This window comes from Scardinius erythrophthalmus, assembly GCF_964197995.2.
Source record: "Scardinius erythrophthalmus genome assembly, chromosome: 5".
Lineage (NCBI taxonomy): Eukaryota > Metazoa > Chordata > Actinopteri > Cypriniformes > Leuciscidae > Scardinius > Scardinius erythrophthalmus.
The window spans coordinates 55,469,836-55,531,507 of NC_138225.1; the positions used below are offsets into that span (position 1 = coordinate 55,469,836).

Sequence of the window (61,672 nt, forward strand, 5' to 3'; positions counted from 1 at the left end):
GCTGTTCACCTGAAGAGTTTGTCAACAGCTCCTCCTGCTGTTCACCTGAAGAGTTCATCAACAGCTCCTCCTGCTGTTCACCTGAAGAGTTCATCAACAGCTCCTCCTGCTGTTCACCTGAAGAGTTCATCAACAGCGCCTCCTGCTGTTCACCTGAAGAATTTATCAACAGCTCCTCCTGTTGTTCACCTGAAGAGTTTATCAACAGCTCCTCCTGCTTTTCACCTGAAGAGTTCATCAACAGCTCCTCCTGCTGTTCACCTGAAGAGTTTATCAACAGCTCCTCCTTCTTTTCACCTGAAGAGTTCATCAACAGCTCCTCCTGCTGTTCACCTGAACAGTTTATCAACAGCGCCTCCTGCTGTTCACCTGAAGAGTTTGTCAACAGCTCCTCCTGCTGTTCACCTGAAGAGTTCATCAACAGCTCCTCCTGCTGTTCACCTGAAGAGTTTATCAACAGCACCTCCTGCTGTTCACCTGAAGAGTTTATCAACCGCTCCTCCTGCTGGTCACCTGAAGAGTTTCCAACAGCACCCCCTGCTGTTCACCTGAAGAGTTTCCAACAGCACCCCCTGCTGTTCACCTGAAGAGTTTCCAACAGCACCCCCTGCTGTTCACCTGAAGAGTTTCCAACAGCACCCCCTGCTGATCACCTGAAGAGTTTCCATCAGCTCCTCTTGCTATTCACCTGAAGTTTCCAACAGCACCTCCTGCTGTTCACTTGATGTTCACCTGAAGAGTTTTTTTAACAGCTCCTCCTGCTGTTCACCTAAAGAGATTCCAACAGCTCCTCCTGCTGTTCACCTGAAGTTTCCAACAGCACCTCCTGCTGTTCACCTGATGTTCACCTGAAGAGTTTATCAACAGCTCCTCCTGCTGTTCACCTGAAGAGTTTATCAACAGCTCCTTTCTGTTGTTCACCTGAAAAGTGTATCAACAGCTCCTCCTGCTGTTCACCTGAAGAGTTTATCAACAGCTCCTCCTGCTGTTCACCTGAAGAGTTCATCAACAGCTCCTCCTGCTGTTCACCTGAAGAGTTTATCAACAGCTCCTCCTGCTGTTCACCTGAAGAGTTTATCAACAGCTCCTCCTGCTGTTCACCTGAAGAGTTTATCAACAGCTCCTCCTGCTGTTCACCTGAAGAGTTTATCAACAGCGCCTCCTGCTGTTCACCTGAAGAGTTCATCAACAGCTCCTCCTGCTGTTCACCTGAAGAGTTTATCAACAGCTCCTCCTGCTGTTCACCTGAAGAGTTTATCAACAGCTCCCCCTGCTGTTCACCTGAAGAGTTTATCAACAGCGCCTCCTGCTGTTCACCTGAAGAGTTAATCAACAGCTCCTCCTGTTGTTCACCTAAAGAGTTTATCAACAGCTCCTCCTGCTGTTCACCTTAAGAGTTCATCAACAGCTCCTCCTGCTGTACACCTGAAGAGTTCATCAACAGCTCCTCCTGCTGTTTAGCTGAAGAGTTCAATAAACAGCTCCTCCTGCTGTTCACCTGAAGAGTTTGTCAACAGCTCCTCCTGCTGTTCACCTGAAGAGTTCATCAACAGCTCCTCCTGCTGTTCACCTGAAGAGTTCATCAACAGCTCCTCCTGCTGTTCACCTGAAGAGTTCATCAACAGCACCTCCTGCTGTTCACCTGAAGAGTTTATCAACAGCTCCTCCTGTTGTTCACCTGAAGAGTTTATCAACAGCTCCTCCTGCTTTTCACCTGAAGAGTTCATCAACAGCTCCTCCTGCTGTTCACCTGAAGAGTTTATCAACAGCTCCTCCTTCTTTTCACCTGAAGAGTTCATCAACAGCTCCTCCTGCTGTTCACCTGAACAGTTTATCAACAGCGCCTCCTGCTGTTCACCTGAAGAGTTTGTCAACAGCTCCTCCTGCTGTTCACCTGAAGAGTTCATCAACAGCTCCTCCTGCTGTTCACCTGAAGAGTTTATCAACAGCACCTCCTGCTGTTCACCTGAAGAGTTTATCAACCGCTCCTCCTGCTGGTCACCTGAAGAGTTTCCAACAGCACCCCCTGCTGTTCACCTGAAGAGTTTCCAACAGCACCCCCTGCTGTTCACCTGAAGAGTTTCCAACAGCACCCCCTGCTGTTCACCTGAAGAGTTTCCAACAGCACCCCCTGCTGATCACCTGAAGAGTTTCCATCAGCTCCTCTTGCTATTCACATGAAGTTTCCAACAGCACCTCCTGCTGTTCACTTGATATTCACCTGAAGAGTTTTTTTAACAGCTCCTCCTGCTGTTCACCTAAAGAGATTCCAACAGCTCCTCCTGCTGTTCACCTGAAGTTTCCAACAGCACCTCCTGCTGTTCACCTGATGTTCACCTGAAGAGTTTATCAACAGCTCCTCCTGCTGTTTACCTGAAGAGTTTATCAACAGCTCCTCCTGCTGTTCACCTGAAGAGTTCATCAACAGCTCCTCCTGCTTTTCACCTGAAGAGTTTATCAACAGCTCCTCCTGCTGTTCACCTGAAGAGTTTATCAACAGCTCCTCCTGCTGTTCACCTGAAGAGTTTATCAACAGCTCCTCCTGCTGTTCACCTGAAGAGTTTATCAACAGCGCCTCCTGCTGTTCACCTGAAGAGTTCATCAACAGCTCCTCCTGCTGTTCACCTGAAGAGTTTATCAACAGCTCCTCCTGCTGTTCACCTGAAGAGTTTATCAACAGCTCCTCCTGCTGTTCACCTGAAGAGTTTATCAACAGCGCCTCCTGCTGTTCACCTGAAGAGTTCATCAACAGCTCCTCCTGCTGTTTAGCTGAAGAGTTCATCAACAGCTCCTCCTGCTGTTCACCTGAAGAGTTAATCAACAGCTCCTCCTGTTGTTCACTTAAAGAGTTTATCAACAGCTCCTCCTGCTGTTCACCTTAAGAGTTCATCAACAGCTCCTCCTGCTGTACACCTGAAGAGTTCATCAACAGCTCCTCCTGCTGTTTAGCTGAAGAGTTCATCAACAGCTCCTCCTGCTGTTTAGCTGAAGAGTTCAATAAACAGCTCCTCCTGCTGTTTAGCTGAAGAGTTTATCAACAGCGCCTCCTGCTGTTCACCTGAAGAGTTCATCAACAGCTCCTCCTGCTGTTCACTTGAAGACTTCATCAACAGCTCCTCCTGCTGTTCACCTGAAGAGTTCATCAACAGCTCCTCCTGCTGTTCACCTGAAGAGTTCATCAACAGCTCCTCCTGCTGTTCACCTGAAGAGTTCATCAACAGCTCCTCCTGCTGTTCACCTGAAGAGTTCATCAACAGCTCCTCCTGCTGTTCACCTGAAGAGTTTATCAACAGCTCCTCCTGTTGTTCACCTGAAGAGTTTATCAACAGCTCCTCCTGCTGTTCACCTGAAGAGTTTATCAACAGCTCCTCCTGCTGTTCACCTGAAGTGTTCATCAACAGCTCCTCCTGCTGTTCACCTGAAGAGTTTATCAACAGCTCCTCCTGCTGTTCACCTGAAGAGTTCATCAACAGCTCCTCCTGCTGTTCACCTGAAGAGTTCATCAACAGCTCCTCCTGCTGTTCACCTGAAGAGTTCATCAGCAGCTCCTCCTGTTGTTCACCTGAAGAGTTCATCAACAGCTCCTCCTGCTGTTCACCTTGTAACGGACAAAATGTTACTTTTTGTAATTCTGTATTATTTATTTATTTGTTCTTTAAGTATTTTTGTTAAGACCCTGTTGGGATGTACTGGAGTCACGGGCAGTAACAACAGGAACAGTTAGAGGGCGCTATTGCCTGGAGGTAACTGGGTATATAAACACTCACACCATAGAGTAAGTCAGTTCGTTTGGTAGAGGGAAATCTGAGGATTGATCTTGTGCTACCTTCTTTCTCATCCAATGTCCTGTGTTGAGAACTCTTTGAGTTTCTGCTCAACTGTGAGTATGGTTTGGTTTATATTTGATGTTGTGTTTGTTTGAGATCACTGATGTTAGTTATTTGATTTCTTTCTAGAAAGGACATTTTTAGTTACCACATGTTCCTTTGTGAGCACTGACTGAATTCTAGAGACAGTGAATCCGAGAGCGGTTCACACCAGCATCAAGCCTACAGCACATGGCCTTGCACATGGTCAGCTATGTGGCGCTGAGGACAGCTCACTGGGCGTCTTCATTTCAAACGATCTTTTCTTGTATGGAGGATTATAGGATTACTATCATTGCATCGCACTCAATCTTTGCATCGCACTCAAATAACTTTGGGGATCTGGGACTCATTGCATCTTCATCATCACTTCATCAACACACACCTTATCAAAGACAAGACATACCAAGAGATAAGTTTTCTCCATCTCATTGACTCTTTATTGAAGAGACAAAGACCTCCAAGATCTCTGACTTTATTTCTATTGTCTTTTTGACACATTTATTAAGCACTGGTGAAGAAAATAAAATTGAAGCAAATGATCATTTGTTTTGTGAAGAGTTATTTTTATCAGTACATGTCAAAATTCTGTTGAACCCCCTCAGAGTAACATCTTTAAAAGAAAGGAGGTGTTACAACCTGAAGAGTTCATCAACAGCTCCTCCTGCTGTTTAGCTGAAGAGTTCATCAACAGCTCCTCCTGCTGTTCACCTGAAGAGTTCATCAACAGCTCCTCCTACTGTTTAGCTGAAGAGTTCATCAACAGCTCCTCCTGCTGTTCACCTGAAGAGTTCATCAACAGCTCCTCCTGTTGTTCACCTAAAGAGTTCATCAACAGCTCCTCCTGCTGTTTAGCTGAAGAGTTCATCAACAGCTCCTCATGTTGTTCACCTAAAGAGTTCATCAACAGCTCCTCCTGCTGTTCACCTGAAGAGTTCATCAACAGCTCCTCCTGTTGTTCACCTAAAGAGTTCATCAACAGCTCCTCCTGCTGTTCACCTGAAGAGTTCAACAGCTCCTCTTGCTGTTCACCTGAAGAGTTTATCGGCAGCTCCTCCTGCTGTTTAGCTGAAGAGTTCATCAACAGCTCCTCCTGCTGTTTAGCTGAAGAGTTCATCAACAGCTCCTCCTGTTGTTCACCTGAAGAGTTCATCAAGAGCTCCTCCTGCTGTTTAGCTGAAGAGTTCATCAACAGCTCCTCCTGTTGTTCACCTGAAGAGTTCATCAACAGCTCCTCCTGCTGTTCACCTGAAGAGTTCATCAACAGCTCCTCCTGCTGTTCACCTGAAGAGTTCATCAACAGCTCCTCCTGCTGTTCATCTGAAGAGTTCATCAACAGCGCCTCCTGCTGTTCACCTGAAGAGTTCATCAACAGCTCCTCCTGCTGTTCACCTGAAGAGTTCATCAACAGCTCCTCCTGCTGTTTAGCTGAAGAGTTCAATAAACAGCTCCTCCTGCTGTTTAGCTGAAGAGTTTATCAACAGCGCCTCCTGCTGTTCACCTGAAGAGTTCATCAACAGCTCCTCCTGCTGTTCACTTGAAGACTTCATCAACAGCTCCTCCTGCTGTTCACCTGAAGAGTTCATCAACAGCTCCTCCTGCTGTTCACCTGAAGAGTTCATCAACAGCTCCTCCTGCTGTTCACCTGAAGAGTTCATCAACAGCTCCTCCTGCTGTTCACCTGAAGAGTTCATCAACAGCTCCTCCTGCTGTTCACCTGAAGAGTTCATCAACAGCTCCTCCTGCTGTTCACCTGAAGAGTTTATCAACAGCTCCTCCTGTTGTTCACCTGAAGAGTTTATCAACAGCTCCTCCTGCTGTTCACCTGAAGAGTTTATCAACAGCTCCTCCTGCTGTTCACCTGAAGTGTTCATCAACAGCTCCTCCTGCTGTTCACCTGAAGAGTTTATCAACAGCTCCTCCTGCTGTTCACCTGAAGAGTTCATCAACAGCTCCTCCTGCTGTTCACCTGAAGAGTTCATCAACAGCTCCTCCTGCTGTTCACCTGAAGAGTTCATCAGCAGCTCCTCCTGTTGTTCACCTGAAGAGTTCATCAACAGCTCCTCCTGCTGTTCACCTTGTAACGGACAAAATGTTACTTTTTGTAATTCTGTATTATTTATTTATTTGTTCTTTAAGTATTTTTGTTAAGACCCTGTTGGGATGTACTGGAGTCACGGGCAGTAACAACAGGAACAGTTAGAGGGCGCTATTGCCTGGAGGTAACTGGGTATATAAACACTCACACCATAGAGTAAGTCAGTTCGTTTGGTAGAGGGAAATCTGAGGATTGATCTTGTGCTACCTTCTTTCTCATCCAATGTCCTGTGTTGAGAACTCTTTGAGTTTCTGCTCAACTGTGAGTATGGTTTGGTTTATATTTGATGTTGTGTTTGTTTGAGATCACTGATGTTAGTTATTTGATTTCTTTCTAGAAAGGACATTTTTAGTTACCACATGTTCCTTTGTGAGCACTGACTGAATTCTAGAGACAGTGAATCCGAGAGCGGTTCACACCAGCATCAAGCCTACAGCACATGGCCTTGCACATGGTCAGCTATGTGGCGCTGAGGACAGCTCACTGGGCGTCTTCATTTCAAACGATCTTTTCTTGTATGGAGGATTATAGGATTACTATCATTGCATCGCACTCAATCTTTGCATCGCACTCAAATAACTTTGGGGATCTGGGACTCATTGCATCTTCATCATCACTTCATCAACACACACCTTATCAAAGACAAGACATACCAAGAGATAAGTTTTCTCCATCTCATTGACTCTTTATTGAAGAGACAAAGACCTCCAAGATCTCTGACTTTATTTCTATTGTCTTTTTGACACATTTATTAAGCACTGGTGAAGAAAATAAAATTGAAGCAAATGATCATTTGTTTTGTGAAGAGTTATTTTTATCAGTACATGTCAAAATTCTGTTGAACCCCCTCAGAGTAACATCTTTAAAAGAAAGGAGGTGTTACAACCTGAAGAGTTCATCAACAGCTCCTCCTGCTGTTTAGCTGAAGAGTTCATCAACAGCTCCTCCTGCTGTTCACCTGAAGAGTTCATCAACAGCTCCTCCTGCTGTTTAGCTGAAGAGTTCATCAACAGCTCCTCCTGCTGTTCACCTGAAGAGTTCATCAACAGCTCCTCCTGTTGTTCACCTAAAGAGTTCATCAACAGCTCCTCCTGCTGTTTAGCTGAAGAGTTCATCAACAGCTCCTCATGTTGTTCACCTAAAGAGTTCATCAACAGCTCCTCCTGCTGTTCACCTGAAGAGTTCATCAACAGCTCCTCCTGTTGTTCACCTAAAGAGTTCATCAACAGCTCCTCCTGCTGTTCACCTGAAGAGTTCAACAGCTCCTCTTGCTGTTCACCTGAAGAGTTTATCGGCAGCTCCTCCTGCTGTTTAGCTGAAGAGTTCATCAACAGCTCCTCCTGCTGTTTAGCTGAAGAGTTCATCAACAGCTCCTCCTGTTGTTCACCTGAAGAGTTCATCAAGAGCTCCTCCTGCTGTTTAGCTGAAGAGTTCATCAACAGCTCCTCCTGTTGTTCACCTGAAGAGTTCATCAACAGCTCCTCCTGCTGTTCACCTGAAGAGTTCATCAACAGCTCCTCCTGCTGTTCACCTGAAGAGTTCATCAACAGCTCCTCCTGCTGTTCATCTGAAGAGTTCATCAACAGCGCCTCCTGCTGTTCACCTGAAGAGTTCATCAACAGCTCCTCCTGCTGTTCACCTGAAGAGTTCATCAACAGCTCCTCCTGCTGTTCACCTGAAGAGTTCATCAACAGCTCCTCCTGCTGTTCACCTGAAGAGTTCATCAACAGCTCCTCCTGCTGTTCACCTGAAGAGTTCATCAACAGCTCCTCCTGCTGTTCACCTGAAGAGTTTATCAACAGCTCCTCCTGCTGTTCACCTGAAGAGTTTATCAACAGCTCCTCCTGCTGTTCACCTGAAGAGTTCATCAACAGCTCCTCCTGCTGTTCACCTGAAGAGTTCATCAACAGCTCCTCCTGTTGTTCACCTGAAGAGTTCATCAACAGCTCCTCCTGCTGTTCACCTGAAGAGTTCATCAACAGCTCCTCCTGCTGTTTAGCTGAAGAGTTCATCAACAGCTCCTCATGTTGTTCACCTAAAGAGTTCATCAACAGCTCCTCCTGCTGTTCACCTGAAGAGTTCATCAACAGCTCCTCCTGTTGTTCACCTAAAGAGTTCATCAACAGCTCCTCCTGCTGTTCACCTGAAGAGTTCATCAACAGCTCCTCTTGCTGTTCACCTGAAGAGTTTATCAGCAGCTCCTCCTGCTGTTTAGCTGAAGAGTTCATCAACAGCTCCTCCTGCTGTTCACCTGAAGAGTTCATCAACAGCTCCTCCTGCTGTTCACCTGAAGAGTTTATCAGCAGCTCCTCCTGCTGTTTAGCTGAAGAGTTTATCAACAGCTCCTCCTGCTGTTCACCTGAAGAGTTCATCAACAGCTCCTCCTGCTGTTCACTTGAAGAGTTCATCAACAGCTCCTCCTGCTGTTCACCTGAAGAGTTCATCAACAGCTCCTCCTGCTGTTCACCTGAAGAGTTTATCAACAGCTCCTCCTGCTGTTCACCTGAAGAGTTCATCAACAGCTCCTCCTGCTGTTCACTTGAAGAGTTCATCAACAGCTCCTCCTGCTGTTCACCTGAAGATTTCATCAACAGCTCCTCCTGCTGTTCACCTGAAGAGTTCATCAACAGCTCCTCCTGCTGTTCACCTGAAGAGTTCATCAACAGCTCCTCCTGCTGTTCACCTGAAGATTTCATCAACAGCTCCTCCTGCTGTTCACCTGAAGATTTCATCAACAGCTCCTCCTGCTGTTCACCTGAAGAGTTCATCAACAGCTCCTCCTGCTGTTCACCTGAAGAGTTCATCAACAGCTCCTCCTGCTGTTCACCTAAAGAGTTCATCAACAGCTCCTCCTGCTATTTAGCTGAAGAGTTTATCAACAGCTCCTCCTGCTGTTCACCTAAAGAGTTCATCAACAGCTCCTCCTGCTGTTCACCTGAAGAGTTCATCAACAGCTCCTCCTGTTGTTCACCTAAAGAGTTCATCAACAGCTCCTCCTGCTGTTTAGCTGAAGAGTTCATCAACAGCTCCTCCTGTTGTTCACCTGAAGAGTTCATCAACAGCTCCTCCTGCTGTTTAGCTGAAGAGTTCATCAAAAGCTCCTCCTGTTGTTCACCTAAAGAGTTCATCAACAGCTCCTCCTGCTGTTCACCTGAAGAGTTCATCAACAGCTCCTCCTGCTGTTCACCTGAAGAGTTCATCAACAGCTCCTCCTGCTGTTCACCTGAAGAGTTCATCAACAGCTCCTCCTGCTGTTCACCTGAAGAGTTTATCAACAGCTCCTCCTGCTGTTCACCTGAAGAGTTCATCAACAGCACCTCCTGCTGTTCACCTAAAGAGTTCATCAACAGCTCCTCCTGCTGTTCACCTGAAGAGTTCATCAACAGCTCCTCCTGTTGTTCACCTAAAGAGTTCATCAACAGCTCCTCCTGCTGTTTAGCTGAAGAGTTCATCAACAGCTCCTCCTGTTGTTCACCTGAAGAGTTCATCAAGAGCTCCTCCTGCTGTTTAGCTGAAGAGTTCATCAAAAGCTCCTCCTGTTGTTCACCTAAAGAGTTCATCAACAGCTCCTCCTGCTGTTCACCTGAAGAGTTCATCAACAGCTCCTCCTGCTGTTCACCTGAAGAGTTCATCAACAGCTCCTCCTGCTGTTCACCTGAAGAGTTCATCAACAGCTCCTCCTGCTGTTCACCTGAAGAGTTCATCAACAGCTCCTCCTGCTGTTCACCTGAAGAGTTTATCAGCAGCTCCTCCTGCTGTTCACCTGAAGAGTTCATCAACAGCTCCTCCTGCTGTTCACCTGAAGAGTTTATCAACAGCTCCTCCTGCTGTTCACCTGAAGAGTTCATCAACAGCTCCTCCTGCTGTTCAGCTGAAGAGTTTATCAACAGCTCCTCCTGCTGTTCACCTGAAGAGTTTATCAGCAGCTCCTCCTGCTGTTCACCTGAAGAGTTCATCAACAGCTCCTCCTGCTGTTCACCTGAAGAGTTCATCAACAGCTCCTCCTGCTGTTCACCTGAAGAGTTCATCAACAGCTCCTCCTGCTGTTCACCTCAAGAGTTCATCAACAGCTCCTCCTGCTGTTCACCTGAAGAGTTCATCAACAGCTCCTCCTGCTGTTCACCTGAAGAGTTCATCAACAGCTCCTCCTGCTGTTCACCTGAAGAGTTCATCAACAGCTCCTCCTGTTGTTCACCTGAAGAGTTCATCAACAGCTCCTCCTGCTGTTCACCTGAAGAGTTTATCAACAGCTCCTCCTGCTGTTTAGCTGAAGAGTTTATCAACAGCTCCTCCTGCTGTTCACCTGAAGAGTTCATCAACAGCTCCTCCTGTTGTTCACCTGAAGAGTTCATCAACAGCTCCTCCTGTTGTTCACCTGAAGAGTTCATCAACAGCTCCTCCTGCTGTTCACCTGAAGAGTTTATCAACAGCTCCTCCTGCTGTTCACCTGAAGAGTTCATCAACAGCTCCTCCTGCTGTTCACCTGAAGAGTTCATCAACAGCTCCTCCTGTTGTTCACCTGAAGAGTTCATCAACAGCTCCTCCTGCTGTTCACCTGAAGAGTTTATCAACAGCTCCTCCTGCTGTTTAGCTGAAGAGTTTATCAACAGCTCCTCCTGCTGTTCACCTGAAGAGTTCATCAACAGCTCCTCCTGTTGTTCACCTGAAGAGTTCATCAACAGCTCATCCTGCTGTTCACCTGAAGAGTTCATCAACAGCTCCTCCTGCTGTTCACCTGAAGAGTTCATCAACAGCTCCTCCTGCTGTTCACCTGAAGAGTTCATCAACAGCTCCTCCTGTTGTTCACCTGAAGAGTTTATCAACAGCTCCTCCTGCTGTTCACCTGAAGAGTTCATCAACAGCTCCTCCTGTTGTTCACCTGAAGAGTTCATCAACAGCTCCTCCTGCTGTTCACCTGAAGAGTTTATCAACAGCTCCTCCTGCTGTTCACCTGAAGAGTTCATCAACAGCTCCTCCTGCTGTTCACCTGAAGAGTTTATCAACAGCTCCTCCTGCTGTTCACCTGAAGAGTTCATCAACAGCTCCTCCTGCTGTTCACCTGAAGCGTTTATTAACAGCTCCTCCTGCTGTTCACCTGAAGAGTTTATCAACAGTTCCTCCTGCTGTTCACCTGAAGAGTTCATCAACAGCTCCTCCTGCTGTTCACCTGAAGAGTTCATCAACAGCTCCTCCTGCTGTTCACCTGAAGAATTCATCAACAGCTCCTCCTGCTGTTCACCTGAAGAGTTCATCAACAGCTCCTCCTGCTGTTCACCTGAAGAGTTCATCAACAGCTCCTCCTGCTGTTTAGCTGAAGAGTTCATCAACAGCTCCTCCTGCTGTTAAACCTGAAGAGTTCATCAACAGCTCCTCCTGCTGTTTAGCTGAAGAGTTCATCAACAGCTCCTCCTGCTGTTCACCTGAAGAGTTCATCAACAGCTCCTCCTGCTGTTCACCTGAAGAGTTCATCAACAGCTCCTCCTGCTGTTCACCTGAAGAGTTTATCAACAGCTCCTCCTGCTGTTCACCTGAAGAGTTTATCAAAAGCTCCTCCTGTTGTTCACCTGAAGAGTTCATCAACAGCTCCTCCTGTTGTTCACCTGAAGAGTTCATCAACAGCTCCTCCTGCTGTTCACCTGAAGAGTTCATCAACAGCTCCTCCTGCTGTTCACCTGAAGAGTTTATCAACAGCTCCTCCTGCTGTTCACCTGAAGAGTTCATCAACAGCACCTCCTGCTGTTCACCTAAAGAGTTCATCAACAGCTCCTCCTGCTGTTCACCTGAAGAGTTCATCAACAGCTCCTCCTGTTGTTCACCTAAAGAGTTCATCAACAGCTCCTCCTGCTGTTTAGCTGAAGAGTTCATCAACAGCTCCTCCTGTTGTTCACCTGAAGAGTTCATCAAGAGCTCCTCCTGCTGTTTAGCTGAAGAGTTCATCAAAAGCTCCTCCTGTTGTTCACCTAAAGAGTTCATCAACAGCTCCTCCTGCTGTTCACCTGAAGAGTTCATCAACAGCTCCTCCTGCTGTTCACCTGAAGAGTTCATCAACAGCTCCTCCTGCTGTTCACCTGAAGAGTTCATCAACAGCTCCTCCTGCTGTTCACCTGAAGAGTTCATCAACAGCTCCTCCTGCTGTTCACCTGAAGAGTTTATCAGCAGCTCCTCCTGCTGTTCACCTGAAGAGTTCATCAACAGCTCCTCCTGCTGTTCACCTGAAGAGTTTATCAACAGCTCCTCCTGCTGTTCACCTGAAGAGTTCATCAACAGCTCCTCCTGCTGTTCAGCTGAAGAGTTTATCAACAGCTCCTCCTGCTGTTCACCTGAAGAGTTTATCAGCAGCTCCTCCTGCTGTTCACCTGAAGAGTTCATCAACAGCTCCTCCTGCTGTTCACCTGAAGAGTTCATCAACAGCTCCTCCTGCTGTTCACCTGAAGAGTTCATCAACAGCTCCTCCTGCTGTTCACCTCAAGAGTTCATCAACAGCTCCTCCTGCTGTTCACCTGAAGAGTTCATCAACAGCTCCTCCTGCTGTTCACCTGAAGAGTTCATCAACAGCTCCTCCTGCTGTTCACCTGAAGAGTTCATCAACAGCTCCTCCTGTTGTTCACCTGAAGAGTTCATCAACAGCTCCTCCTGCTGTTCACCTGAAGAGTTTATCAACAGCTCCTCCTGCTGTTTAGCTGAAGAGTTTATCAACAGCTCCTCCTGCTGTTCACCTGAAGAGTTCATCAACAGCTCCTCCTGTTGTTCACCTGAAGAGTTCATCAACAGCTCCTCCTGTTGTTCACCTGAAGAGTTCATCAACAGCTCCTCCTGCTGTTCACCTGAAGAGTTTATCAACAGCTCCTCCTGCTGTTCACCTGAAGAGTTCATCAACAGCTCCTCCTGCTGTTCACCTGAAGAGTTCATCAACAGCTCCTCCTGTTGTTCACCTGAAGAGTTCATCAACAGCTCCTCCTGCTGTTCACCTGAAGAGTTTATCAACAGCTCCTCCTGCTGTTTAGCTGAAGAGTTTATCAACAGCTCCTCCTGCTGTTCACCTGAAGAGTTCATCAACAGCTCCTCCTGTTGTTCACCTGAAGAGTTCATCAACAGCTCATCCTGCTGTTCACCTGAAGAGTTCATCAACAGCTCCTCCTGCTGTTCACCTGAAGAGTTCATCAACAGCTCCTCCTGCTGTTCACCTGAAGAGTTCATCAACAGCTCCTCCTGTTGTTCACCTGAAGAGTTTATCAACAGCTCCTCCTGCTGTTCACCTGAAGAGTTCATCAACAGCTCCTCCTGTTGTTCACCTGAAGAGTTCATCAACAGCTCCTCCTGCTGTTCACCTGAAGAGTTTATCAACAGCTCCTCCTGCTGTTCACCTGAAGAGTTCATCAACAGCTCCTCCTGCTGTTCACCTGAAGAGTTTATCAACAGCTCCTCCTGCTGTTCACCTGAAGAGTTCATCAACAGCTCCTCCTGCTGTTCACCTGAAGCGTTTATTAACAGCTCCTCCTGCTGTTCACCTGAAGAGTTTATCAACAGTTCCTCCTGCTGTTCACCTGAAGAGTTCATCAACAGCTCCTCCTGCTGTTCACCTGAAGAGTTCATCAACAGCTCCTCCTGCTGTTCACCTGAAGAATTCATCAACAGCTCCTCCTGCTGTTCACCTGAAGAGTTCATCAACAGCTCCTCCTGCTGTTCACCTGAAGAGTTCATCAACAGCTCCTCCTGCTGTTTAGCTGAAGAGTTCATCAACAGCTCCTCCTGCTGTTAAACCTGAAGAGTTCATCAACAGCTCCTCCTGCTGTTTAGCTGAAGAGTTCATCAACAGCTCCTCCTGCTGTTCACCTGAAGAGTTCATCAACAGCTCCTCCTGCTGTTCACCTGAAGAGTTCATCAACAGCTCCTCCTGCTGTTTAGCTGAAGAGTTCATCAACAGCTCCTCATGTTGTTCACCTAAAGAGTTCATCAACAGCTCCTCCTGCTGTTCACCTGAAGAGTTCATCAACAGCTCCTCCTGTTGTTCACCTAAAGAGTTCATCAACAGCTCCTCCTGCTGTTCACCTGAAGAGTTCATCAACAGCTCCTCTTGCTGTTCACCTGAAGAGTTTATCAGCAGCTCCTCCTGCTGTTTAGCTGAAGAGTTCATCAACAGCTCCTCCTGCTGTTCACCTGAAGAGTTCATCAACAGCTCCTCCTGCTGTTCACCTGAAGAGTTTATCAGCAGCTCCTCCTGCTGTTTAGCTGAAGAGTTTATCAACAGCTCCTCCTGCTGTTCACCTGAAGAGTTCATCAACAGCTCCTCCTGCTGTTCACTTGAAGAGTTCATCAACAGCTCCTCCTGCTGTTCACCTGAAGAGTTCATCAACAGCTCCTCCTGCTGTTCACCTGAAGAGTTTATCAACAGCTCCTCCTGCTGTTCACCTGAAGAGTTCATCAACAGCTCCTCCTGCTGTTCACTTGAAGAGTTCATCAACAGCTCCTCCTGCTGTTCACCTGAAGATTTCATCAACAGCTCCTCCTGCTGTTCACCTGAAGAGTTCATCAACAGCTCCTCCTGCTGTTCACCTGAAGAGTTCATCAACAGCTCCTCCTGCTGTTCACCTGAAGATTTCATCAACAGCTCCTCCTGCTGTTCACCTGAAGATTTCATCAACAGCTCCTCCTGCTGTTCACCTGAAGAGTTCATCAACAGCTCCTCCTGCTGTTCACCTGAAGAGTTCATCAACAGCTCCTCCTGCTGTTCACCTAAAGAGTTCATCAACAGCTCCTCCTGCTATTTAGCTGAAGAGTTTATCAACAGCTCCTCCTGCTGTTCACCTAAAGAGTTCATCAACAGCTCCTCCTGCTGTTCACCTGAAGAGTTCATCAACAGCTCCTCCTGTTGTTCACCTAAAGAGTTCATCAACAGCTCCTCCTGCTGTTTAGCTGAAGAGTTCATCAACAGCTCCTCCTGTTGTTCACCTGAAGAGTTCATCAACAGCTCCTCCTGCTGTTTAGCTGAAGAGTTCATCAAAAGCTCCTCCTGTTGTTCACCTAAAGAGTTCATCAACAGCTCCTCCTGCTGTTCACCTGAAGAGTTCATCAACAGCTCCTCCTGCTGTTCACCTGAAGAGTTCATCAACAGCTCCTCCTGCTGTTCACCTGAAGAGTTCATCAACAGCTCCTCCTGCTGTTCACCTGAAGAGTTTATCAACAGCTCCTCCTGCTGTTCACCTGAAGAGTTCATCAACAGCACCTCCTGCTGTTCACCTAAAGAGTTCATCAACAGCTCCTCCTGCTGTTCACCTGAAGAGTTCATCAACAGCTCCTCCTGTTGTTCACCTAAAGAGTTCATCAACAGCTCCTCCTGCTGTTTAGCTGAAGAGTTCATCAACAGCTCCTCCTGTTGTTCACCTGAAGAGTTCATCAAGAGCTCCTCCTGCTGTTTAGCTGAAGAGTTCATCAAAAGCTCCTCCTGTTGTTCACCTAAAGAGTTCATCAACAGCTCCTCCTGCTGTTCACCTGAAGAGTTCATCAACAGCTCCTCCTGCTGTTCACCTGAAGAGTTCATCAACAGCTCCTCCTGCTGTTCACCTGAAGAGTTCATCAACAGCTCCTCCTGCTGTTCACCTGAAGAGTTCATCAACAGCTCCTCCTGCTGTTCACCTGAAGAGTTTATCAGCAGCTCCTCCTGCTGTTCACCTGAAGAGTTCATCAACAGCTCCTCCTGCTGTTCACCTGAAGAGTTTATCAACAGCTCCTCCTGCTGTTCACCTGAAGAGTTCATCAACAGCTCCTCCTGCTGTTCAGCTGAAGAGTTTATCAACAGCTCCTCCTGCTGTTCACCTGAAGAGTTTATCAGCAGCTCCTCCTGCTGTTCACCTGAAGAGTTCATCAACAGCTCCTCCTGCTGTTCACCTGAAGAGTTCATCAACAGCTCCTCCTGCTGTTCACCTGAAGAGTTCATCAACAGCTCCTCCTGCTGTTCACCTCAAGAGTTCATCAACAGCTCCTCCTGCTGTTCACCTGAAGAGTTCATCAACAGCTCCTCCTGCTGTTCACCTGAAGAGTTCATCAACAGCTCCTCCTGCTGTTCACCTGAAGAGTTCATCAACAGCTCCTCCTGTTGTTCACCTGAAGAGTTCATCAACAGCTCCTCCTGCTGTTCACCTGAAGAGTTTATCAACAGCTCCTCCTGCTGTTTAGCTGAAGAGTTTATCAACAGCTCCTCCTGCTGTTCACCTGAAGAGTTCATCAACAGCTCCTCCTGTTGTTCACCTGAAGAGTTCATCAACAGCTCCTCCTGTTGTTCACCTGAAGAGTTCATCAACAGCTCCTCCTGCTGTTCACCTGAAGAGTTTATCAACAGCTCCTCCTGCTGTTCACCTGAAGAGTTCATCAACAGCTCCTCCTGCTGTTCACCTGAAGAGTTCATCAACAGCTCCTCCTGTTGTTCACCTGAAGAGTTCATCAACAGCTCCTCCTGCTGTTCACCTGAAGAGTTTATCAACAGCTCCTCCTGCTGTTTAGCTGAAGAGTTTATCAACAGCTCCTCCTGCTGTTCACCTGAAGAGTTCATCAACAGCTCCTCCTGTTGTTCACCTGAAGAGTTCATCAACAGCTCATCCTGCTGTTCACCTGAAGAGTTCATCAACAGCTCCTCCTGCTGTTCACCTGAAGAGTTCATCAACAGCTCCTCCTGCTGTTCACCTGAAGAGTTCATCAACAGCTCCTCCTGTTGTTCACCTGAAGAGTTTATCAACAGCTCCTCCTGCTGTTCACCTGAAGAGTTCATCAACAGCTCCTCCTGTTGTTCACCTGAAGAGTTCATCAACAGCTCCTCCTGCTGTTCACCTGAAGAGTTTATCAACAGCTCCTCCTGCTGTTCACCTGAAGAGTTCATCAACAGCTCCTCCTGCTGTTCACCTGAAGAGTTTATCAACAGCTCCTCCTGCTGTTCACCTGAAGAGTTCATCAACAGCTCCTCCTGCTGTTCACCTGAAGCGTTTATTAACAGCTCCTCCTGCTGTTCACCTGAAGAGTTTATCAACAGTTCCTCCTGCTGTTCACCTGAAGAGTTCATCAACAGCTCCTCCTGCTGTTCACCTGAAGAGTTCATCAACAGCTCCTCCTGCTGTTCACCTGAAGAATTCATCAACAGCTCCTCCTGCTGTTCACCTGAAGAGTTCATCAACAGCTCCTCCTGCTGTTCACCTGAAGAGTTCATCAACAGCTCCTCCTGCTGTTTAGCTGAAGAGTTCATCAACAGCTCCTCCTGCTGTTAAACCTGAAGAGTTCATCAACAGCTCCTCCTGCTGTTTAGCTGAAGAGTTCATCAACAGCTCCTCCTGCTGTTCACCTGAAGAGTTCATCAACAGCTCCTCCTGCTGTTCACCTGAAGAGTTCATCAACAGCTCCTCCTGCTGTTCACCTGAAGAGTTTATCAACAGCTCCTCCTGCTGTTCACCTGAAGAGTTTATCAAAAGCTCCTCCTGTTGTTCACCTGAAGAGTTCATCAACAGCTCCTCCTGTTGTTCACCTGAAGAGTTCATCAACAGCTCCTCCTGCTGTTCACCTGAAGAGTTCATCAACAGCTCCTCCTGCTGTTCACCTGAAGAGTTTATCAACAGCTCCTCCTGCTGTTCACCTGAAGAGTTCATCAACAGCACCTCCTGCTGTTCACCTAAAGAGTTCATCAACAGCTCCTCCTGCTGTTCACCTGAAGAGTTCATCAACAGCTCCTCCTGTTGTTCACCTAAAGAGTTCATCAACAGCTCCTCCTGCTGTTTAGCTGAAGAGTTCATCAACAGCTCCTCCTGTTGTTCACCTGAAGAGTTCATCAAGAGCTCCTCCTGCTGTTTAGCTGAAGAGTTCATCAAAAGCTCCTCCTGTTGTTCACCTAAAGAGTTCATCAACAGCTCCTCCTGCTGTTCACCTGAAGAGTTCATCAACAGCTCCTCCTGCTGTTCACCTGAAGAGTTCATCAACAGCTCCTCCTGCTGTTCACCTGAAGAGTTCATCAACAGCTCCTCCTGCTGTTCACCTGAAGAGTTCATCAACAGCTCCTCCTGCTGTTCACCTGAAGAGTTTATCAGCAGCTCCTCCTGCTGTTCACCTGAAGAGTTCATCAACAGCTCCTCCTGCTGTTCACCTGAAGAGTTTATCAACAGCTCCTCCTGCTGTTCACCTGAAGAGTTCATCAACAGCTCCTCCTGCTGTTCAGCTGAAGAGTTTATCAACAGCTCCTCCTGCTGTTCACCTGAAGAGTTTATCAGCAGCTCCTCCTGCTGTTCACCTGAAGAGTTCATCAACAGCTCCTCCTGCTGTTCACCTGAAGAGTTCATCAACAGCTCCTCCTGCTGTTCACCTGAAGAGTTCATCAACAGCTCCTCCTGCTGTTCACCTCAAGAGTTCATCAACAGCTCCTCCTGCTGTTCACCTGAAGAGTTCATCAACAGCTCCTCCTGCTGTTCACCTGAAGAGTTCATCAACAGCTCCTCCTGCTGTTCACCTGAAGAGTTCATCAACAGCTCCTCCTGTTGTTCACCTGAAGAGTTCATCAACAGCTCCTCCTGCTGTTCACCTGAAGAGTTTATCAACAGCTCCTCCTGCTGTTTAGCTGAAGAGTTTATCAACAGCTCCTCCTGCTGTTCACCTGAAGAGTTCATCAACAGCTCCTCCTGTTGTTCACCTGAAGAGTTCATCAACAGCTCCTCCTGTTGTTCACCTGAAGAGTTCATCAACAGCTCCTCCTGCTGTTCACCTGAAGAGTTTATCAACAGCTCCTCCTGCTGTTCACCTGAAGAGTTCATCAACAGCTCCTCCTGCTGTTCACCTGAAGAGTTCATCAACAGCTCCTCCTGTTGTTCACCTGAAGAGTTCATCAACAGCTCCTCCTGCTGTTCACCTGAAGAGTTTATCAACAGCTCCTCCTGCTGTTTAGCTGAAGAGTTTATCAACAGCTCCTCCTGCTGTTCACCTGAAGAGTTCATCAACAGCTCCTCCTGTTGTTCACCTGAAGAGTTCATCAACAGCTCATCCTGCTGTTCACCTGAAGAGTTCATCAACAGCTCCTCCTGCTGTTCACCTGAAGAGTTCATCAACAGCTCCTCCTGCTGTTCACCTGAAGAGTTCATCAACAGCTCCTCCTGTTGTTCACCTGAAGAGTTTATCAACAGCTCCTCCTGCTGTTCACCTGAAGAGTTCATCAACAGCTCCTCCTGTTGTTCACCTGAAGAGTTCATCAACAGCTCCTCCTGCTGTTCACCTGAAGAGTTTATCAACAGCTCCTCCTGCTGTTCACCTGAAGAGTTCATCAACAGCTCCTCCTGCTGTTCACCTGAAGAGTTTATCAACAGCTCCTCCTGCTGTTCACCTGAAGAGTTCATCAACAGCTCCTCCTGCTGTTCACCTGAAGCGTTTATTAACAGCTCCTCCTGCTGTTCACCTGAAGAGTTTATCAACAGTTCCTCCTGCTGTTCACCTGAAGAGTTCATCAACAGCTCCTCCTGCTGTTCACCTGAAGAGTTCATCAACAGCTCCTCCTGCTGTTCACCTGAAGAATTCATCAACAGCTCCTCCTGCTGTTCACCTGAAGAGTTCATCAACAGCTCCTCCTGCTGTTCACCTGAAGAGTTCATCAACAGCTCCTCCTGCTGTTTAGCTGAAGAGTTCATCAACAGCTCCTCCTGCTGTTAAACCTGAAGAGTTCATCAACAGCTCCTCCTGCTGTTTAGCTGAAGAGTTCATCAACAGCTCCTCCTGCTGTTCACCTGAAGAGTTCATCAACAGCTCCTCCTGCTGTTCACCTGAAGAGTTCATCAACAGCTCCTCCTGCTGTTCACCTGAAGAGTTTATCAACAGCTCCTCCTGCTGTTCACCTGAAGAGTTTATCAAAAGCTCCTCCTGTTGTTCACCTGAAGAGTTCATCAACAGCTCCTCCTGCTGTTTAGCTGAAGAGTTCATCAACAGCTCCTCCTGCTGTTAAACCTGAAGAGTTCATCAACAGCTCCTCCTGCTGTTTAGCTGAAGAGTTCATCAACAGCTCCTCCTGCTGTTCACCTGAAGAGTTCATCAACAGCTCCTCCTGCTGTTCACCTGAAGAGTTCATCAACAGCTCCTCCTGCTGTTCACCTGAAGAGTTCATCAACAGCTCCTCCTGCTGTTCACCTGAAGAGTTCATCAACAGCTCCTCCTGCTGTTCACCTGAAGAATTCATCAACAGCTCCTCCTGCTGTTCACCTGAAGAGTTCATCAACAGCTCCTCCTGCTGTTCACCTGAAGAGTTCATCAACAGCTCCTCCTGCTGTTTAGCTGAAGAGTTCATCAACAGCTCCTCCTGCTGTTTAGCTGAAGAGTTCATCAACAGCTCCTCCTGCTGTTCACCTGAAGAATTCATCAACAGCTCCTCCTGCTGTTCACCTGAAGAGTTTATCAACAGCTCCTCCTGCTGTTCACCTGAAGAGTTCATCAACAGCTCCTCCTGCTGTTCACCTGAAGAGTTCATCAACAGCTCCTCCTGCTGTTCACCTGAAGAGTTCATCAACAGCTCCTCCTGCTGTTTAGCTGAAGAGTTCATCAACAGCTCCTCCTGCTGTTTAGCTGAAGAGTTCATCAACAGCTCCTCCTGCTGTTCACCTGAAGAATTCATCAACAGCTCCTCCTGCTGTTCACCTGAAGAGTTCATCAACAGCTCCTCCTGCTGTTCACCTGAAGAGTTCATCAACAGCTCCTCCTGCTGTTCACCTGAAGAATTCATCAACAGCTCCTCCTGCTGTTCACCTGAAGAGTTCATCAACAGCTCCTCCTGCTGTTCACCTGAAGAGTTCATCAACAGCTCCTCCTGCTGTTCACCTGAAGAGTTCATCAACAGCTCCTCCTGCTGTTTAGCTGAAGAGTTCATCAACAGCTCCTCCTGCTGTTTAGCTGAAGAGTTCATCAACAGCTCCTCCTGCTGTTCACCTGAAGAATTCATCAACAGCTCCTCCTGCTGTTCACCTGAAGAGTTCATCAACAGCTCCTCCTGCTGTTCACCTGAAGAGTTCATCAACAGCTCCTCCTGCTGTTCACCTGAAGAGTTCATCAACAGCTCCTCCTGCTGTTCACCTGAAGAGTTTATCAACAGCTCCTCCTGCTGTTCACCTGAAGAGTTCATCAACAGCTCCTCCTGCTGTTCACCTGAAGAGTTCATCAACAGCTCCTCCTGCTGTTCACCTGAAGAGTTCATCAACAGCTCCTCCTGCTGTTCACCTGAAGAGTTCATCAACAGCTCCTCCTGCTGTTCACCTGAAGAGTTCATCAACAGCTCCTCCTGCTGTTCACCTGAAGAGTTCATCAACAGCTCCTCCTGCTGTTCACCTGAAGAATTCATCAACAGCTCCTCCTGCTGTTCACCTGAAGAGTTCATCAACAGCTCCTCCTGCTGTTCACCTGAAGAGTTCATCAACAGCTCCTCCTGCTGTTCACCTGAAGAGTTCATCAACAGCTCCTCCTGCTGTTCACCTGAAGAGTTTATCAACAGCTCCTCCTGCTGTTCACCTGAAGAGTTCATCAACAGCTCCTCCTGCTGTTCACCTGAAGAGTTCATCAACAGCTCCTCCTGCTGTTCACCTGAAGAGTTCATCAACAGCTCCTCCTGCTGTTCACCTGAAGAGTTCATCAACAGCTCCTCCTGCTGTTCACCTGAAGAGTTCATCAACAGCTCCTCCTGCTGTTCACCTGAAGAGTTCATCAACAGCTCCTCCTGCTGTTCACCTGAAGAGTTCATCAACAGCTCCTCCTGCTGTTCACCTGAAGAGTTCATCAACAGCTCCTCCTGCTGTTCACCTGAAGAGTTCATCAACAGCTCCTCCTGCTGTTCACCTGAAGAGTTTATCAACAGCTCCTCCTGTTGTTCACCTGAAGAGTTTATCAACAGCTCCTCCTGCTGTTCACCTGAAGAGTTTATCAACAGCTCCTCCTGCTGTTCACCTGAAGAGTTTCACCATCACTTTCTCAGATCTGCTGCCTCATCCTCTTTGAGAACTGAATATGAATATGGACAACATGAATGATAATCTCACTGTGAGTGTCCAGGACTCATATGCTGTTTCATCTTAATTTTTAGATTCAAGTTGTTAACTGATCATGATCTTTGCAACCTTTTATTTAAAAAGCTTCTTGCTAAAATGCTTGAAATCAGTTATGTAATGATGCTGCTACTCACAAATCTCTTTATAAAACTAAATGTAAAAGTATTAAAAGCATATTTTGTCATGTCTGATTACTTCTCACTGTATTTTTCTCTGAGACACCAGTAATGATGATGATGATGACGCAGGTGTGATACTGAGTCTCACCACATGAGGGCGACATTCACCTGTTCATTCACACAGTTCAGGTTCCTCTAAAGCAGCTCATAATCTGTACTGATATGCTGACAAACGCCACAAAATCAACAGTATGAATTTGAACTGCATTTGAGAATAATAAAGTCTTGGCCTTTAAAACGAGGCTCTGCAGCTCACTCACGCTGTGCTTTATTAATGCTAACCCCTAACTCTTTCTATTATGCTTACTGAATTAATTACAGCAAAAGAGGGTCAGTTGTTACTGATGATGGCAGTATGTGGTTAATAACTCAAGAACTGGGCAGCTACATTATCATAACTTTGAGTTTTGTTTCTTCTGTAAAAATCTGTCACAATGAGTGTTTAATATTAGGCTTACAAAACTGATGTTTTCTCTGCGCAGCTGTCAGACACCCCTTCCACTGAAGCACTAACATTCCAACACTGAATTATAGAATCTGTCTATCAACATGCAGAAACTAAGACTAGCAACACGCTAAATCAGACTAGAAACATGCTAAAGCTTGCTAGCAATGTGTTATTTCATGCTGAAACATGCTAGCAATGTTAAATCATGCTAGCAACATCCTATCACCATTTTAAATCCTGCTAATAACATGCTAAAATGTGCTTATAATGTGCTAAATCATGATAAAACATGTCAGCAATGTGTTAATTCATGCTAACAAAATGTTAACAGTGTGTTAAATCATGTTAGCAAAAATGCTAAAAATGCTTGCCATGTGCTAATTCGTGGTAGATACACATTAGCAATGTGTTAAATCATTAGCAGAAAGTTAAAACATACTATAAAGGTTCTAAATCATGCTAGAAACATATTAGCAAAATATTAAATCATGCTAGCAACATGTTAAAACATGTTAGAAAAGTATTAAATCATGTTAGAAACGTGCTAAAGCTGGCTAGTAATGTTTTCAATCATGCTGAAACATGTTTGCAATGTTAAATCATGCTAGCAACATGTTAAAACATGTTAGCACGGTGTTAAATCATGTTAGGAACATGCTAAATCGTGCAAACAGTGTGCTAATTTATGTTAGAAACATGCCTGAAACGTGATATATTGTGCTAGCAACTTGCCAAAACATGTAAACAATGTGCTATAACATGATAATAACAAAAAAATTAACTTTTTGAGTAAAATCTTCAAACTTCAAGCGTTTCAAATTTATTCCAAACTTTCAGACAATGCTTTGTCAAGCCAACATCACAACAGCTTTAAAACCCTTTATAGAAACGATCATCTTTTAGGGTGGAAATTTTGGCAACAGAGCAGCAATTTCCAAATATAATTAAATTAATTGACTTAAATTTACTTGAATAATTGTAAAGTAAAAATGCATTAAACTTATTTGCACATTGCTTATTATTTGTTACATCTGGTTGTTTGTCATGTATTTTAATGCATTATACTTAAAGGTGTATATGAATAGATAAGTGGTATAATGTATTATAACTGTGGTTACAGTTATTCATGGGATCAACGAAAGCATCATAAGCTGCATTAGTTAATGCATTAAAATTATTTTATGAAGAGTTTATTGATATTGTGTGAAAGTGTGTTTTATGTCTTTATCAATGTCTGTATGCTTGTTGTTTTTATTTGGTTGTTCATTCATTGTGTTTCCGCGTTCAGGCCAAATAATCCACCAATAGCGAACAGCAGCCAGCAGAGGGCAGTGTGTCACAGCCAGCAGAGGGCAGTGTGTCACAGCCAGCAGAGGGCAGTGTGTCACAGCCAGCAGAGGGCAGTGTGTCACAGCCAGCAGAGGGCAGTGTGTCACAGCCAGCAGAGGGCAGTGTGTCACAGCCAGCAGAGGGCAGTGTGTCACAGCCAGCAGAGGGCAGTGTGTCACAGCCAGCAGAGGGCAGTGTGTCACAGCCAGCAGAGGGCAGTGTGTCACAGCCAGCAGAGGGCAGTGTGTCACAGCCAGCAGAGGGCAGTGTGTCACAGCCAGCGCGCGTGTCCGACAGTAGTCAAGGAAACGCGATTGTTACGTAATAAATAAATGAATAAATGTCTTGAGCTCGGCATGCAAAAACGAAACATTTCTGATCATATTTTTATCTTCTTTCCAGAAACATTTTGCACATAACTGATGCACTGTGGGAAAACTATACAAAAACTCTATGATTAGGTTACCTTTATTTATAGAGAGCTTTTTACAAGGTTGTTTCAAAGCAGCTTTACAGTTTATTCAGCAAACAATTCAAGTTTAGAGATGAATGCTTCTCTCTGTGGCATTTCTACAGCTTTTATTGCAAAGTCGCAAATTACCATAGACTGTAAAAAATGCAAATAACTGATAAAATACAACTTTCTGAAAACGTTCCATTGTTAAATAAAGGTTCTAGAATCTTGAAGATCATGAGATCATTTTATGGATGTAGTCTAAATTAATTTTGCTTTAATTAATTGTATTTATTTTATTTAAACTGTATGAATTAAACAGCACTTAAACATAGGCTACTTTATTCGTTTTTTTTTTTTTTTTTTTTTTAAATAACCCGTTAAACATTTAAATAAATGTTTTCCCTTATATCTAACATTTTGGCATAAAGCCTTCTACAACCTTTTTTTTTTTCTAAGAAACTCCAAATGGCGATATAGGACTTTCATTTCATTTCTTTCTTTCTTTCTGATCATGTCAAAGACGATATTTTAAAAGCGTGTGTAGAAGACGCTTGTACCTCGAACATCACGCGCTGCTGTACTGAGGGTGACCGCGCGCGCACACACACACACATGCACGCGCGCGCGCACTCATTGGTCGGAGGCTCTTCTGGAAGTGGATGGAAAAACAGCGAAGGGTCCAGAAGCGGAATGCGGGTCCAGTGTGTGTGATGTGATGTTTCGCAGGAGTGTGTGTCAGCTCGGGCCCCGGGCCCCTGCGGGAGAGGTGTTGCGGGACCGGGATCTTATCGCCCCTAGAGCAGCAGAACCGAGCAGAACCGAGACATGCTGACACGATAAATACACGAGTAACAGTAATATAATATAAGCAACAGTCTGGACCTGATGATTTACTGTAGCGCATTCAGTCACGCGGGTCCGAACCTGATGTGCAAACAGGACGGCCTGTTATGATCATCTGTAAGGCTATCTATATTATATTTGTGTTCTTTTCATTTTGTACATGTGGAAATTTCCACTTTAGGCTACTGGAGGGCAATGCAATATGATATTAAATGATATGATATGATATTTAGGCTAATCATGTTATTTTTTATTATTCATGGCGTTTATTCTGCAGTTTGCAACTCTCAACAGTTTCTCCACACATTTAATACCTCTCTCTCTCTCTCTCTCTCTCTCTCTCTCTCTCTCTCTCTCACACACACACACACACACACACACACACACACACCTCAGTCACACACACACACACACACACACACACACACACACACACACACACACACACACACACACCTCAGTCACACACACACACACACACACACACACACCTCAGTCACACACACACACACACACACACACACACACACACACACACACACACACACACACACACACACACACACACACACACACACACACACATGTCTGGTGCACTATCTTTGTGAGGACTCTCCATAGACGTAATGGTTTTTATTCTGTACAAACTGTATATTCTATCCCCTTACACTAACCCTACCCATCTCACACACACACACACACACACACACACTAACCCTACCCATCTCACACACACACACACACACACACACTCACTCACTCACACACACACACACACACACACACACACACACACACACACAATCACTCACACACACACACACACACACACACACTAACCCTACCCATCACAGGAGACATTCTGCATTTTTACATTTTCAAAAAAACTAATTCTGTATGATTTATAAGCTTTTGTACCCATGGGGACCTCAATTTAGGGCCCCACGGTGACACGAGTCCCCATGAGTCTGTGTGCATTCAGGTTTAAGTCCCCACTGGTGTAGAAAAACATGTCCACACACACCTCAAAACACTCACACACACAGTCACAAACACTCACACACACACACAGACACACACACACACACAAACACACTCTCACTCTTTCGCTCTCACACACACTAGTATGAATACAGTAAACCAAAAAAATACAGAGACATCAAAGTTAAGTTTTATTATAACAATAATAATAATAGCCTAATTATTCTTATAATTATTTAATATGTTTTTTGCGGCCGCCTTCGTAGTAGTGTTTTGTTTATGCCTGTGTGTGAATAATATAAAGATGTAAAGATGAAGAACATCAGCTCCTCTTTCTTTTATTTCTCCTCTGTTTCTCAGAGAACCAGCGAGGCTCGTGAAAGCAGAGTCAATGAATTAATGTATAGGAAGATTTAATGTATTCGTATAAAAAGTAAAACACACTGAAGTTTGGAAACACAAACGTCCCGCACGGGAACTTTTTCTTGTCTTGAGCAAAATAAAGTATAAACCAAACGGCATAAAGTAGGAATCAAGATTTAGGAATAACTTCACTGGATATAGATAGATAGATAGATAGATAGATAGATAGATAGATAGATAGATAGATAGATAGATAGATAGATAGATAGATAGATAGATAGATAGATAGATAGATAGATAGATAGATAGATAGATAGATAGATAGATAGATAGATAGATAGATAGATAGATAGATAGATAGATAGTTTGATAGATAGATAGATAGATAGATAGATAGATAGATAGATAGATAGATAGATAGATAGATAGATAGATAGATAGATAGATAGATAGATAGATAGATACCGTAAATTTATGTATTCAGAAAAATTTGTATATTTTGCATATAATTATGCGCAACTATGAACTTTTACCTTTGAGGATGAGATGAGCAAAGCGACTAGTTTTTGTATTGATCTTGTAGAGACTAGCAGCTGTATTGAACAGTTCAAAAAAACATTTATTTTTTTTTGCACACTTCTTTACACATTTTTATAAAAATAAATATAAAAGCGAAAACTGGAGCGCGCTGAAATCCCATCCAATTAAACACAGACGAGGAATCACGCGCTCAAGAAATAATAAATAAATAAAGTAGATCGTGCACTTTTAAATATAACATACAGCCTTTGGACCTCATGGTGAATCACTAATATCGTCAATACTGATACTAATAAAGTACACTGTGTTTTGTGTAATTCACAAGCCTTTGTTTTAACTTTTTTGAGATCATGAGCCATTTTCCGAACATCATCCTATACCGTTTCCATCTCTCTAAAAGCAACACAAAAGTCATCATGTTGTTAATTTAGACTGAGCCAAAGCTATAATAATGTCAATTTAAAACTAAATGCTCCGCAGAAACAGATCATCAACAAGTTACATTTTTTAAAACTTTTTGAAAAGTTTAAAAAGTCGATTTGAACCACGTGAATTAAACATTAAACCTCAGAGAAAAGTTTCAGTGGTCAACTCTATTTACAGTCGCACACTGGTAAATTATTGTGTGCAAGGCACATAACTTGAAGCCTTTCCAACACGGAACAGAATAAAGTTTAAATCTCATAATCAACAGGAAACTCCTGAGCGATTCTCTTATTGTTTTGAAAAATAAACTAAATTAATGCCATGAACTGCAAAACCGGCGGGAAACTTATAAACCACTAAATTATTACGTTTAGGAAGTTTCAAATATATATTTTAACGGTTCTTACCTCTATTATTTCATAATTAATATGCAATTCTTTGACAATGTAACTTAAACCCACACCGACGGCTAGTTTAGAAGATCTTAATATTTAGTTTCTCGCAGGCTGAACTGATTCATATTCATTTATGCTGTTTTTACTGAAACGTTTGAAGAACGAAATGATTTCTAGAGCATTCTAGAAGATTTTGGATAATATTTTCTAATGCATATGCATGACATTTTTTATTGTTATATTATTTTCTTCCTGTAAGCACTGACTATGACTGCACACACTGTTACTAGTTGCACAATGATGAACAGATAAATCTATGAAAATATCACAGTTTATGTCAATACACTTACACTTAGGAACATTACCGCAGAGGAAAATAATATCAATCTCTTTTTTTATTTATCATCCGTTTCTTAAGCATTTTTAATTAATTGCGTTCTTCCCTTTTTTGTGTACAAATACTAATAGCACAAATTAGAGTTGCGATGCAGTGTTTTTGAAACGCCAGCTCGTTACACCGGAGGGTTGTTATAGCACTATCACTCATTAATAGATCATAAATGCTCGGTTGGATCTGATGTATTGTTGTGTTGTAAGAGAGCTGATGTTCTGGACGGGTCGCGATCGCATCAGAGCCCGAGGGCACAAACCGGCTCAGATTATTGTTCATTAGCGGAACTGTGATTTAACACACCGGGTAACACACTCACTGCTGTCTGTGAAGCTCTGGGTTATCAGATGCTATATTTAGTTCCTGAGTTCAGGGAAGTTTTTTGCCTAGATTTGGCGCTTTACTATCCCGTGCTTTAACTCGAGGAGCTATGGTGGCCTGAGGGGTCCGAGGTTTCATTCTATCAGCAGATCTACAGAATATGAGGATTTGCTTTGAAACCGAAATGACAATTATCATTTTAGGCAAGCTTATCCATTAAAATTTGTGGACAAACATGAATTTTAAAAGCACTGACGTCAAGGACAGACCAAAACACATTGGCTGTAAATTCCAGGTGATTTCTAACTGTATCGCCTTCTGCATTGAAGTTCAACATATTTTGAGGAAATAATCCAATATTAATCTCTGTCTAGACCAGCACGTGTAATATATGCAGTCATTTGAAGACAGAGACACTGGTTTCTGAATCTTGGCTCCATGCAGGCCACAGATCCGAGTTCACATCTCATCAAATGCGTCTCTAAAGCACGCATTGTATTTATCGTGCAAATTATACGCGAAAATGTGTTTTTCCGAGCATAATATGATACGCACTGGAAACACATTGGGGATAAACGCGTATCATGTGCACGTGAAACCTCATTTTCGTATATAAATTGCACGATGAATACACTGCGTGCTGTAGAGACGCAGTTCTTGAGATCAGGCTGGTTGAATCAAAATTATAACGCGCTCACAAACACACGGCTGTATGTTGCGCACATGACGCAAACTTCCTATTTCAAACGTCCAATAAAATGAAATCCGCGTTCTAATCTTTTTTTTTTTTTTTTTTTTTTTTGCATGCCCTGTGTCTGTTTTACTCTCAGGATTAGTAGGATTAATCAGACATGTATAACAATATTGTCTATTTTATATCGCGCATTCTGGCTCAAACACTAGAGCATGCGCGAGCAAAGGTCATGGGTTCGAGAACTGATAGAACTGATGCATGAATGAATGCAATGTAAATCGCATTGAATTTAGAAAAAAACATTAGTCTGCCAAATGCATTAATGTAAATTTTATTTTTCATTTAAGACGTTTTACAGGCCTTTTAATAAAACAAAATTGATCCGACAAGACGCAAAATAGCCTAGGCTATATAACAAGATGAGATGCGAACTTATTTAATATGTGCGTGTAAAACGTCTCCTGAGAGAAGTAAAACGTCTTCTGAGAGAAGAGCACATGCAGATGAGGGGTGTGTGTGTGTGTGTGTGTGTGTGTGCGGGGCAGTTATACTGTGGGTGGACCGATATTGTCACGGCATTGCAGACGAACACACACACTACGTGTTCATCCCAGTGCTTCCGTTTCCCTGTGTAAGGCACGGGGTTTGACCATTAGAGGAACAGAGAGAGAGAGAGAGAGAGAGAGAGAGAGAGAGAGAGAGAGAGAGAGAGAGGGGGAGGAGGTGATCGTGCTTCTTTTCTCCAGGAATACCAGACAGATCCTCTGCTTTACTCCGTGAACTGACTTTAGTGCAGGTCCATCACTGAGATTCTCGTTTTTAATCTCTATATTCTCCCGTGCTGGATGAAGATTCTCTTCGCGGAGGACCGAGAGTAAATCCATGGGTTCCCCGAGCAGAATCCCGTGAGCTTCATCGCGCTTGGAATATATGTGACAAAAAAACCATCAAACCGGCCATATCTGGAGCTGCTCGAGCTCGCTGTGCTGATTCTGGGATTCGCTGATTTCAGGTAATGTCCAGAGTCCGCTTCTTCTTGATTCAGTGAGTTGTTGCACTTAAGCCATCGCTTCAGAATCCATAAACACATGTGAAAAACATCCGTGGTGCATAGAATGGTCGATTCTGGATCGTTGTAGTTAAAATACATTGCGGAATAGTATTTATCAAACAGTTGTGTTCATCTCTCCAAAGAAAGTTGTAATAGATACCCGTGCAATGATTGTATATCTCCTGCATTCATAGAATTCATAGACGCATCGAGGAAGACAATGTGAACAGAACTGCATTGTTTAAAAAGTTAGTTTAGAGTGTCCTTGTTACACATATTACTATATAATTACAAGCAAATAACCCTAAACCAAATCCGGTAACACTTTATTTTACTGTGTCATTGTATGCAATATGTTACATGTAGTTATGCTACTATAGTGGCCTAATAGCTATTAATTATGCATTATTACATGCAACTAACCCTTAACCAAACCCTAATCCTAACCCTGTAAGTACATGTAGTTACTTAATGTTACTCAGTACTTAAATGTAAAATTACAGTGTAACAAAGACACCTCAAAATAAAGTGCAACCCCTAATCCTAACTCCTATAGTAAGTACATGTAATTAATTATTACTCAGTGCGTAAATGTATAATTACAGTGTAACACGGACACCTTAAAATACAGTGCAACCAAAAGCTAAATGTTTATGCATTATGTATCTAATATGTATGTATATTAATGTGCAGGTGTGTGTTTGTTTTCCAAGAATGTTGCGATGGTTTATGCGAGCAGACTTTTCAAAATGATGTTTTTGTAGGAGCACATGTGAGAGTTTTAATGAAGAATGCTTCGAAAACCTCGGATATTTGTGTACAGATTTGGAATTGCATTGTTAGTTTTGTAACATAAGTTTATTTCGTGATCAGAAAAGCGAGACTCACAAGCACAATGAGAGTTTATGTCATTGTAATCAATGCTTGGACTTATTAAAGTGCTGCAAACGGGCTGAAGGGAAATGAACAGCACAAACGCGTGTTTAAAAGAGTCAGAAGAGCTGATGGTGTGTTGTGTGTCCTCAGGCCTCGGTGGAAGAGTTCAGACATGGCGGACAGCGAAGACACTTTTCGGCTCCAAAACTCTCCGAGTGACTCCGAATCAAAAGATTTACAAAACGAGGGAAAATCAGAGAAACAGAATGGAGCCGCTAGCAAATCCCCATCCTCACAGACTACATACATTCAACAGGTAACAGCTACTGTGTGTGTGTGTGTGTGTGTGTGTGTGTGTGTGTGTGTGCGTGTACTTAACCATGTTTTGGCTTCAGACTTGCACCCAGAAGTGAGCTAAATCTGCCAGAGCTAAAACGGTTTTGGAGTCGTCCTTATTTGTAAAACAATATAAGGTAATTTTTGAACGTAAAATTGCAGAGAGTTTTCTGTCAGGTCAGGCTTTAGTATTCGGCTATAGAGCACGGTAGAGGTCTGTGGGATGTGCCCATGCAGTTTTCTAAGTGTGTGTGAGGAATCCGCTGTAGTTGCTGATCTGAGGTAACTGTCGAACAGTCGCTAATATAAGAAAATTAACAAAGCTGTGCAGTAACTTCATAACTTACTGTTGCTCAGGTGCTCGACGAGGCATAATCTAAAGTTACATCTTTTACACGAGTTCAAATTCAAATGTAGATTGACGGAAAGAGATGCATAATTAAACAAAAACAGGTTACACTTTACTGAACTAACCATGACATCTGTTACAGTATTTATTAAGCTTTGTTAATATTAGTTAATAAAAATTAAGCTGTTCATTGTTTGTTCATGTTAGTTCCCAGTGCATTAACTAATGTTAACAAACACAACCTTTGATTTTAATACATTTATTACATTGACATTTAATATTATTGATCTGCCTGCCTTAAGGTGGACGATGACGCACATTTCAACAAACTTTGTTGTATTATTTTCACTTCATCACTGTGAAGCTGATTTGATACAATCTGTATAGTAAAAAGCGATATAAATAAAGGTGACTTGACTTGACTTAACGTATTAGTAAATGTTGAAATTAATATCAACTAAGATTAATAATGCTCATTCTCAGTTCATTTTAACTAAGGTTAACTAATGAACCTTATTGTAAAGTGTTACCCAAAAACGAAATATTGCAACTAAGTGTAACGCAGAACACAAGTGTGTGTAACAGGCTGTGTGTGTGGGAGTGTATGGCAGTGCATATTTCTGAAAATGTTTTCTCTTTGCTATATCATTCGCAAATAATAACGCATTTTCATCAAGCAATGTTAGCTTTCTCAATTTTTAAAATGCTTGTTTAGAACAAAATCTAAATCTAAAGTTCTACGAACTTAATCTTGGAGTGAATTCTGCTCATTTATTACTTTTCTTTAAAGCTGAACAACTTTTTTCTCCTCTTGCATTTTGATGCCATTTTGTTTAGCGTTAGCCTTGTTATTAATGCTTGAACGATGCAGTGCACATGTTAATTCTCTGCATATGCATCTGTCTTTTTAAAAGGGAATGGAAGGGATAAAAGTTTACTTGCACGAGCGAGAGTTGTGGGCAAAGTTTCATGAAGTGGGAACTGAAATGATCATCACCAAAGCAGGGAGGTAAGAAACAAATATTTTCATTGCATCGATGCAATTTTCAGATAACCTTAAAAATGCACAAATACGAACTGATCATTATAACACGAGGCCTAATTATTATTATCATTCAGTAATTGTATACTAATTGTATATTATTCATTATGCATATTCCTATATACATTTTCCCATGCAATGATCATAGTTTATTGAAATAGAATTAATTATACATTTTCAATTTAATTTTTAACGGAACAGACTGGGTTGCTTGGCTAATAACAAAAAATAAATAAAAAAATAAAATAAAAAAAAGCATGTTTCTACAACAACTAGCCTAGCGATTTTTTTTAGTGATTAATTTAGATGTATTGCATTCTTTATTATTATTGAATGTGTTTTGAAAGTTGCAGTCTAAGTAAAGGCTAATTCCGGAACTTCAATAAGTAATGCTTTGACTCCTAATTTAAGATGAGTTTTTATGCAAGTTATAACTGGAGCTGGAAACAATCATCATTTGGATTATTGATGCATATTTTTCCACTAATGTTATAATTAGCCTAATGATAAACTCGGATCTTTCTCTAAAACTTAAAGAGCATTTAAAAATTATATCATCGCATATTAAATGTATTGCGTCTGAAATATAAAATTAGCAGGGCGTTTTAAGGTTATAATGGATATTAATTGTTTGTAAATTATAAACTAATTGTTTAAAGCAGCAGTGTGGAGTTTCGGGCGCTGATATTCCTCTCTAATAGCTGAGAAGAGTTTTAAAAACATTGAACATGTTTCAGTTCTTTTATTGATAAAAACTTCTGCTTCGTCAAAAACAGGAAAGTTTTCTCAGAAATCACATGTGGGTTTAAAGCTGAAATCTGTGCATGGACTCCTCAGTTGCTGAACATTATGATCAGTGTGAGATTAAAAAGGCCAGGTGAAGGTCGAGAAACACCGAGCTCATCGCGGGAGATTACGTTGATGTGTAACGTCATAAATATCCGTTTGCATGCAGCAAATTGTCTTGTTCTTCTCATTTATTATTCATAATCGCGGCAGCTTTCAAAAACGTGCAGCTCATGATTTTCTCTCTGCACAGAGCAGAACAAGGCGGCTTTTGTACTAACAACATTTTCAAGTCAGTTTAGTGGGGAAAAAAATCCCTCTCTATCTAGAGTATCAAACACTCGATAAAATCGCCACAAACTGCTCGATACTTTTGTGCATTTTAATACGCGTTTCTTCTTAAAGACCGAGCATCACGTGTGAAGTTGAGCCACTGAAAGCATATTCTCTTCTCCCATATATGCACACTTTTCATAGTTTTAATTCACCCAATATCTCTTTTTTTTCCCTTGTCCTTAAATGTTCCTTTTAGCCTATATTCTGTGATTTAAGCGTTGTATTTGCAGACTTATCTGTATAGGCCTTTGAGACAAAATTAATCTGAATCAGATATACCATACTAACTAAAGTGTGTCTAACCAACGCTATCTAACGACCTATTCGTACGCATTTTACGATGTAACTATTCTTACGAACTCTAAACCCAGGGTGTGAGATTAGCGAAAATTGTTGCGTGTCAAAATATGTCTCCAAAACACACGCATAAAATAATCGATTTGGCCAAAGCATTTTTTGTTTGCTCCAGTGACAAATATACATTAAATATATTGAATTTTTATAATTACTATTGTTATTATTATTTGAGAGAAGCCTTTACGCGATCCCTGCTGTAATATTGTCCCGTTTTCGTCCACAGGCGCATGTTTCCCAGCTTCAAAGTGAAGGTCACCGGGTTGAACCCCAAAACCAAATACATTCTCCTGATGGATGTTGTGCCAGCCGATGACCACCGCTATAAATTCGCGGATAACAAATGGTTCGTGAGTCATCAATTGTTTTATTCGCAGTTAATGTCACTGGAGCGGGTTGTTATTTACTTTGCTCAAATAGATGGCTTACGTTTAAAGCTCTCACTGTTGCTTTGATTGTCCATTTCTTATCCTCTTCTAGTGCTAAAGCTTCTCAAAAGTTCATGGCAAGACCTATCAAAACTGTCACATATCCCTTTTAATTAAATAATTAAATTAGACTCATTCATGGTCTTTATTCATGCTTAAAGATGCAGAGACACACACTAAGAAAAGAAGGCATTTCTTAATGTTTACACACATATGTTTGTTCATTTCAGCTTAAAACAATTGAAAGTTTATACTAACTTTATTTAGTGTGTGCATTAAAAGATGAGGAAAAACAGCCTTATTACACACGATTTCATCCGCTTCCGACAGAAAACAGCGTATTATGCTACTTGTTTTATGCTCCTCTTTCAGGGTCAGTGGTTTGAATAGTTGAGGTCACTGAGGGCGGACGTCCACAGGCCAACATCTCTGATAATTACCAGTTCAGTGCATGTTCTGGAACTAACGACCCTCTTGATCAACCATCATCTTAGCCATTAACCAAATAAACCGGGCTTTGAAACACATTATGCTCAACACACAAGGCAGCGATGCATGATGGATGGAGGCTGATCACATTTTGACAAGTTTCGATTTCAATAAAGGAAACACATGTTGAGGGAACAAAACATCTTTTAGTTTTAATGAAATCATCCTTGTACTTAATGCATGATTAGATAAACAGAAGCTCAATAATCACATGAGAGAAAACAGCTATTGATATAATATTTTGTATATGTGTGATTTATATATGTGCATTTCTGAAATGCATAACTTACATAGTCTCCTCTGATAACAGATCTCTGTAAACTGTAATGTGGACTCGTGCATTTTCTGTAAAGCTGCTTTGAAACGATGTGTATTGTTAAAAGCGCTATACACATAAATGTGGATTAAATTGAACTTTGCAAGTATAAAAGTCTACAGATGGGAAGTCCGTGTGTATTTACACTGAAGCACCATGTGTTTTGCACTATCAATAATGACATGAGAGAAACTGGCGATGGCTGTAATCTTCTGCCAGGATAAAGACTAGCGTGTGTTCTGCTCTAGGTCTGTGACGGGGAAAGCTGAACCTGCGATGCCGGGAAGACTGTACGTTCATCCCGACTCTCCGGCCACTGGCGCGCACTGGATGAGGCAACTGGTGTCTTTCCAGAAACTCAAGCTGACAAACAACCACCTCGATCCCTTCGGACATGTGAGTGAATATCTGTCTTATGTGGATTTGCTTTGAAACTAACATTAACTCTTCCAGCAAACATAATATGGATAAAATCAGTGTGTAAAAAGCTATTTCTACCTGGCTGAACCCCTAAAAAAAATGTTTTTTGGGGCATAAATTTCACTGCAAAAATACTTTTCTTACTCAGTATTTTGTCTTGTTTCCAGTCCAAATATCTATAAATTCTTAAATCAAGAGTAATTTACTAGGTGATTAAAATAACATACAATATTATGTCTTGTTTTCTGGGGAAATACATCAAAATGAAGTGATCTTTCGCTTAAAAAAAGCAAAATGATCTGCCAATGGGAAAAGAAAAATAATCTGAATTCAAACAGAAACAAGAATGTTTTTTTTTTTTTATCCCATTGGCAGATAAATTTGCTTGTTTTAAATAAAAACTCACTTAATTTTGAATTTCTTTTTCTTTTCTTTTTTCAGATAACAAGACATAATATCGTATGGCATTTTACTAATGTAGTACATGACTCTTGATTTAAGAATTTTTTTGATATTTGACGTAGAAACAAAAAAATAAAGTAAGAAAGGTATTTTTTGCAGTGTGAAGTATTGGTTACAGATATTTTTGACTTGAATACAACCAGTTAGTTTAGATGTAACCTTTTCTTTCCAGTGTAGCACAAAATGATCATGACAAAAACTCAGGCGAAGCAGAGAATGAGGATTGGAGTTTTTAGGTAGCGTTTTGCGTTTTGCGTGTGAATTGAACTCCAGGAAACACAGATCTGAAAAGGTGCCGCTGACAAACGCCAGATCAGAGTAACAACCGAAACACTTCTTAAATCCAGTCATGATAATTGAGACAACAAAAGCACTCGCAGCCCTCTCAGATGTGGACACACGGAGTTCAGATTACTAATTTACGCTCTGGAAACTGAAGAAATGCAATTTTCTCCAGGCATACCAGCAATCTCGATACGCGAAGCGTCAAGCAAAGAAAGACCAGCTCACACTCACAGCGATCATCTTAATCCAAGAGCATGTGAATCAACAGTTCTCAGATTAGGAGAGCACTGAGGTCCTCATATGCGTGTTTTGCTGTGTAGTCGATCGGCTTTGCTTCTCTGCCAAACCTCAGCTGGCAGAATGAAATCGGAGCCTTGCTGGAATGTGAGTCGAGTTGTAAATTTCTGTCCAGAATGCATTTTTGATTGGTTGCAGTGGTTCTTGGCGAGCCCCCTTTGTGCCGAAAGAGCACCCTGGGATTTATAAATGAAGTACGGCTTCTCGACCAAAATAACAATCTATCGGTCTGTTGTTCCAGGTGGTTGAAATAATTTCAGACCTATTTATAATTGTAGTCTCAGAAGCAGGGCTGAACATGCGATGCTATAAGCTGGAACCTGTTAGGAAATACATAAAAACAGCCAATATTTCCAAACTCCGTCTTAATTAGACTCCAATGATGAGATAAAGATGTCTGAAAGAAACTCACAATAATTCCCATGTGGATCACTTACCAAGCATGTAAAAGCAATACAACACAGTCTGAATTTTCCAAGTTCAAGGCTTTCTTAGATTTTTTAGCTTTGGCTTTGATCATTTTAGTCTCATTCATCAGTGCACACACACACACACACACACACACACACACACACACACACACACACTCCCTTGCCTCTCGCAGCCATGCAGAAATATCAGAGTTTGGATAACTGTGCTTCAAACTGTTTATATGTGCAGACAGTGTGTGATGAGTGATGGACAGAGGAACACAACGGCTGTTAATCTGCAGGGTTTCGGAGTCCTGTGATGTCGGGAACATGAAAGAGTGGAGTAACATTCACTGCCCTCAGTGATCGCTCACTATCATTAAAAACTATCATACGGCGCTGGAGAAGCTGAAACAGGGCAGGACAGAGCAGACTAACACTAGTGGGTGGTCCAGCAAACACTGTTCTGATGTCCAGATTTACTAATATTAGAAGCTGTTTGGTTGCAGAATCCAAGCAGGCCTTTAGTTTGCTCAAGACTTTTATTTTGACATCACATTTTAAAGCAATGCATTTCTCTTTTCTTTTTTTTTGCAATAAATCATCTTGTCGATCTGGAGCAAAAGCAATATTCTCAGCTGAGATCAATGTTTAAAGTTTACAGCAAGTCCTGCTTTCCAAGTCTCGGTGTTGATTCGAGCCAAAAGCGGCTCAGACACACACACACACACACACACACACACACACACACACACACCGATGGACTGATGTCACTGATCAAAGCAGAAATGCTGCAGTTGTTTGGAGAATGCTTGCGAGGGGAAAACGCATGAAAATGGAAAAGAGGAATGTGTGTGTGTGTGTGTGTGTGTGTGTGTGTTAAACTTGGCATCTACATCCAGAATGCAAAGTTTAGACAAAGTAGCCTACATTATACACACACACACACACACACACACACACACACACACATATTTGACTTGGAAAAGAACAGGCCACAGAACCGAAAAGAACTTGGACAAAAAAAGCAATATTCTGTTTAAAAGTTACCGGCTAGGCTAGGCTATAGGCTAGGCTACTACAAACTCTGAACTACAAGTAGCCGGGCAAGCGGTTTTAGAGATGGACAAACTGTTTGTCATGTTAAAATCAGAGACTCAGCAAAGGTTCTGTAACTGAGTCCGACACACATTTCACTTAAAAAGTGAAGTTTCCCAAATAAAGCGGGTTAATCAGGTGTAAGTGCGAACAGACGGAGCGCGACAGCGCCGATTATCATTGATCTCAAAGCGTTTCTGAAAAAAATGTGTTTAAAAAACGCAGCTAATAGAAATAAGAAAAACAATTAATAAGCGTTCTTCTTTCGCAATGACATTAATCATAGCATAATTTAAATGAAGTGTCTTTAGCTTTATTATTGTAGGCCTATTATCGAAGATCCTTTAAATAATAGGCTACGCATTTGATCGTCATATTTAAGCTCTATTTTCTTTTCAGATCATCCTGAATTCCATGCATAAATATCAGCCCAGGATCCACATCGTGAAGGCAGATGAAAATAATGGATTTGGGTCCAAAAACACCGCTTTCTGCACTCATGTGTTCCCAGAAACGGCCTTCATCGCAGTCACGTCTTACCAGAACCACAAGGTGAGAAGGATCGGATCGAACGTTTCAGGTTTATCATGTTGAGATCAGCTTAAACATTCTAAGCATGAAGTTAGAAAATAGATTCGTGTGTGTGTGTGTGTGTGTGTGTGTGTGTGTGTGTGTGTGTGTGTGTGTGTGTGTGTGTGTGTGTGTGTGTGAGTGTGTGTTATTGAATTATTGAATTAGTACAGGTCAGATGTGTGTGATCTTATGATTCCTGATTGGTCGAATGATTCAATCAAATTACGCGCCTAACTTGAGATTGGCCCGAAAACAGATTAGATTGCTCAGCTATATCAAAAAAATATTGTTGCTAAATATAACTGGGAATTATTATTATACTAATTAATATGATATTAATTTATGTAGGCTAACAAGCCATTATATATGCTATTATTACATTATATTTTATTACAGTGCATGTTTAGATTTTTCACTCTGAATCCACGAAATGTTTAAATCTGTTCAGCGATTCTCCAGAAAAGATCATCGTGCGACTGTGCTAAAGTTAATAAAGTAACGCGTGCATTATTAGACATCCAGATTAATTTTATTCTAACTTAGAAAACAAAAAAGAATTAAACATGTCCGAAATGTTTATGTGCCAACTAAATAGCCTATTATGAAAACGTGATTTATTTATTTATTTTTTGGTCAGCTGTTGTGTTTCTCAGAATATTTCCACTCGTGAATTGTAAAACCGATTGTTGTTTAACAGTTCAGCTCCAAAACCAAGACATTTCTGCCTCGTCAAAGTTACGCATGTCATTCTCTGGAAAATACAGATTACGAAAATAATGCACAAATAAACTAAATAACATGTCCTTAATACATTATGGCGTTATGTGCTTATGATAAAATTAATGCAAGGGTGTGTTTTTGTCACACTAGTTGCATCCAGTTAAAAACTCGTTTTTGCGCTGTGATTAAATAATAATCAGCCTTAACGACGCCGTGATTCCGCTCGATCGCAAATGTAGGAATATGGTAAAGATGGAAACTTACTTTCTAGCACTCATCTGGGTAATGTGGGAAAGAACATCGAAATGCACACATTTAGCACACTATAATTCAGACCTCTTTTGTTTACCTGTATTTATTAATTGATTGCGATTGGTGTAAAACAGACGTTTATTTGACGCGTTGAAGCTTCTAGTGTTTTCGCCCTCGCTTTTAACACAAAGCCTCAAAAGTTGGGTTTTAATACACACGGAAGAAGTATATTAATTATTTACAGAGCCTACATGCAACATAAAATTGTTAATTTAACCGACGTCTTTTAACATATTTTTTTTTAAGAAAGCAATTTTGCACACCTTAAAAGAGTAAAAGCACGTCACCTGTATGTCATTAAAAATAATAGATTTGAATAACCTTTTGGGTCTTCAGGTTGCAGCCAAACAAACCAGCGCTGGTAATCATGTGTGGACCAGATTTATGAGCATGAGCAACATGTTACAAGTTACAAAACACAATTTACCAGCGCATAGATGGCACATATTCTTCAGCAAGTCTAGCCTGTGAATGTGGTGATTTCATGCGACTAACAGACCCGTGCCATATATAGCCTATATATACCATATACTGCTAATATAGGCTAACGCACAGACTTGCGTTTCCAAAATGCAATAACCTGTACTTCGGTTAATCAAATTGAGCAGTGAAAATTAAGAGAAAAAAAGAGAATATAAACAGAAAAACAATAGGTAACTACAGCATCATAAAACAAAGTTGCGAATTTTCAAACATTGGTCGAGCTTAGCAAATGCGACATCGTTGGAATATTTCGAATATTTCCTTTTTGCACTCTTAGTAAAATGTGCACATTAACAACATCAAATTGTCATTTACAAAACTACTCAATTTTGTGAAGTCTGCCAAGCGCATAGTGGGTTTATAAAAGCTCAAAGGGACATTTTTAATAGGTCTCATCTCAAGTGAGAGCCAAAGCAATGTCAAAGATCAAGTCCTGTTAGGAAACACAGCACAACAGCCAGAGAGAGAGAGAGAGAGGGGGGGGGGACTTTAAGGTTTTTTCATTTTATGTTCTGTCTTTTATTCACTTTCACAGATTCACAGATTTTATAATCTATCAAATCAGATGATCACATTATCACAAAGATAATAATAATACTTTTTATAATCAAACTTTTAAAAGCAACTATAAAAAAAATCAAAGTTATCACAAATATTTTGTAACACTTTACAATAAGGTTCATTAGTTAACATTAGTTAACTTCCTATAGTTAACATGAACTAGAATGAGGAATAGTTCCACAGCATTTATTAATCTTAGTTAATATTAATTTAAACATTTACTAATATGTTATTAAAAGGTTATATTAGTTAACATTAGTTAATGCATGTGAACTAACATGAGCATTAACAAAGATTAACTAATATAATAACACATGTATTGTTCATTGTTAGTTTATGTTGGTAAATACATTAATTAATGTTAACTAATGAACCTTATTGTAAAGCGTTACCAAACCCTTTGTTTTTAAGTGCATGAACACTATTCACAAAAGGCAAAATATTTGACGTTGACTTTTGACATTTTATTTTATTTCTCAGACTATGACAGGATTAAGATTAATTATCAGTGCTTCGCATGTGGAATTATTAGACATTTTTATCCTAATGCAAAGACAGCAATCTTTCCCCAAACTGACTGATGTTTTCCTACATTAGAGCTTCGATCAAACCCCAGTTTCTGTGGGTTTCATCATCAGAACACTAAACCACCGGTCATGCTGCTCCTATATCTAACGTTCTACTAGAAAGTCAAGAGTGGAGACATTAAAGTGGTTTAGTGTTTAATGTTACAGTGGATTCCCCCATTAACAGAAACACAGAACACAGTCAGTCTGAACACAGTGAGCCGTGGGAAATCAATCATATAGAAATCATCTTCTGGATTTTCCTGCTTTGTCTGCCAGGATGTGCCATAGAAGAAACTTCGTACAGTCTCTGGTGGGCTCGTTAATAACCAGATATCTGGAGTTCAGATCAGGCTGAGGATCTCACTGTTTGTTTCTAATGGATGAAAAGACTCACGTGTGTGTGTGTGTGTGTGTGTGTGTGTGTGTTGATTTGCAGATCACACAGCTGAAGATCGAGAACAATCCCTTCGCGAAGGGCTTTCGTGGGAGCGACGACATGGAGCTGCATCGCATGTCGAGGATGCAGAGGTGAGTCTAACCCTGGCTTATAATCCGGTTTATTACTGACACACAGACAGATCATAGATATGATCATAGACACACAGACAGATCATAGATATGATTATAGACACACAGACAGATCAGAGCTTTCGCTTTGTCAGACAAACTTCTGAACTTTCAGGTGTAGAAAACGGTGACATTACATCAAATATTTACTAAGTTAATATTAAACAGCAAGAAGAACTTGCAATTGAGCATTGAATCATTATTAGTTTTGGTCATGGGGATTTATGATGACATAAATATTGTTATTGAGAAGTAAATGTTTTAGAGTTTTTGATCAGTTCATTTATGAAGCACTATTGACCAATGTGCTGAACAACAGTGAAATAAACCCTATTAAGAGAAAACTAAAACTAAACACACAGACAAGACACCTAGAAAACACTACACACACACACACACACACACACACACACACTACCTAACCCTAACCCACACTGCCTCATCACTCAGAAGCTACAGAAGGAATTACCTCTTTTAGATGTAGATTAATACTCTATTTCTATCCGAAACTGAGGAAATATAAAATGTGCTTCCGCTCGCAGGATTGTGATTCTGCTGTTTGGCAAACACACACATTCAAAGAGTTGCAGCAATGAGTCTCACACAGACGAAAGCAAGAATCGCCTTCTCTAAATCATTAAAAGAAGGAAACGGATTATGTTTTGTTGTTCTTCAGCATTAGAGTGATCAGTGTTCTCCGCGGTGAGGTTTCTTCTGTCTTCAGCACATTCACGCTGCTCGCTTTGGTGGATAGAAGTAATTCCTTATAACCTTTTCAGTTTGACACAAGTTACACAAACTAAGAAAGTTCTACACCACTAGCATGTGATGCTCATAATAGCATAAATGCATGATTAATCTTAGAACTTGCTCTGTTGTGTTTGATGAAAGCGAAGACCTGGAGGATTGAAATAAGGGAAAAGACAATTGAAATTCTGAGTTTATATCGAACTATTCTGAGAATTACAAGAAAAAAACTTAAGGGAAAAAGTCAGAATTGTGAGATTTGAAAAGCACAATTACTTTATTATTCCATTTTGTTCCAAAAGTTGAGTAAACTCACTGCAAAAATGCTTTTCTTACTCAGTATTTTTGTCTTGTTTCCAGTCCAAATATCTAAAAATTATTAAATCAAGATGCATTTACTAAAGTAATAAAAGGACATACCTATGTATTATGTCTTGTTTTCTGGGGAAATGAATAAGAATTAAGTGATTTGTTGCTTAAAAAAACTAAATTATCTGCCAATGGTGTAAGAAAACTGATCTTAATTCAAACAGAAACAACATTATTTTTCTTATCCCATTGGCAGATAATTTTGCTTTTTTTTTAAGCAACAAAATCACTTCATTGTTAATTGTTTCCCCAGAAAACAAGACATAATATCGTATGCCATTTTAATCGTCTAGTAAATGCATCTTGATTTAAGAATGTTTAGATATTTGGACTGGAAACAAGACAAAAATACTGAGTAAGAAAAGCATTTTTTTGCAGTGCTCAATAAAGTCCTGAAGCGTGTTGCCTCAAGTTTTTGGGTTTCTGCTATTTTACAGTGAGCCAAATCAGGAGCTGGCTCTTTACAGAGGTGTCTCACAGATAACAGGAGAACTGATTAAACTGAACTAAACAGGGTCGTGTTAATCAATGCACAAACACAAGCCAGCGCAGACACAAACCAGAGACGGCTGCTTCACGACGGCAGCGCTCTCCTCTGACGGGACACTTGTGGTGCGATTGCTCCTCTTCAAACCCTATCTCAGTCTCAGCTCTATAGATCCGCAACAGTTCTCTGCAGTCGTGATATTTGGTCCAGTGGAGGTAAAGACCACATGGATCGCGCTCTTATTTTCTCCAGATGACTGCTGTATGCAGTGTGGAAAAACACATTTTCAAAGCAGAAAATCTGGTTGTGCTGCAGCCAACATAGGCGTTGTCCACTACAAAATGACAGACTTCATAATACACTAGGAAAAAATGTCAATGCTCTTTCCATGCCGTAGTTAACTTTGTCCGTTGTTACTTTGAAACAAGCAGAGAAAGAACTGACTAATGTCTCCCACGAGAGCCTTCTATTGAGTTTCCAGATAATGACCTGAGGACGTTAAGACCCAACTAAAGCCAGTACGATTCTCCTACCGAATCAGTTATACAACTTTACTCTCAGTTATTTATTCTGCAGATGCTTTGACTTACAAGAGCGCTGCAAAAAATGCTTTTCTTACCTCGTATTTTTGCCTTGTTTCCAGTCCAAATATCTAAAAATTCATAAATCAAGAGGCATTTACTAAAGTAATAAAATGCCATACGACATTATGTCTTGTTTTCTGGGGATATTAATCAAAATGAAGTGATTTGTTGCTTAAAAAAACCTAAATGATCTGCGAATGGGGTAAGAAAAAAAAAACTTGTTTCTGTTTGAATTAAGATTATTTTTCTTACCCCATTGGCAGATAATTTTGCTTGTTTTAAGCAACAAATCACTTCATTTTGATTTATTTCCTCAGAAAAGAAGACATAATATCTTATGGCATTTTACTCATCTAGTAAATGCATCTTGATTTAAGCATTTTTTTTAAATTTGGACTGAACAAGACAAAAATACTAAGTAAGAGGTGTGAGGAAGCCGCAATTCGTTAAAAAGACATCGAAGCAAAGTAATGTATCATAAAAAATACAATGAGAATCAGAAAACCTCCACTATGGTGCCGGAGTCAAAGGTCCTGATATCCTATCTGTCCTCCACTGTCAAACGCTGAGACGAAGCAGGTCTGGTCTGAGTTAAACTCGGACGACTGGAAACCAGGTCAGTGGTTCAAAAGAAATAGTCCAGGAATTAATGCATCTTTCATAGATTAATTGGCATGAAAGCTCCGGTCGTAGACACATGGGGAAGAGATCATGTGGTCGTCGTCAGTGAGTGGTTTCGAGAGCTTGACTGAAAGAAAAGCATGTAAATGAAAGCCATGAAATGGGTTTTTCTGTCCTCTAAAGCACCAAGGAGTATCCGGTGGTTCCTCGCAGCACTGTCCGCCAGCGGGTCGGCACCAGCGTGAGTCCGTTCGGTGGAGACGTCCAGGTCCTGTCCAGTCCCGGTGTCATGAGCTCTCAGTACTCCTGTGAGAACGGGGTCTCCAGCTCGACCCAGTCCCAGTCCCAGTCCCAGTCCGCTTACCCGCTGCCCCACGAACACCGACAGGACTATCACTGCATCAAGAGGAAAGGTGGGTCCATATTCCACTTCACTTCTTTTTTTTGTGCTTTTTTTTAAGACATAGTTGCATGTACACAACTACACATAAAGGAGAGGAAAAAAAAAAAGAAAAAAGATCCATTTCACTTCTGAAAACTTTAGCTTTTAGTGTTAAAGTCCCTCTGTATTCATTGTATCCCTTAAAACTCACCAGAATGACATATTTAAACTTTTTTCCTTGAAAAAAATGTCTTCATGCCTTACAATATCTTGAATGTAACTCGACACCCTTGCCTCATTTAGTATGCGCGGTTCTATGAATATGCAAATGAGCCCCGCCTCCACTCACTCCCTCAGCTCAGAGATCCACTGGTTGGCGATCACACGTTGATCTGATTGGTTACAAGGTAGTTTGTGACGTCAGAAACACCAGCGATTTCAAAGCGTGTTTTTGAGACTGTCTTTGGTTCACTGCAGTTTTAAAGGTGCTGTAAGCGATCCCGGGAGTCATAACTTCTTGTTGACATTCGAATTGTTGTCAAACAAAACGGAGGCTAGCTTGACCCTTCCTCCTCCTCATCCCCCCGCCCATCCCTTCGGGCATTAAGGAAAGTCAAAGTAGTCACTACAAACAAAGTTGAGTTTTACTGATACTTCATTCAGCGTGTAATGTCACCAAGTTAGATAAATGCTTTTATTAATTGCAGAACAGAATGCAGAAAAAGAGAAACATTATCTTAAAATCGTTTCGCCACCTGAGGTTATAACTATATGTTAGCTCCCATACAAGGACGCAATAATAGCAAGATAACGTTAGCTTCGCGTTTCCCAGTGAGCATAAACAACGGCGGCGGCGTAAACAAATTTAGTCAAAGTTGTCAATAGCCTATAAATGAACATTCAAATTCATAACAAACAGTGGGTGAAAACATCATTCACACAAATTGTCGCCCTACTGTGAATTTGCTTGATCATTTAATAGAGATTGATCGCTAGCTGCTATGTTGTATTCACCAAAGTTAACGCTGACTGCATAGTTCTATCTAAATACATCCTTGTGTTGGTTTGGCGAACATGAACGTCGGTTTAGAAAGAAAAATGGATTGACCTGTTCTGCAAAAACAGAGCAACTGAATGTCGGATCAGAAGCCCTTCTGCCGGCGGAGTTCTCGCCACCTTTCGAGGGTTTTTCTGATGTAAATTCGGTACTTCGCGCGTTTCTAATCCTTCATCGGAACGTCGTCTCTTTGGTCGTGTGTCGGCCATAATTCAAACTTCCCTCTTCTGCTTCTCTCTCCTCCAGTCCCCCTTCATGTGTACGCGCACTAACCCCCCAGACCCCACCCTCAAATACTTCTCGCCAGTGATTGGCTGGAACTCTGTTTATTGTGTTTTGTGGTGCGGGTGAGCCCAGTTCGTTTTTGTTGCAGTTTGTGGAGCCTGTGGTGTCTAGAGAGACCGCGTTTTTTTACAGTGTGTTCAGGGGACAGGCAGCTAGCGGATAGTGAGGAGATGTTTGCTGGATGTGACAAAAAATGTTTTGACCTAAAAAACGTGTGGCATCGCTTATAGCACCTTTAAGGAGGAAATACTCAGCAATGCTGTCGACTCATGAATTTACACATGGTTTGTCTTAAAGAATATAAAAAACACATATAAACAACATTTGGATTTACACCACAGGGGGACTTTAAAGGGATACTTCACCTCTGGGAAGATGAATGTGTATTTAAAATATGTCATTTAAGTAGAAGAAATGTGGAGAAATTTTTGAATTTGGAGCTTTCTAGACTGAGAAAAGCCAGAAAATGTATTTTTGGCTTATGTGGATGAAAGACAACAACTCCCAGAATGCACTTGCTTCGCTGCCTTAGGAGGCCACACCTACCGGTTAGAGAGCACAGTTGAAAACAACAAGGCTAGCCTAAGTGATGAGTTTGCCAGGGATTTAGAGACCCAAAATGTCCGGGATTCGGCTTTTGCGTTCTACAGTCGCCATTCATCATGTTTACTGTGGCGAGCAGGACGAGGCTGACGGCCGCGGGAGAACGCATCTCTCACGGAGGAGCGGGAATTTTCTTAGCAATGTTAAAACGCACATCAACCGCATCAAACGCACTTGTTTAGCGTTCATGTAAACACTACAGTCAGATTCACCGATCGGAATTAATTCAGTTAGATTGAAACGAGAGGTGTGCATGTAAACAATGAATGGCGACCGTAGAACGCAAAAGCCGAATCCCGGACATTTTTAACAGTCTCGCCCGCCGGACAAGTCCGGGAAAAGGAAGATGGTAACCCCTACTTACTCAGCTTTCTCCTATTATTCAGCTTTCTCCACAGAACAAGAGCATGCTAGCTTAGCTTCCAAAGAAAGACGGCTGATACTGTGTACATTCTGTGAGTGAGATCCCACCCTGTATGGGCGGGTTGAAAACATGCGGAACAACGCCATCTACTGGCTGTAGTCTTTAGCCTCTGGCCAGAAAATCCTCCGATGACGCAAAATGACGATTTTTGCGTCATCGGAGGATTTTTTCCAGACAAAAAATACATAAATCTCTCCTCTCAGGGGGATATGAGGGGGGAAAGCATGGTAATTCGAAAATACTACAGGTTTTCTACTAATACAAAGCTTAATGCTAAATCCTGAAGTAACCCTTTAATGTTTTTTGCTGTTTTGGTTAGGATTACGATTACTTTTCACAGTGGCAAATCTAATCGCAATGATTCAGTCCCGTTTGATCGGCTTGTGAGATTCTAGCGAGTTCATTTCCATCCCGTTGTGTCTGTGTGCAGCTGAGGACGACTGTCCCGCGGGAGAGCACTCCTACAAGAAGAGCTACGTGGAAAGTTCATCCAGCGAGGACGATCACTACTACCGGCCCGTGAGCTACTCTCAGGCTCTGGGTCTCAGCGGCGCCCCCTACAGGCCCGAGTCGGGTCAGCGCCAGGCCTGCATGTACGCCAGCGCGTCCCAATCCAGCGAACCCGTGCCGAGCCTGGAGGACATCAGCTGCAACACCTGGACGGGCGTCTCCCCGTACGCCGGCATGCATCAGCCCTACCAGCACTTCTCGGCTCACTTCACCTCCGGCCCGCTGGTGTCCCGGCTGAGTGGCGTCTCAGGCCACGCCTCCCCGCAGCTGGGCGACGCCCACTCCATGTACCAGAGCTCAATGTCCCATCAGCCACTTGGGCGCCAGTGCAGTCCGAGCGCAGGGATCCAGTCGCCCACTGGAAACGAGTACTTGTACACACACACACACACACTCTCCCCGCACCAGTACCACACCGTGCACGTCATGCCCGACTGGAACGAAGCCAGCTAACTGGATCACCAACATGGAGGATGGAGCTTTATGCATATTTATATCTTTTATATATCCAGGCTGACTTGTGCCGTAAACATCAGAGGCCACACTGCCAAAAATACTTTCGCACTTAGTTTTTTTTGTCTTGTTTCCAGTCCAAATATCTAAAAATTCTTAAATCAAGATGCATTTACTAAAGTAGTAAAATGCCATACGATATTATTGCTGTGACCCAAACGATGCACTATACACTATGCACTCAATTGTGTAGTGTATGAACTTTATACGTTTATTTTGTCTTCTAACATGGGAGTCTGATGTTGATCTACGTGATTAAATCTGCGACAGTCGAGTGCATGAAGTGGCCAACGTTCCACGCTTCGTTTTTTCTGTTAAATAAGTGCATCATCCGGGTACTTTTTCAGTGAATTTTCAGTGTGAACGCACTATTTATTCTACAAAATGGCGTAGAATAGTGCACAAGTACACGATTTGGGACGCACCTCGTGTCTTGTTTTCTGAGGATATAATCAAAATTATGTGAGTTTTTGCTTAAAACAAGCAAAATTATCTGCCAATGGGGTAAGACAAATTATCTTGTTTCTGTTTGAATTAAGATTTTTCTCAGCCCAGAAAACAAGACATAATATCTATATATGTCATTTTACTCATTTAGTAAATGCATCTTGATTTAAGAATTTTTAGATATTTGGACTGGAAACAAGACAAAAATACTGAGTAAGAAAAGCATTTTTGCAGTGCATTTCCAGCAGCGAGAGTCTCAGGACAGGAACACGAGACTCGTTTGCATGAGACTGACTGTATATCAGGGACTAAATCTTCCCTTTCAATGCAAGGACTAATGCACAAAGATGCCGAGTTTTATTAAAAAAAGATGGCAAAGTAATTGAGGAAAGAAATCCAGTTTTATAGTATTTTTTCCATCTCATTGTTTGAGTTGACCTTGTCTTTTGAAAGTAAGTCTTTGGGATCTTGTCTGTTCTCAAACATCAACCCTTCATCTGGTCAGTGAGCTCCACCAGTCTCTGAAAGCCAGGCAGAAGTGCTGGGTTAGTTGGTAAAGACACACATTTTGGTGATGCAGATTTTGTTCAGGGATATATTACACGTTTTTTCCACTTAGAGCAATTTTGAAAAAAATCATTTATGTATCTTTGTGTCTCTAAACTACCAGTAAGTCCATGATACAAAACACCGGTAAAATTAAGTGGATGAATTAGCACTTCTTACTAAACGGTTATCTGAAAACAATAAGCTTGTTATCACAGACGTGCGGCCCAGTTTCTCATGAGGGACATCAGAACACCGATCACAGAGTTGATAACTCAAACATGCTTGAGTTCTTCTAGAACATCTATATCGGTTTGATTTACATGCAACATGTAGTACGTTAAACTTTGGTATGGAAATGTTTATATTTGGACACTTGTAGTCAGCAGATTTTTTTTTTCTTGTTAATAGTATTTATTTTTCTTGTATTATAAAACTTTCTTTTACTTTACGTTAAAGGACATTTCCTAGGTTGACTTTTTGAAATTAGTTTTTTTTAAATTACTTTGAGTTTTGTAGTCAAACTTTCTTTTTTAGCTAAAAAAAAAGGGAAAAAATGTAGAGAAAGGGTGATCAGACTGGTTTAAAAATGTCGAATGCTTACGAAAAACTGTCAAAACACACAAACATGCTGTACATAAAACAAAATGTGCATAGAAAACAGAATAAATGTAAAAGATTCTTCCTTGAATTCTGAATTTATTTAATGCAACTCTGCTGACTGTGACATTAATCTATGCCATTATTTTAACTCTATGAACAATGACTTTACAGAGTTGGCAGAGCTGAAGTTTACTGGAGACACCATTTTAATAACTGAAAATCAATAAACTTAACTACACTAAAGTTAGTGTTATCCTAAGAGTTAAAGCAAGTCTCATCTGATTATATCTCGTTCACTGCTTAAGCCCACTTGAGCGCATCGTTTATTTAATTCATTTGATTGAGGAACGTCTTGTATTTTCAGATATTAATGGTGGTCATGACAAATTAGCAGTTGTGTAGAAAATCCTTTGGATTAAAGGAGGTTTAACCAACAATTACACCGCCGGTGCAAAGGCCTCTCTGTAAATCTTCAACATGTCACCCTTGAGAAAACAGTCCATTCTGAGCCAAAATGGAGTTAACCATTGACCTCTAGTGGCAGTCGGTGGATCGCTGAGCCGCAGATGTGCTGGAGGAGCTGATGGAAAACACAATCTGAAGTTATACATGCAAAAAGACATATGTGGGCTTGTTTGGATTTTAGGATAAGGATAAGATGATAAATGATAATGTAAACGCTTTATTAGAAGGGTTTAAGAAAAAGTTGTGTAATGCCTGGTCCGTGTCTCCTGATAAAACACTTCTAAAACACAATCCTAATACAAATATTGCTGAATTTCAACACTGATTCCACACGAATCAAGCGTTCTGAAACATGATCGTCCCCTTCACCTCCGCACAGATCAAACGTGGTCAAAATAGTTCCAGTTCACACGGATACGCGGAAGCCACATTTTTAAGGCCAGACAAGTTTGTTGAAGTCAATTTGTAAAGAGACACTACACGCCTGCGCACATTTATATTCTAACACACACACCTATAGACTAAACACGTAACACGCATGCGCACGCCGTCTGCGTTTACACAGGTTTGCGATTTTGAAGTTTGCGCAGAGATGACCTTTTTTTCCAAAAAATTCAACCTGTTTCAGAGTTTGCGTTCTCGAGCTCCAGACACTGTTGTGTGAATGAGCGGCCGGAGCGCGTTAAGGGTTTCTGTTAGAGCGGTGTGTGTGAGCGGTCCCTAAGTTAATAACTAATGATCTCTGCAACGGAAGTGAATCAATCAAAACTAACTTTATCTGGACAATAACTTTATTCTAGATCTGCTGTAAAGCCTAAACACTCTCTGTTACTGTAATCTCCTATTATCACTGTAAAGCTGCTGTGAAATGGTCTATATTGTTAAAGCGCTGTACAAATGAAGTGACTTGACTTGAGTAGCGCACACAGAGTAACACACAGAACTGTTTATTAGTGTTCTTGGCTCAGGACAGGTCTTTGGCCGATGCGGTGACCTTCCCCACGGACACCTTTGATCTGACGGATGGAGTCTCTCTGGAGAACCTGCTCCTACGCATCGAGTCTTATCCTCGCCGAGACCCTCCACGACCCCATCCAGCCCCAGAAATTCATTATTATTCATTCCTGCTTAACGGCTGATTTATGAGCGCGCCCCCCCACGCATCTTCCGATCGGACAAACACGCATGTGTGACCCAAGATGGATTATAGCGTGGGTTCCTGAAAAATGCTTTAAGACAGGCTGTGCTTTTCAAAGGCAGGTTCAGTGGACTAGCGTCAGGGTTTAAGTGGTGAGGCCATTAATTATGTGATGAGCCTTTGTAGACTTTAATAATCCTGAGGAAGAGAATTAAGAGTAAGGGGTGGGGGGGGGACACATGCCAATGTGAGAGTCCATATATTAGACTGATGATCATGTTTTTTCAACTACAGCCTAATCAATAGGACATTTCTGTGTACAGTCAAAACAAAATGTATTCAGACAGCTTCAACATTTCTCACATTATCACAGTTTATTCGCTATAGTTTAGAAAATGGCAATAAAATATGATAAATCAGTTGATATTTGACTGGTTTTGTCCGTCCTTCTGTTAGACTGTCTCACACATGAATTATGTTGAATATCTGTCAGCTGTTAAATTTAACTACACAATTAGATAATACCAGTTTAGCTCAACCAATCACCAAGCAATGCTTCATTTTGTTCAGTCTGTGTGTAAAAAGAGCATTAGCAATTAAAGAAAACACACTTCAGCAAAACATGATCAGCTCAAAGTGTCCCAATCATTTTTGGTCACAAATTGTTATAAATGTCACTGGTAGTCTCTGTATGAAGAATATTAGGGTATAATATGTCACAGTTTACTTTATTTTGCTCTCCTCACTTACAGAAATGAACTATAGTGTCCTGCACACACTAGAGAAACAATATACAATTATATCTGGTGTCTGAATCATTTCTGGTCTGACTGTATGCGTGTATGTATGTAAATAATTGACGAGGGAGAATAGAAATAATAATAAAAAGTGTCCTACAGTAACAACATGGACATCAATATTCTGGAATGGAAAGGGGGCCAGAAAACCAAAGATTTACAAAAAAGATATATTGGGAAGTTGGAGTAATGATAAACTACGGCCCTACTCAACCCAGAATCTGAAAAGAAAACAAATCATTGTCAGAGGCCTGAATGAGCAAAGAGGAACAGAGAGAACAAGAGCATTCCAAAGGGGAGAAAAAACGAGAGGGGGATTACTTTATTAAGATGTAGTGAAATGCGGCTGACTCGTGACGGATGACTAGTTCAAAAAGGAAAGATCCGAGAGGCGAGTCTGTCTGCCGAAGGAGTCGCACACATGCTTTCAAACGGTTTCTGGGGCCAAAATACAGCAGTCACATGACCTAACACACACTCAAACCAGAAACTATTCAGACACCAGATATAATATTCGATTTTTTTCCCTATTCAGGACACTATAGTTCATTTATGTAAATGAGGATAGCAAAGCAAAAGTAAACTGTGACATATTATACCCTATTATTCTTCATACAGAGACTACCGGTGACATTTATAACAATTCAGGACCAAAAATGATTCAGACACTTTGAGCTGATCATGTTTTGCTGAAGTGTGTTTTCTTTAATTGCTAATGCTCTTTTCACACACAGACTGAACACAATGAAGCATTGCTTGGTGATTGGTTGAGCTAAACTGGTATTATCTAATAGTGTAGTTAAATTTAACAGCTGACAGATATTCAACATAATTCATGTGTGAGACAGTCTAACAGAAGGACGGACAAAACCAGTCAAATATCAACTGAGTTCTGCTCATATTTTATCACCATTTTCTAAACTATAGCGAATAAACTGTGATAATGTGAGAAATGTTGAAGCTGTCTGAATAAATTTTGCTTTGACTGTCTCAGAGAACTCTCATGATTTTGGTCAGTGAGCACATCAAGCTGAAGTGGGAAACTGGGTCACGGCGAGCGAGACGGGGAAGTCGAGGCTTCATCAGATAGCAGGTTTTCTGGTTCGTGTAAGACGTCTGGTGTTTCAGCAGAGACATGCATCACCCGGCTGACGAACAGCATCTGTGCTGAGCGCTGGATTTGCAGAGCGCAGGCTTTCAGCACCAGATCAGGTCTGGAGAAAGAGGACCTGGAGTGTTGAGAGGGCAAGAAACAGCCAGAAGGACCAAAGATATCAGAGCGTTGTCTCTCACGTGAGGCTCGAAACAGGCAGAGCCACAGTCAGAAGCCAAAGCTTCAAGTTTAGAGTATTAAGGGCCATTCGCACCAGACATGATAGCTATATTAGCGTTTCCACTGCAGGAACTTTCCCCAGGGACTTTGTGTTGGTACTCGGTGTGTTTCCACTGCAGAAAACAGTCTAAATGAAGTTCCGGGTAAATATTCCCCCCTCAGAAAGGTGGTACTTTTCAAAGTTCAGGAACTTTCAGGGGCGGGACTTGTGCGCTATACATGCTGATTGGTCGAGTTCATGCCGCATTTTGATTGGTTGACTCCACCCATCATCTGTTGCGGTGTGTGCAGGAACAGTTCTCTGCTATTCAAATCAACAGTGGAGTTTTAAAAATACGACCGACGGATCGACAACGAGGTTCAGGCTTTATGAATCTTAAATTCAGAGGATGAAATCCAGCGGGAACTGTAAAGTCGGCGCAGTCCTATGTCACCGGACTGGTTTGCCTAATCTTCCTGGTACTTTAGACCGCGGTGGAAACGCAGACAGCAACAGTTCTGGGGAGAAAAAGTTCCTGGGACAAATTGTTCCGGGTAATTTCGGTGGAAAAGCGGCTTATATAATTCTCCACTTCAGCGAACAATAGCGTTTTGTCATCTGACGTTTTAAACGCTCAAGCTCTTTAAAGTCCACTATTGTGGATTTTTTCTTGTTACTGAGGCAAATGGGAACGCAAAAACAGTACTTGTAGTTTCTGTTCAAAGTTTACCCATGACGACTTTTGAACCCTGTAAATGTGAAAACGGTCCATTCTGGGGTGTGTTTCCCCGTACAGCGCCGTAACTCGCGGCTTCACTACTATAGTACGATGCATCGCTGAAGAAATCAACAAGCTAGTCACGACTGTTTCCCAAAACCATATTGTCGCAAATTGGTCGTTCAATCACGTTGGTTAATGATGTCACGCAGGTGTTGGAGTAATAACTACTTTTATTTAATCTGTTTGAGATCGAATAATGCTAGAGGTTTTGCTATAAATTATTTTGCTTTATTCAATCATAGTCTCGTTCTTACACACTAGAGCTCGTTCGCACATGCACACTCTTCAAAAACTACGCTTTAAATCTCTTGACAAACTAAAAGACGTAAATTACATTTGTATGTATTCTAAATAAAAGATATAGATTACACTGAATGTCAGCTTGCTTATTTTGCTCAAGATCAGGATTTATTGAGTCCACATGTCATGAGAACAAGAAACTCTGCTTCTAACCACAGGTCGAGATCTGTCGCTCCACACACACAACTCTGCGATGCTATAGTCGCATCACTAGAACGATAGTTTCGGGAAACACAGACTCGTTGAACTGCTGATAACGACACAACATGAGACCATAGTTGCCTAACAATGCTTTTGGGAAATGCACTCCTGATTGGCTGTCAATGTTTCTATCATTCATAAGATGAAAGTAATTCTACGTTATTTGATAATTAAAATATCATCAGGACCTGATAAAGATGAGAATTTATTGCTCTCACTCTTTCATCCTTACTTCCACAATCACAATGAAGCAACAGAGTCCATCGATCAAGACTTCAATCCTGGATGCTCTCAGCAAGTCTGAGGATTTATTGAGACAGTCTTGTGAGACTGATGAAGAGCCACAGCATGGTTAAAATCACGGGCCCAGAGATAACCAAGGCTAAAATCATGGCATTGATGTAAAATGCACTCATATCAGATGGTAATGCATGTCAGAACATCTCCATCTGTCCTTGTCATGGAAAAGGTGGATTGTCCAGTGGGGGTTTTGGAGCCTAATCTGAAACTAGGACTGGAAAATAACTTCCAGCTGTCTAATCATTAGGACTGATAAGGCATCCAGTTCCCTCCACCTACGGCCCGTCTGTGGGAAAAGGTACGAGTCCCACTGGACGGTCTACAGCTCCTTCACCTGCATTGTTTCATCCATATGGAAAATATTGGGTCTCACGGGGGACGGCTGTGGGCCTGCGCCGTCTCAGGGTCTGGCTTTCTCATTATTTGCTGACAGCATGTAACCGTGTCCATCAAGCTAAAACTGTTCAAATGTTACTGAAGTTCTATTGGATTGATCTCTCTTTATGCCCTAACTCCTGTATGTCGGGCAAGGCCTTAAAGGTGACATCATGCCCCTTCTCACAAGATGTAATATATATGTAATATACTTCTGCTCCGCCTCCGTCCAGAAGAGGGCGGAGTCTTTACACGAGCTTCAGAAACTCCGGCAATAACAGAACAGGCCAATCTCCCTCATCCAGAATCCGAGAATAACCAGTAGCGAGTGCAGCCTTACGGAGAGACTCAGGAAGAGCTTCTGAATGTTAGTGGAGACATTTCTGTAGATGTTGTGGAGTTACACTGATCATCTCATCATCATGTTGAACTTCTCCACAAGTGTCCACAGTTCCTGAGGTGTTTATAAGACAGCGGTGACATGTTCTGGTCAATAGTGTTCAGTGCTCGTCTGTGCTCAACCACAGAACAGCTTCAGGCTCTGCTGGATCTTCATCACTGCGTTAGAACTGGTCTCTGTCGGCGCGTGTGGAACCAAATGTCGGCTGGTGTGTGTAAACGTGCAGATTAAGGGCCGCTAATATTATAATAAGATCCTCTTCATACGTCAGAAGGAGAGCAAAATCTGATCGGCTTATTTTTTGACATGCTTGCAGAGAAAGGCTCACCAGAACACAGTTACTGGGTCTCACTTTTTCTGGGTTGGTAGAAGCACTCGATTATAGCACTTACACATGGGAAAAGTCAGATTTCCATGATATGTCCCCTTTAAAGACCTCAAGCTCCTCAGCGTTGGTCTTTCTTGTAGACGCTCTCTGTGTTGTCAGTCCACTCAAGTCTGTCAGCAGAAATCCCAAGGTACTTCTCCAAATGATCTCCATGTCAGAGACAGACGGGGAGGGTTTCCTAACAATTTCAATTGATATATATATATATAGCATGTTTTAAAATACACAAAGCAGCTTAACAGAAAAAATAAACTGAAGATAAAAAGACAAGGAAGAGTTACAAGTAAAAGCTTAATGTAGATGAGGGAGAAACTCTAGGAGGAAACAAATCGTGTTAACCAAACGTTTAACAAAATGTAAAGAACACTGGCAGATAATTCAACATTCTTTCATTAATCGGAGAAATTACATGAAGTTTAGTCATGAACCTCCAAACTGATCTTGACACTCTGCCCACCAGTTGCCTCATATCCTATGTCTGAACTAATGATTCATTAACAATAAGGTCCATGTACTAAATGCAGTGAGTCTCACTATAATAAGAGGGTTTATGCTGCAGTCTCAACTTGAAATATTAAGTCACTATATACATGAAACAACCTCAGTGATAGTAAGCATGCAAATATGCTTCCAGAACTAATGCATTTTTATCAACATCCATAACCCTAACCCCTTCAGGTTTACCAGTAGATCACGCCTCCAATCCTGCTTATAATCACTGCAACTGTCAATCACTTTAAAAGGTTCTAGCCAAATCTCCCAGTATAATCAATGGCACAGTCTGCTCAATGAATCCCAGTGTTAGTTATGATGAAAGCATTTGTAAGAAATCGAGTTGCAATGGTGCGTTCGGCTACAATGCAGCACTTCAACCTTTTAAGCAAAGGTAAAAATATAATGCTGCAATCAAGACTTTTCACGATTAGTTCATCTTGACAGATCTTTCAAAAAAGTTCCAGGTGTAATACTTACCTCATATGCAAATAGGTTACCCAATCATATCAGTGGGTGTTTATATCTTCACTTAAAGATTTAAGATTCCAGCATCGATATTTCACCTGTGCTTTAAAATAATTTTCTTTATATAGTGACAGTAATTTATAAGTTGAGTCAAAAGTGCATATCAATCATGCTGAATCAATTTACCATTTCACATAAAAGGAGAACACATGATCTGTATAATGACACACACCTGATCATTTACGATCACAGGAATGCACAAAACAACTCCATTAAGGCTTATATGTATGTCCAAAGATGGATTATGATGGTAAAAAAAAATGGCCTTTTATTTCTACATTTTGGATACGTTTACGTGACAATGATTGACAAGTTTTTCCTTTGCGTTTTTGAAAAGTTTTGCGCACAGACGACAACATTGTCAAACCGATCCCACTTTCACACGAATCCGTGAAACCGACTAAAAGCACTGCATTCTGATCCCAGGCCAGTAGGTGGCACTGTCACTGTAAAGAAACATATAGACTGTAATATACGCACATGCATGACGTCAGCGCTTTCACAAATTCACGTTTTTGTAGTTTACACCGAGGGGATAATGGTATTTGCTGAGTCCCAATTCGCATACTATCCGTACAAAATAGTATGCGAAACTAGAATTAGTACGTCCCAAATCGTAGCATGTTGGATTGAGTATTCCAAAGATACCCGGATGGTCTACTATTTCCGGTTAGAATTCGAAGTGCAGATCAATGCACACTCTAGGTGCGTTCCATTCGACAGGGTCCCTACGCTGTGTTCACTGCTCCCTACTCCCTGAGCACGGTATATCAGTTGAAGTGGACTTCACTGACAATAACCACTCATTTGGAATGCCCTGCAAACGTCATCAAAGAAAGTCAACGACGGGGTCGCGCAGATAATGATATAACAAATATATATAGGACTATATTCATATTTTAATTTTTATTTACTATCACATTTAAAATATCACTTTACTTCACAAACTAACTAGGCTGGCTGCATTCACTGAGGTAAATTATAATCATCAAAAATAGTATATGTAATATTCACAAGAATAACCGTTAAAAATACTGTCATTTGTATAACAATGGTGAAATGTTTGAATAATTACACACATACGTAAACTCCTCCATCATTAGTAATGACCGTTACTGGTGACGACGTGATGCGTGCAATGACAGTTGGGTGATCATCGCTCTCCACTTCCTGTGAAGTGATGTATCGATGTTCCCTTATTCCCTATGCCGTGCACAGTGCCCTTCGAACTGAACATGTTCGCTCCCTTCGGATTGGAATCTCACTTAAGATGGCGGAATACCCTGTGAAGTCCACTTCGCAGTCCACTTACGGTCGAATGGAACGCACCTTCTAACGGCTAATATTGCCCACAACCCATTGCGTGCGGGAGGGAGGAGCTTTGCGGTGATGATGGTGATGTAAACCTGGCAGTCGGATGCAGCAACGGAGATGCGCCTTCAGTTTTTAAGTGTAAGAATTCAAACGTTTAACCCTAATTAAAGTTATATTTTATTGTCTCGTAATATTAATGGGATTATGTTGTGCCAAAAAAGTACCGTGTTTATCTTGTAGGGTCCGATGAAGATACCGAGCGCCTCATTGCAGGCTACAAAACAATAAATAAAAAGGCTCTAGTACAGTGTCATGCAAGTGTCTTTTTTTATGTATTTCTTTTGATGTTTCTGTCTGACTTATTTGTAGTAATACTGTGGCAGTACATATGTTAACTTTATCAGTCCAACCAAAGAAACATGGTTACTACACTTTTACTATAGTAAAAGCATGGTTCATTTTCATCGGGGTATTTTTAAGTATTATACATAAGTATAAGATTAAGTATAAAATACGTTAAACAATAGTTACACTATAAACTTTAAATAATTTAACTCAGAAAATAAGTAGCGCTAGCTTTTGTTACACACATTTGCACATGAACGTCAGAACCAGCCGCCTCAAAAACGACCTGCGTTTGGTTGATCTACGACGACGCCCTGCTTCACTCCTCAATTTGGTAAACACATTGTAAATGTATTGTGGAAAAAAAGATGGGAATAGTAAGTAAAATTATATTGGATATATAAGAATGAATGAAATGTTAAATGTTTTGTTAACAGTCGCGGTGTGCGTAACTAGGCAACCACGTTCAAGTTCACGTTGCATGACATCATCGAAGTATGTCCCAGAACGTGCATACTTTTTTGCTAAACACTCAAAAGTATGTACTTTTTCATCACAAAAAAAGTACATACTTTTAGGTCGTAGTATAAGTAGGCGAATTGGGACTCAGCCATTGTTGTTTTCAAAAACTTTTTCTTTGAAACCTGTTTTTAAAAGTTTGCGTTTTCAGGCGACTAAAACGCTGTTGTCGTGTAAATGAATGGATGTTATGTAAATGGCCCCTTTGACAGTTTCTGATTTAAAAATTGTATTAACATCACAAGTTCCCCAATGGAAAGATTCATGGCCTCATTAATGCTCATTTCAGCATCTACCCTTACATTAATAAAATCAACAGTTATAAACCTGAACTTTACTACACTGTGATCTAACAAAGAATTGTACTTTTATTAACTAATATTAAAGTCCCCCTGTAGTCAATAATTTTATCCCTTAAAACTCATCTTTGATCACCAATATGACATTTTTAAATGTATTTTCCTTGGAAAAAAAATGTTTATGCCTTAAAATATTTTCACTGTAACTTGACACCCTTGCCTCATTTAGTATTCGTGGTCCTATGAATATGCAAATGAGCCCCGCCTCCACTCACTCCCTCAGCTCAGAGATCCACTGGTTGGCGATCACACGTTGATCTGATTGGTTACAAGGTAGTTTGTGACGTCAGAAACACCAGCGATTTCAAAGCGTGTTTTTGAGACTGTCTTTGGTTCACTGCAGTTTTAAGGAGGAAATACTCAGCAATGCTGTCGACTTATGAATTTACACATGGATTGTCTTAAAGCAGATTAAAAACACCACATAGACACATAAACAACATTAAACGCTGGAAGTTTACACATCTCCCTTCTCATGTAAATTACATTGAACAAGTTTGTAATAATTCTCACCTGCCAACCCCTGATAAACATTAGATCATTTCCAGCTGAAATATTGGGAGTAGTAACCCAGAAATCACTTTATTTTCTGCAACAGAGAGCCAGGGTGCTAAGCAAGGCTCCCTGCTCAGTGTATAACAGCGTCCGAGATCAATACCCTCGATCCCTCGGCTCTCCGCCAGCTGTTCTGTGAGGGGATCGATCTCCTAAATGCAGGGGTCTGGAAGCTCTGGCTCTGGTGGGAATGAGCGTCTCTGAACACACACACCAGCTCCTGGACCTCGAGCACACACATACACACACACACACACACCAGCTCCTTCTTCGGCACGTCGAGCACGACACGAGGACCCTGGGATGAGGCCGATGTGTGACTTGATGTTATCAATAAAAGCGGCTCCGCTACAGACTGAAGTCACGACCCGCCGCAGCGAGAGCTCTCTCTAGGACTCCAACACTCAATAACTCACCGCCGGCTCTGTCCAAACCA

The 61,672-nt window shown here is 41.8% G+C and overlaps 1 protein-coding gene across 3 annotated transcripts; it reads left to right on the forward strand.

Annotated features, from left to right (window-relative positions):
- Positions 1 to 29,940: 29,940 nt before the first annotated feature.
- Positions 29,941 to 50,752, forward strand: tbx5a (T-box transcription factor 5a; the record flags this gene model as incomplete). Of its 3 annotated transcripts, XM_081365321.1 has the most annotated exons (10): positions 29,941 to 30,380; positions 31,446 to 31,611; positions 32,895 to 32,989; positions 34,725 to 34,844; positions 35,980 to 36,127; positions 39,103 to 39,255; positions 42,358 to 42,449; positions 45,480 to 45,709; positions 48,478 to 48,925; positions 49,718 to 50,752. In XM_081365321.1, the coding sequence occupies exons 2-10, from the start codon at positions 31,468 to 31,470 to the stop codon at positions 49,728 to 49,730; spliced, it is 1,443 nt and encodes a 480-aa protein (XP_081221447.1). In that variant the 5' UTR covers positions 29,941 to 30,380; positions 31,446 to 31,467. The 3 variants fall into 3 exon arrangements, with proteins under 3 accessions (XP_081221447.1, XP_081221446.1, XP_081221448.1); XM_081365320.1 differs by lacking the exon at positions 49,718 to 50,752 and having other exon boundaries at positions 48,478 to 49,010; XM_081365322.1 differs by lacking the exons at positions 29,941 to 30,380; positions 31,446 to 31,611 and adding an exon at positions 31,934 to 31,988.
- Positions 50,753 to 61,672: the final 10,920 nt, after the last annotated feature.